The following is a 66549-nucleotide window of genomic DNA, read 5'->3' as shown; positions in this document are numbered from 1 at the left end:
TCCAAAGCATGAGACCACCTACCTCAATTGCACTCCTCTGGGGTCCTGACAATCCCCAGCACACTGCAGCTCTGCTCTAGTACTTTGCTAAGAGAAGGACTGCTATCATCCAGGGAAGTAGTGTAGGACAGTAAGAAAAGCATGGCTTGCACCCTGCCCCCCAAATGTTATTACAGAAATTAGAATGATCCTGGCTTTAAGGAAAGGTAGGTGAAACATGGCAAGGCTGAGAAGCATTTTAGCTTTAAAAATGACTATGACCATGCACCAACAGGATCAGGATAGCATTCCAGTACAGTTCTGCAAATCACTCCTTAACACACACACACACTCTTCTAGAAACTGGAACTACGACAAAATATAACCTAGATTTCAACTAAGAAGCCACCCACAAAACAGAACTCCTTTCAGCTACATTAGTGCAAGGATCAGCACTTCACATAACACTAATTGCTGCTAAAATTCCAACAAAGCTTTCTACAATGTAAGCTTCAAGTTCTAGTCACTTGAAGTCCACTGAAATATAATGGTATAAAATGAAGTGGCCTAATTGCTTCATAAAAACAAGTCAGAACTGCTTAGTTTGCTTTTAATTGAATTTATTTAAATAGGATAAGGCTACTTAAAAGACAACTCTTTACATACAAAATGTATATTACGTTAAAGTTTGCTGTACTCAAGTACAAAAAAATGCACAAGTGTTTAGTAAAAGGGAAACAGCACACAGTTTCAAAACACACACATTCTTACCATTTTACAGCATTCAAGAAGTGCCTTTTATGTCGTAACAGTGAATGGAAAACTGTCAGTAATGAATTAAGCTACAGTTTTTGGTTTTAACACTAACCAATCTAAAAAAATGTAAACAAGTTCTCAGATCACTACTGACAGCTTCTTTTAGTGAGTTAAGTGGATTCAGAAGTGGATTTTTTTTGTTTTACTCAATCTGGAAGCATTACTGTTATTTACTGTCCATATCTAAAATGGATCTAGATGGGCTTCACCCTGAGCCACAGAGATTTAATAAAAAAGTTGCATCAACTTGATTCCTGCCTTATGAGAGCACTACCAATTGATCCAGATGCAACCTCAAGTTTCACAGAAAAGCAGCATCCACCTTCAACAATCACAGGAAGGAAAAGGAATAAAAGAATTAGGGAGAAAAATGTGCACCTACATACACTAATGCTCTCAAGGTACTTCTTTGTCTTCTTGACCCGATCCCTCTCCAACTGTTAGTAAGTTGAGAAAGCACTGGCATACATTCCATAAGCTTTCCCCATATTTTATCAACATGATTGTAACCAGGAAAACAAGCAAATTTTCTACATCGGCACATTTTTACACTTTCATGTGTGTAAAATACGCCTTTGTGTATAAGATAGCATGGCACTGATCCACTCACTACTTCCTCTCAAAGATTCCTATCAGACAATTTAATACCATACTACCATCTGTGCATTCATTTCATAAGTCAGTAAGAGAAACTTCAATTTGAAGTAATGCTGTTAAATAGTTCATCTCTTATTACCAACCTAACTTGCACTGTGAATTCTACGCTCGTATTCTATGCAACTAAAAAGGAAAAAGAAAGTTGTCTCAAACTATCTTATTAGCAGAACAGTCAGTTTTCTCATCTAAATGAATTATCTTTTTTGTAATCAAGAACACTCACGGGATCCCTTGAATCTTAATAACTTTTTTAACTACTTACCCAGAACTGGAACAAAAAGTGAACCTTACTGAAAACAAAATAAAACAAGAAAGAGTATTTATGTGTGTGACCTGTAGGGATGTGCAGGAGATGAACTATAATAATCTTGAAAAACAAAAGTGGAGGGTTTAGTATATAGTAATATTACCATCTTTTAAAGAGAGAATAAATTACTTGGTTTAAAATAGTAGATGCTCTTAAGGTGACTGGTGATAATGACTTCAGATTTACAAGAGGGAGCTTTTAAATTTGTAAAACTTCACAGCAATCTGAATCCCTGCAAGGTTTAAAAAGAAGTGTACCTAAATTGCTCAAATATGACTTATCTGTTTGAAAATATGGAAGTAACATTTATGTTTTGAGCACCACTAGCTGCTTCATGGCCATGTAACATGCTGGATTTTCTTTTTTGCTTCTGTAGGCTTTAGGTCATTCTGCAAAAGAAGAAAATACACAAGTATTCTTAGATGTACTGCACTAAGTAAACATTAGTAATTAACCTGCAACATTCAAAATTAGCACTAATTATTAATGTACTCAGATACATGCTACTTCAGCAGCTTTCTACTGCCATCTTGTGGAGAAAGTTAACATCACAGTACCTCCAGAGGAGACGAAACTAAAACCAATGAATTTAACTACATGCAAATCATGTACACCTTCTGCTTTTCCTTAATCCTTAAATTAATTATGCAAAAATACCTCGTTTGGAAAATTATGCATCTTAGTACGAGTACAAATTAGAGCTTTAAAACATACATCTGAAGTTATTTCAAACTGTCATCTTAAAACACATTAGAAAATATGATTTTACAAAAGGGGAAATAAATCAGAGAGCTAGAAAATCAGTTTACTTCTGTCAAATAGTAAACATCAGGAAAAGAAGTATGTTTTCCTTTGTAACAATCTGTCTAAGAGCATGAAGTAATTGCTAAAGCCTGAGATGAATTCATCTTTCAAGAGCCCCTCCCAGGAAACATTAACTTCAAAGTAGAAAAATTGGAGATTTAATGTGAAACAAATACCCTTCACCACCTAAAACAAGAAAAAAGTCTGAGAAATTACAGTTTTAATAGTTCTAACAAGAAGAGTAAAGACAGCGATTTATTCAGAACATCCTGAAACACACTAGTTTTGGCATGATCCAGAGATCTCTCTTCTCCTTAAGAGTCACAGCTATAATGAGTCTCAAAACCTGAGAGGTTGTAGATGATTAGACTCCAAAGTCAGAAGGTATCTCCTTGCTATTCTGCATGAGAACTTCAGTTTTTCTTAGCAGAATAAATAAAAATTTAAAAAAAAAATCACTTCATTGAAAAAGCAATATCCATTGTACTAAAAATACGGCACGTTTTGCACTCTGCAACCACTGGCCAAACATTTTGATTCCTCTCGTGCATTAATTCCTACTTAATATCACATTCTACCATAAAGTAATATCAATTTGATACATTTGCCTAACTTCAAACACCTTTGACTGAGAAGGCCTGAAGGCTTGACCAAGGCATGTAATAGAACTTTACAGTATTACCTTGAACAACAAGCTGTGGCTAAGAAAGGTACATGTCAGAGAGTTGTTGATGTTGGTAGCAGGAAACAAACCTCTCCAGCATAAAGCTGATTCAGGGCCACAGTCACGATTCTTGTAAAAGGTGTTAAAGCTGTTTTTCAGAATAGAATCATAGAATCATCAAGGTTGGAAAAGACCGCCAAGATCATCCAATCCAACTGTCCACCTATCATCAATAGTCCCCACTATATCACGTCCCTTAGTGCAACATCTAAACATTTCTTGAACACCTCCAGGGATGGTGACTCCACCATCTCCACGCGCAGCTTGTTTCAGTGCCTGATCGCTCTCTTGAAGAAGTATTTCCTAACATCCAACCTAAATCTCCCCAGGCACAACTCGAGGCCATTCCCTCTTGTCCTCTTCTCCCACGTAACTAGTGAAAGGACAACTCTCATTTCACAACAACCCTTCAGGTTGTTGCAGAAGTGATAAAGTCTCCCTTCTCCAGACTAAACAATCCCAGTTCCCTCAGCTGCTACTAATAAGGCCTGTGCTCCAGATCCCTCACAGCTTTGCTGCCCTTCTCTGGATGCAATCCAGGGTCTTGATTCTCTCTCGTAGTGAGGGGTCCAAAAACTAAACACAGTACTGGAGGTGCAGCCTCACCAGGGCTGAATACAGAGGGATGATCACTTCCCTGTTCCAGGCAAAACTAATTCTGATACAAGCCAGGATGCCTTTGGCCTTCCTAACCACACTACTGGTTCACATTCAGCCAAGCACTGACCAATATCCCTAGGTCCATTTCCAATACAGTCATCCAGCCACTCTGCCCCAAGCCTGCAACGCTGTCTGGAGTTGTTGTGGCCAAAGCACAGGAGATAGCAGTGTGTTTACATGCTGATGTTTAACAGAAGACTGATGGAACCTATCAAATTATGCAGCAAATATATTTCTTGCATTCCTTCATATAAGAATTTAAACAGATGAACAGAAACCTTTGTACAAGGCAATACTGAAGAAACAGTCAATGTAACTGCACGCTGTATTTCTAAAGCTCCCCCTGCAGTTCAATTGAGATCAGATATCTATTTTCTCCCTTGAAGCTTGGACTTATTCCAAGTATTCCTTCTTTCAGTAGAAATATGAAAAATCCCTTGCATTAATTTGTTTGCATCATGAAGTGATACAATACAAATAGAAAACTCATCCCTACCTTGCGGCACATCTCAAAGGGGTGCTCTGCTCCATTACTTCACTCTGCTCCACGCTCACCAACAGGTTCTTAGACTGGTAACACACCAAAATTCAAGACTGCTGCTGCATCTTCCTCCTCAACTTACAGCCATATTCAGTGTGCCAATCCTTACATTTTCAAAAGTATGCCCTTCTGAAGTCACATATCCTGCCTTAGTTCTTTCATCTCTTCAGCTTACTAGCTTCACTCTGCTCTACCCATAGTACAGATCTCTCCTCTACTTCAAACTTCTTTGCAGCTAAATCTAACATGCAGAATCAAGCTAACTTTTACCTTTATGATGAACAGTTCAGTCTCTTATTCCACTACAGCAGCCTTTTCTTCAAGATCTCAAAGTCTCTTATAGGAAACCAGGTACCCAATTAAGATCACCAAGGCTCAAAATGAGCACTCAACTTTTGACTTCTCATTCAACTAACATGGTATGTTGTTCTCATCCCACAATCTAGGCAACTCTCCAGATTTTCTTGTCTAATTCCTGCCTCTCACTTGCCAATTCCTATGTGAGATTTAAAACAGATGGCCTTCTTCCTTTAAGGATATATTCTACAGCTTGCAGCATCTCACTTCAGTTCCTGTAACATCTCCTCCTCCACTTTGACAAATTAAAGCTTGTCCTACTCAGTCATTCAAGTGTGATTTTTACAAATGTTATCATTACACTTTTTTCTTCCCGACCACAAAAACCAGACCAGGATGATTGTGCCGTTCTGTAATACTTACAAGATGATTATTTTGTTTGCTTTGTTTGACTCTGTCATCAGCAATACCTTACATATTACGTATTCACTTTACAAAGACATGCATGCTTTCTACAGAGCTGTCTCTAATACATAATCTTCTCGTGAACAAGAACTTCATTTCTTTTCCTTCTCTCTCTCCCAAACCAGTGACTCCTTCGCCTGTTTGTAAATATTCTGCTATTACACAAAATAACCCTGGAAGCTTTTACAAGGAGCCACTTTTGGCCCCTTCAAGTTTCGATAAACTGTGAAACAAAACTCTGACCATACATACCGGCAAATCAGATTCATCTTTTGGAACAGATCTCTTTAACTTCACAACAGTAGTTCCCGCTACTGGAGATAAAGGATGTGTCTTCAGACTAACCAATACACTGCTATTAGTCTTTGAAATATTGTTCTGCTTTGCCTCATTATTCCTCACTTCCAGCTTAGCGTCCTCTGATAAACTGGAGGCTGAAATGTATGTTGAGGCATTTGAAGGAGCCGATAATCTCCTCACAGTATTAGTGATGCTTCCAGCTGGGGGAGGTTTTAGGCGATCAGTAGCTCCATTCTCTGTCTTCTTCACCTTTATGCTTGTGCTTGTTGAATTGCCATCAAAAACAATTAATGGCCGTTTCCTTAATCCTTCCACCGCTGTAACACTGAAAATGCAAATTGTAGAACTATCAGAAACACAAGTCAGATGTTTCAAAAATAGCAGACCCGAGACATGAGCAGTAAAAACAAAAGCATCATGCCTAATGTAATAATGCATCCCAAAATAATGATCTTAAACTCTTAGCTGCTCCAAATTCAAGGCCAGGTTGGATGGGGCAGCCTGGTCTAGTATTAGGAGGTTGGTGGCTCTGCCTGTAGCAAGGGGGTTAGAGATTCATGATCCTTGAGGTCCCTTCCAACCCAAGCCATTCTATGATTCTATGAAACTTTAGCAATAGGAATTGCTTCTAAAATAGAAAGGAATGGTGCAGGAGGAAAATAGAACACAAAGAAGGTCAAAGAGGGTTGTGTGATTAGCTTCCTAGGTAGACAACTACAGTAGTACACTGTAAGAGTGTATCCCTACCACTGCAGCAATTTCAGAATAACAAGAGATAACGTGTTAAGTAATATCTCAAAAGGTATTTGAGAAAGTGTGAGCCACCTTATGAGAACAGGGTCTAATATTCTGATATTTATAAATCTTCCTGATTCCTCACTTGTTCCATATCACAGTGTTAAGACAGACCAAAAAAAAAAGAACAAGATAAGGAGCAAAATCATTAATAAAAAAAAACACATCTTTTTGAAATAAACTGTTGAACAGGATCTCTAAGCTTATTTACTGCCTTTTGAATAATTTGTGTCTTTAAGCCTATATCTAGACAGAGTTGGCCAATTTAGTAAAAACTAATTTAAGAAAAAGAAATACTATCAAGCTAACATCAAAAAAGTAGTTAATATCAGAAAACATCCTGACTGGTGAAAAGAAAAACCAACAATCCACAATTCTACCACATATACTCTACGTAGATTTAGAGATTTAAAAATGCATTGCTTTAGAACAGCAAAAAAACCTGCATATCTAACAAATTAAAAAAAAACACTACTGACTTATAACATTCCTATTTATAAGCTTCAGTTTTCAGTATGCACTTAGTATTCAGTCATCTCACATTAAACAGAAGAATAAAACTTGAACTATAGCATTTTCACCAATGAAATACATTCATTAGTTTGTACCCTTGACAGTATCAACATTAGATATCCCAACAGACTTTAAAAGTATGACTTGTTTGATTTGAAACACTGGATCAGTAGGTACATATAAATCTCACATCAAAATAAGAAATTACAAATCTCTTGTACAATTTCTGTCATGACCAACAGTTTCTTAAAAGAAAGAAAGGAGTAACAGTTCAGAGTCTCAAAGCCCAAATTGTCAGATTTGCTTCTACATTACTGTGTCTTCACAATGACACACATCACACAATTCTCCCCGTTTTCTATTCATCAGGTTCCCAGAACTTGAGACAAAGAGAGACCTTAATTTCATTTGGTACATTTGTTAAGAGATCAGACAACACTTTGCTAGATGTGCTATCCATGCTAAATGTAGTTTCTAGGACAGCTTCTAAAGAACGTGATTAGTTTCCAAGGCCAGGAGCATTAGCTACCCATGGATAAGGTTTCAATGAAACAGCAGCAGTAGTTATAACTCATCTGTTAAATTAAGGAGCATGATTTCACTCAAGAAGTCTAAAAAGCTAATACATACTCCAAAAACTTTTTGCTCACTTTGGCTTTGTCCAAAAATTTGCTACAAACTATGTGAAATAAGGAATGCTATACCTTTTTCAGTCACCTTTTTTTTAACTTAAAAGCATCTTCCCCACTGAGCTGTTTTTTATCTTTTTTTTGGTTATTCAAGCTTGAAGACTAACAAGTCAGGAACTAACTGCAACTCTAGCAGGATTGTTATTGTTTCTAAACTGAATTTTACAATTGTAGAATTTGTACAGATAATGACATGCTGCAATACTGAAAACATTCCCAGAGAAATGCTTCAGACAAATTCTAAAACAAAAGTGGACACTGTACCATCAAGAACTGTCACATCTAATTTTGAGATATGTGGCTCATGGAAAAGACATGGAACTTCAGGTGTGACATTCATTTCTATACATGAAGTACAGGAAACTTAAAAGCCTTAGAGCAGGATTCATACTAGCCATACTCTTCAGAGGAAGGATACTGAAATTAGCTAACAGCTGAAAAGAATCATTCTGAGATCCTGTCCTGTTCTGCAAGACGTTCTGTGAAAACTCAATTTTAATGCACATCTACATTCTGGAGAAGTGCTCCAAACACTCAGCAAGCCAGGCTGAATGGTGAGCATGCTCTAAACCTGCTGTTTGTCACCCAGCGCATGTTAAAGAACACCAGCTTCACTACAGGTAGCAAAAACTCCTCTGCATGAGCAATCTGAGTTTCTGCTCTTTCACACAATTACTCAGATCATTCACATAATCAAGATGGCCTCTGGAGCAACTCCTGCCTGTGAGGACAATTTAATAAAAAACACTTCTATTGTTGTCTAGCCCAGTCTGGTATTTAAGGTAGTACCCTAAAATCAACGAGAAGTGTACGTTTAACTCCCAAGTTTATCCCATTTATTATCCCAAGTTAATAAAACAGGCAGGCGATCACCTCTTTCACTGATGTTTTTAGAACTGCTCCTAGGTGCCACTTTATACACTGAACTCAGTATTTTCATTTCATTAGCAGTTCTCAGAGGATGCCAAAGTGGCCTGTTACACTATTAAGGAAGAATAATGAGCCAAAAACCTGAGCACGTATGGAAACAGGCCTCCCACAGACTCAGAGTTTGTGGGTGAGATTCTTCAGATTCCACAGTGCTTCAGAAACTACATCTATATCATGAGATTCAGGCCATCTTCTTCCTTCCAGCAATCAAGATGATCATACAGGCTTCTCTGCAAGATTAACTGTCCCTGAACACTTAAAAGCATTCTGAAATGTTTTAAGTTGCAGAAAACGCGTTCGTTCTTATTCAATATGACTGCCTGCATGTTCAGCATTCAGAAATAAGACATACAAGCTGTGATCTCAGATATCTGATTATGCTATTGAGGTACAACATGATACTGCAGCTCAGCTGATAAACAAAAAAATCTTTCAGTATGTGTCATCGCCATCAGCCTAACTAAATGCAACACAGTATTAAGTTTCAGTTAAAATTATTAATGTTTTGGCCTCCCATCCACTGCAACTAGAGATATGCAAACACACACACTAAACTCTGCTGATCAAATCCCCAAGCCCCATACTAATCCTAGCACACTATGAAAAGCAGTACTTTCCACAGAGGAATGCAACAGAAAGCTCCTGTTATTTAGCCAGCTTATCTGAGTTTCAAACTGAGCTAACAGCACATTTACTTAGTATCTTTGACTTGCACTTAACTTACAGCCTCAGAATATCTAGGGAATTTGTTCTGTATTTAAAAACAAGAATGCCAAGGTCTACTCGGCACATCACATCAATTCTCCTTAAGCTATGAACACAACTATGAGAAAAAGCCTATCTTACGTCTCATAACATCCAAAAAGATTACTGGATTTCCTTGATTCTTGCTACGTATACAGCAGAACCGAAGCTTTCTCTGTGCAGCTTTTATTTACCCAAAGTGCTGAAATCCTATTGTCTGTTTCCAGTTCTCTGAAGTTAGTAATGCTAGCAGTAAAATCTGCTTAACTCCTCTAGGTAGTGCTTCGCCAATATACTTCCAAGTAAGAAAGACACAATACAAGCAAAAGTAGCAACTGTCAGAAAATCTTAATGTCTAACATCACAGCGAAAGATGAAACTTGGAAATCTAGATGATAAATACTAACGGCCATTAGTAAAGAAAAGGAGATCAATAGATTAAACACAGATAATTTCACAGATTGTTTTCCCAGAAAATACAAAATTCATTTTAGTGTACTGAAATAACAGTTCCTAAACTTACTCTAAAGACATGAGGAAGAAGCCGTTGCTCCCATCTAAAAATAATCACGGCCTCCTTCTCTCAAAAACATCCAGGCTGCTATTTTTACTGCTTTGATAAAAAATTCTTTTCCACCTATTTTAGCACACCAATGGTGTCTTGTTATTTGAAATGTCGCTTCATGCTTTTATCTGCAAATCACACACAGACCAAACTACAAACATACCTTTTATGTACATGAGGAAAAAAAAGGAAAAAAAATACCATAAGACAATTTAGTATCCTAGCCATTGCTTTAAGAAAAAATATTCACTTGCCACAATTTGTCTAGCTCTTCCTTGCTAGAAACTTCAGTAAGGATAAAGCAGGCTCATGAATTTAACAAGCTATAATACTACATAAATGTATCATGTGAATTTATGTCCACCTTTCCTTCAGCATTTGTTGAGAGAATTAAATCAAACTCCCACCCATACATATCTCATCAAATTTAAAGTCCTGGACAACCAAAAAACTGTGGGAAGAAAAAAAGATCAGTTAAATAAACTTATGAGAAGATTTTGCTTTCTGATCAGATATAAACAATGGTTTTAAATGTAAGGCAAAATGGTTCTTTCAGGAAGATGATGCTCATTTTGAATTGGACACACAAAACTACTGCAGCATACTTTCCTGATTCAGCAGACCAATTCTGTTCAGTGAGCAGTCATAGCTAAATATGTTTCTGATATATCTGTCTTAAACACCATTAACATAATTCACCTTAAAAAGTGAAGCAAATAATAAATTTTTTCTTTATTTTTCTTTTCTTTAGAAAGTATTTTGAAATGTACCCAGAAAAAGCAAGTACTGTTAACTAGACACCATAAATAACATTTAGATGACAAAAAAAAAAAGATTCTTTCCCTTTTCCCCAGTATCACAGTAGCAAAATCTAACATTTCTGACAAAGAAAATCTAACAGCATTCTTTATAAACTCTAACAACATTCAAAACCTGTAGAAGTGGTAATAATCAGATTGATAAAGAGCAAACTAAATGCATTTTTTCAAATTCTCCAACTTATCCCACTGTATGTTAAATTACCTTTTATTCTCACTTTTTGGCTCATTTTGCTGTCTTTTCTTTTCCATCATTTTCCCCCATCTACTTTTTGGTAAGTCACGCTGAGGCAGGGGAATGGCATGTTGAATATAGAGATCTGTAAGCCCATCTTTGTCCATCTTTACATCATTTTTGACCAATATATTCTTCTGTGGGGAACAGAAAAAAAAAAAAAAAAACTGTTATTATGACAAATTCAAAGCACTAACAATTCAATGGCAAAATGTCATCATTCAAAAGTCATTCTGAAGTAGAGTTTAAGACCAACACAATGGGGTCTCAGAAGTGACAGGGCTCCAGAGAGTAACAACGTGGCAGGCCATGAACTGCACTGGGCCAACAACAGCCATTTCCAGACAACTCTGAAAATGATGAAAACAACCCACTGCACTCCAAAGCTTCAGACAACCAGAAAAGAACATAGCACTTCTGCTCAAATACTTCTAACAAAAAGAAGCAGCCACTAGGGACAGAGGACACAAAAGGAGACAGAGGAAAACACACATGAAAACACATGTGAAAAGATGAGCTAACAGCTAACTCTGATAAAAAGAAACCCTTACATGCTAATCCCCATGTCCTGCACTTTCCACTGACTCATGGAAAGAACTAGGAGGGTCAAGTGTAATCCACACTTGAAAACAAGAAAAGTTGAGACTACGAAAGAAGCATTTCCTAAGCCTCTGTCTAATAGCCATTATCTCTTACTCGTTATATGTTTTCCATTGCCCTAGTGTGGATTTCTTCTATAGGACACAATTCACCTAGAACATTCCCTGCTCCCATCTTGGTTCTCCACAGGTTGGAGCCCACTCAGAGGCATACCTACTCTTTTTAAGAGTGGTTCTCCAGTCACGTCCCCAAGAACTTCAGTTTTTCATGGAGAAGCAGGATTCATTTTCCTCTGTGTGCTCATCTGTCTACTCCTCCACATTCACTGTGCCTTCTGCTTCCCTAGACACTGCCACCCAGCGTGAAGAACATTTGAGCAGTATCACAGGCTACTGATTGAAGTTTTGGTGTGCAATGTGCTGTTTTCACCACAATCAGATCCAACTGTGACCAGCACTGGGCAGTTCAGTATCTTCCACAGGAAGATCCCCACACAGGAAATCCCCACAGGCCATCGTTATGCGAACTCAATGATTTTTTCCCTAATGAATATGGTAACACAAGAGAAAGTAAGCTATAGACCTAGAGTTAACAACTGAGATTTTTACACACTCTTAAATGTGCCACCCGAATCCAACTACAGCACTGGAGCTCTCTTTAATATTTCCAAAAACCAGGTAACTGAAACATAACGCAGTTCAAACCCCCAGATGGAGAGCTCTGCTTCTCCAGGTCCCTACATGTAAGGCGATAAGAGAGATTCCTTGTAACTGCCAGTTATAAGAGAAAACCAATTTTCTCTCTACTCATACAGAAGGTTGTGAAAACAAGTGTTTGGTACCTTCTACTGAATTTATCAGAAGAAAAAAAAACACTGACTCCATCATTAACAGGTCAAATCTCTGCTACCACTGGTTTTAATAATGTTTTATGACTTCTAATACAGGCCTAAAATCTATACACTCCTGTGCACATAAAGTACATGTTCAAGAACCAGGAGTTGGACTCAGTGATCCTAGTGGATCACTTCCAACTCAGGATATTCTATGACTCAAGGAGTACACAAAAATTCAGCAAGCCCATATAGAAGCCTTAGATGACTATTGCTTCGCTTACCTCAAACCTGTAGAACTCCAAATTACATCCATTGAAACCTCACATATTCAAGACAGGCTATAGCTCAGTTTCAAATTCAAATTTTTCAATTAGGTACACTTAAAAATTAACTTCACCGATTACGTAGAATGCATGTAATTTTAAGAGAGAAAAAGCCATCTCTTCACAGATAATGTCACCATATGCAAGTGCTACTTCACAGATGTATCAATTTGGATTACTGGTCTCCAGTGTTTAAGACAGCATTCAAACAGAGCCTTCTGAAAACACATAGATAGCTCACAGGCTGCACACCTTTTTTTAAGCAAGTATTCACTCTACAAAGCACTATCACCCTTTTTTTTTCTTCACCGAATCATTCTTGTGAAGAGTGGTACAGAAACCGGAAAGTAGAGAGAAGCTGCCAGTACGAGATGGGATAAAGAAGTCACCTGCAGAATAAATCGGGGAAATAAACGGGACAGACGCGACAACTCTCAGGGCCGGAGGCGTCCCTCCCCTAAGGAAGAGTCAGGGTTACCTCCCACCCCGCCCCATCCCGCCCCGCATTCGGGCGATACTCAGGCACACCTGCTCCAGAGTAAGCAGCAGGAACTCCTCCGAGAGCAGTTCTGGGTGCAGCAGCAGCTCCGAACCCGAACGCCCCGACACACACTCCTCCTTACCACCACCCACCCGACCCTTTCCCTGAGCCGCCATCTTCTTCCCCTACCGGCCCACTTCCGGTCTCCCACAAGGCCGCCGGGCGCGGGAGGGCGGGTCTAACGGCGGAAGTGACGCGAGGCACGTGACGTAACCTCAGCCAATGAGCTCTGCAGGTAGGCTGCGAGTGGCTCTGTTGTGCTTGGATTTACTCCTCTGCATACTAAAGTGGAGAAATGTTTATGTTGCTGTAGCTTTGCTACAGAATTGAATCAAAACCGAACCTCGCCCATAGAAGCACTAACTGTAGTTAATGTTAGTGGGTCTGCAGTAGCAAAAGTTCCTCTGTAATTTGGAAGTAATACAACTGGCTGTTAACTTGAGGTAGTAAACTGCTCACCCATTTTGAAGAAGAATAGGGAATTACGTTACTAAACTAATTTTATTGCTGTTATAACACAAAATCTAATTTCAAGTATTTACTGCTACCTTGATGCGCTATACTTGTGGTTTTTCTGCCTGATATCAAGTTGTTTAAATAATAATATCACGGAATGGTTCGGGTTGGAAGGGACCTCAAAGGCCACCCAGCCTCACCCCCTGCTGTGGGCAGGGCTGCCCCCCACCAGCTCAGCTGCCCAGGGCCCCATCCAACCTGACCTTGAGCGCCTCCAGGGATGGGGCACCACAGCTTCTCTGGGCAGCTGTGCCAGCGCCTCACTGCCCTCTGAGTAAAAAATTTCCCTAAAACCTTATTCAAGTCTTCTCTCTTTTAGTTTAAAGCCATTCCACCTTGCCCAATCGCTATCAGACGTAAAAAGTCACTCTCCCTCCTGTTAATTAAGAAGCAAAACAATGAGCGACGTTAGAAAAGATCACTCAGATCACCCAGTCCAACCAGCAGCCCACCCCCACCATGCCTGCTGACCACGTCCCTCAGCGCCACATCCACATGGTTCTTGAAAACCTCCAGGAACAGTGACTGCGCCACCTCCCTGGGCAGCCTGTGCCACTGCATCACTGCTCTTTCTAAGCGGGGTGACCTTATTGCAGCCTTTCAATACCTAAAGGGAGCCTACAAACAGGAGGGGAGTCAACTCTTTGAAAGGGCAGGTAAGAACAGGACAAGGGGAAATGGTTTTAAGTTGAGGGAGGGGAGATTTAGGTTGGATGTCAGGGGGAAATTCTTTACAGAGAGAGTGGTGAGGTGCTGGAACAGGCTGCCCAGAGAGGTTGTGGATGCCCCGTCCCTGGAGGTGTTCAAGGCCATTTTGCTGTTGGAGTCCCGCAGGCAGCTCTCAGTGTAAACCCAGAACTACAACCCAGCTCCCCGTACTTCCGAGCTGACGCACGGCCACCACTCACCCACCACCCGCACGACTCAGGCCCCCCCAGCTCCGCCCGCAGCGGGTGGAGCCGGGACAGGCCCCGCCTACCACGTGACGGGAAAGGCGCCGTGCCCGCCCCGCTCTCACCCCGTTGGACGCGGTGACGTTGGCGCCGGGCGGGGCTTCGTCGGCACCGGAAGCGGAGCGCCGGCCAGGCTCGGGCGCTGACAGCGCGGCCTCAGGCCCGGCGCGGCCCCGGCCCCGGTTCCGGCTGCCGGCGCCGCGCGGTAAGGCCTCGGTGCGGCGGGCTCGGTTCTCGGTGTGGCGGCGCCCGGCGCTCGCAGGTACCGCGGGGCGGGTGGGGGACGTGAGGTTGAGGCTGTGGCCTTCGGGCGTGAGCGAGCGGGCGGTGGGCGAGGCGCCTGCGGCGTGGAAGCGGCCCCGGCAGCCCGGTGCCGTCACGCAGGACGTTGCTTCGGCCGTAGGAACGTGTTTGCCTGCAGTGGGCTGGTAGCTGCTGGTGGGCGGCTGTATCGGGAGCCTAGTGCCCGGTAGGTGCTACCTGGGGGGTGGGGAGAGTGCACGCCTCTCGCAATCAACGGGTGCTGGGTCGTCCCTGCGCCCTGGGAGGTCAGGTGTAATGAGCCGGCAGCTTGGCTTCCCTACTGGGGAGTGAACGCTGAGGGGAGGCCTTATAAGTGGATGATTCAGGCTGGATGTGGCTCTGGGCAGCCTGGTTTAGTGGTTGGTGATCCTGCACATAGCAGGGGAGTTGAAACTAGATGATCGTTGTAGTCCTTTTCAACCCAAGCCATTCTATGACATATTAAAAGGTGATTAATTGTGGTTGGCAGTTCAGCAGAGTTGTCTTCTGGTTCCTTATAGAAGTAAGACAAGTTTAGAGTACTGTAAAATTACCTGAACTGATTTGTAAGCAGTATTAATTGCTTCATAAATTGGATTGGTCCTTTGACAGTGCTTGGTTGTGAAAGGGAAGGTATGGATTGCAGAACTGGAAGTGCTACTTAGCACTTAAAGTCCATCTTCTGGATTGGTTGAGGTAATTATAAATAAAAACTCTTGTGATTTCAGTAATTTTGCTTCTTGAGCTTAGTGAGTGCTGCGTGGACCATGCATTCTAAGTAATGTGTGACTGTGTCTTTGAGCAGAGAGGAACCTCATGAAGTTCAGTAAGAGCAAGTGTAGGGTCCTGCACTTTGAGAGGAATAACTGCGTGCATCAGTACAGGTTAGGGACTGACCTGCTGGAGAGGAGCTCTATGGAGAAGGACCTGGGTGTTCTGGTGGGCAACAGGTTGGCCATGAGCCAGCAGTGTGCCAAGAAGGCAAATGCTGTCTTGGGATGCATCAAGAAGAGTACAACCAGCACATTGAGGGAGGTTATTCTCCCCATCTCCTCTTCCCTGGGGAGACTACATCCAGAGTACTGTGTCCAGTTCTGGGCTCCTCAGTTCAAGAAAGATAAGGAACTTTGAGAGTTCAGTGGAGGACCACAAAGATTACTAAGAGCCTGGAGCATCTATCTTACATGGGAAGTCTGAGAGACCTGGGTCTGTTTATGCTGAAGAAGAAAGTCTGAGAGGTGATCTCATCAATGCTTGTAAATACCTGAACTGCAGAATTCAAATAGATGATGCCAGGCTTTTTTCAGTGATGTGCAGCAACAGGACAAGGGGCAATGGACAAAAGCTGCAATACAGGAAAATCCATGCCAACAGAAAGAAGAACTTGTTTACCGTGAGAGTGACAGAGCAGTGGAACAGGCTGCCCAGAGAGATTGTGGAGTCTCCTTCTCTGGAGATATTCAAGACCTGGATGCTTTCCTGTGCAACCTGCTGTAGGGAACCTGCTTTAGCAGCAGGATTGAACTTGATTCCAAGAGGTCCCTTGCAACCTTTGTGATTCTATGGTTGCGTAATGCTGGCCAGTACATATAGCCTGATGTAAAGATTGTGTGCGTAGCACTGAATAAAACTGACACTGATATTTAAAAGCAAAATCACTTTTTGGTGAGTTGAGTGATGCTTTGCATGCTTTAGTAAAGTAGATGGAAAGTAACGTATACAGCTTTTACTATTGAAGAGTAAAGAATAGGAAATGGGGTAAATGGAATCTGTATATGATGTTTCATTATAAGTTCTATTAGGCCTGAATTTTGTTAAATGAAAAAAATGTTAAAAAAAAAAAAAAAAGTAAAGCAACTTGAGATGTTAACTTGTAGTGGTACAAGCCTTGTGGCTTCTTTAGACATCTGAGAGCCAAAGCTTGTATCTTTTCATGAGCGGGTGATCAGAGAATTGCAGTGGTTTGAAGGGACCTGAAGAGATAGAGTCTAACCTCCCTGCTAAAGCAGATACTATACAATAGGTTGCACGGGTAGGTGTCCTGGTAGGTCTTGAGTATCTCCATAGAGGGAAACTTCACAACTGCTCTGGGCAGCCTGTTCCAGTGTTCTGTCACCCTGACCATATAGAAGTTCTTCTGCATGTTTGTATGAAACTTACTATGTTCAAGTTCTTGGCTGTTGCTCCTTGTCCTATTGCTACATACCAGCAAGAAGAGCCTGGCCTCATCCATTTGTCTCCCACTACCCCTTAGGTATTTAAAAACCCCCTCTCAGTCTTCTTTTCCCCAGGCTGAAGAGGCCCAGGTTATTCAGCCTTTTCTCGTATGGGAGGTGCTCTGGTTTCTTTATAATCTTTGTGGCCCTCCTTCTAGGAGTTCCCTGTCTTTTTTGAGGTGATGCTTGTAAAATCCTTGTGGTGCCCCAGTGTCTGAAAGAGCCAGCAATGTGCTGCTTTCCATGTGGAGAAAACATCTTTTAAAATAGCTGGTGTTGTGTTGGATCTACTTCAGAACAGATGTATAGTGTAAGTGTTGAATTTGGATAATTTCTGTGGTTGTTAATGTGCTCACTCTGGCCTGGGTAATCTGGTTGGAAATAAGAGCACAGATCTGTTGGATCATGGCTGGAGGGGGGGGCCACAAAAGTGGCATGTGGGATGGAACATTTCCCCTGTGAGGACAGACTGAGAGCTGGGGTTATTTAGCCTGAAGAAGAGAAGGCTCCAGAGAGCTGAGTGTGGACTTCCAGTATCTAAAGGGGGGCTATAAGAAAGAAGGGGACAGACTCTTTAGTGAGGTCTGTTGTGATAGGACAAGGGGAAATGGTTTCAAACTAGAAGTTTGGATATAATATTCTTTTTATTTTATTTTTTTTTAACAATAAGGGTGATGAGGCACCAGCACAGATTGCCTTGAGAGGTGGTAGATTTCCTGTCCCTAAAGACATCCAAGGTCAAGCTGGATGGGGCTCTGAGCACCCTGATCCAGATGTAGGTGTCCCTCTTCATTGCAGGGCAGTTGGACTAGATGGCCTTTAAGGATCCTGTCTAACTCAAACAATTGTATGACCATTAAAGGTACAACAATACAGCTTTTGTACAGGTGAATGTTAAATTTCTTTTGCTGGCGTGCATGGATGTCAGTAACTTTTTTCCTCTTTAATCAGATCACCCAGAAGACACGATGAGTGTTAAAGCTTTCAAGCTCGTCTCTGCAGTTGAGCGGGAGATGTTAATGGGAGACAAAAATCACATCAACATTGAATGCATTGAGTGTTGTGGAAAGAACCTCTATATTGGAACCAACGACTGCTTTATCTATCACTTTATGTTGGATGAGAAAGTATCAACATCTGGAAAAATAACTTTTGCAGCCACCAAGCAACTGCATAAATACCTGGGCTTCAAGAAGCCCGTGAGTGAGTTGAAAGCAGCCTCTGCACTCACCAGGCTTCTTGTGCTTTGTGATAACACAATAACGCTAGTTAATATGATGAACTTGGAACCTGTTCCCACGGGTGCTAGAATCAAAGGAGCTGTGACATTCACATTAAATGAGAATCCTGTGAGTGGGGACCCTTTCTGTGTTGAAGTCTGCATTATCTCAGTCAAGCGACGGACCATTCAAATGTTCATGGTGTTTGAAGACAGGGTCCAGATAGTGAAGGAAGTTGTTACCCCAGAGCAGCCCTGTGCTGTGGCTGTAGATGGTTATTACTTATGTCTTGCACTTACAACGCAGTATATAATTTTGAATTACAATACTGGCATCTCCCAGGATCTATTTCCCTACTGCAGCGATGAGAAACGGCCAATTGTGAAAAGAATAGGCAGACAAGAGTTCCTGTTGGCTGGTCCTGGAGGGCTAGGTAAGACTAAGCTTACTCTTTTTTTTCAGTTTTTGAACTTGTGAGTCAAAGCTTAAGTAACAGTATTTTACAGAATAATGGCACCTTTCTTCACAGGTCTGTGCTGGAATGCTGAGATAAAAGTTAAATGGTAAATTGTTGGTACTAAACGTTTTTATTGCTCTCCTGTCTTAATGCATAAAAATCTGGTTATTTAATCGTGTCAGTAGAAAGCTCCGTGTCTATATAGGCACCTAACAGGGTAAGTAATAGAAGACTAGCATACAGATGTATTTTACTACAACGCTAGAAAGAAATATTAGGGGAATTAAACTTCATCCTAAATCCTGCAGAAGTTAACTGTCAGAATTATAGATGATGTCACAGTAGTCAGTGGTAATATTTCTAATTATTTTTAGCACTAGTTTTCAGTTTTGCAAAAATAGAGCTAGGTCATGAGGAATAGCACTCTCCTCTAATGGATAACTTCAAGGATTAATGCTGCTGCAATTTGTCTAAACCAACAAACCCCGTGAGTTCAGTAATCTTGAGCTTTTTTTGGAAAAGCTGCAATATCCTGGAGTTGACAGACCAAAGGCACAATACTTGCATGCTGTTTGCCATATGACTCTATGTTTAGGAGATGCAGTTTGTATATCATTCCTAGCATATTAGGAATAGCATAATACAAATAGATCTCAAATAGTTAGGTGCTTCTTTTTTTATTTTTTATTTTAATAAATTCTGAAGAAAATCATGAGTGTAATAAATTGTTTATACTGAATTTGCAGTTTGTGACCAGGATGCAAAAGGTATATCAATTTACCAGTTTTTCCTGATAGAAGTGGAGATTAATTAGAATATCTCCTTATGCAAATTAAGGATGTTCTGCAATGTGCTTATTTTTTTCAGATTTGAGACTTTTTCTAAGCTATATTGGTTATACATCTATATTAGAATTATTTGCTGCTTTAGATGTGGACATAAATTTATGGACGTTAACCAATTTAGTAGTGCTGTGAAAGTTAAAATTTGTGAATTGACTGCAAGTATTCCTTTTTGGCATGTTTCTAAGGAGATCTCATTCTTTTTTTTTTTTTTTTTTTTTTAAATGAATGAAACCAGATTCTGTTCAACTGCTTTGGCTTTAACTGTCTCCTTCTTTGTTTATTTTTAGAAGAATGGATATGTTTTCAAAAAATAGGAGAAATTGTTTTTAGATTTTTACTTTTATCTGTTTCCCTAGAAGGCAGCTATACAGTAAAACCCTTAGAGAAACCAATATTCGTGTATAAGTAGATTGACCCGTGCTGAAAATATCAGATATGATATCTTAAGCAAATCTACATCTCTAGAGATACTTTAAGCTTTGTTATTTCTGTATATAGTACAGGTAAATCTTAAGCTCAGTCTTACTAAGACTGCTGCTTACTATATAGCTCTTCCTTATCAAATTCAGCTTCTGATCTTTCCTAATCATCTGTTTCCTGTTCTACTCCTCCTGTAGTTCAGTACAGTACCATCTACCTGGCTGTTCTTCTTCAGTAGAATTCTCAGTGAGTTTAGTCTTTTTTGAAGTTGAGAAAGTAGTTGAGCAACTTTATAATACAAACATTGTATATCTCAGCATTTAAGGTAAGCTACTGCTGTAAAGTGAATGGACTTGGAAAGGCTTGATATGAATCTTAAGTGCCAATTTTGTTTCACTTATGTACATCTTATCAATTAAGACATGTTCATTTGGCACTTGGTAGTGCATCTGTGTTGAATTCAGACTTGTTACTGAGGTGGAAACATTTTACGCTGGTATATTTGGGTCTATAGAGTTTAAAGGGACTTGTCTACTAGGTTAACTTGATTTTGAGTTCAGACAAACTAAGAATTGGCAGTAAGCAACTGCTTGAAATCATCATTATCATAAAGTAAAATATATGAGTTTCTTTAACGTAACAGTCAAGCAAAGTGAAAATTAGAATTGTTCATGGTTGATCTATAAAATGAACTATTCAGTGCTTTGGTTCTACTAGCAGCTAGTGCATAGTTCGTTCTCTGAAAAGTAGTGGAACTTGATTGTTTTTTTTTTTTTTTTTTTCTTTTTGATACATCTTCATTCTGTCCAGTAATTAATACACACAGAATTGAAAATCAGTTATTTCTGATTATGCATGAAACTCTGCTTGATAAAATTGAGTTTTTCGGGAGCTGTTATTCTATACTTCTTTACTTAATAGTTTTCAACAAACATTTCTTACCTACTGACACAGAGTACACATTTCCACCACCAATTGATGTGACTATCCCTGGAATATTAGAGGTTTTGACACATTTTAAGGTGATGCTGGATCAGGACCTGGGCAGCTTGATCAAGCCATGTATGTTCCTGTTCATTGCAGGGGAGCTGGACTAGATTAAGGTCCCTTCCAACTCTAAGGGTTCTATGATTATATGAGTCTGATTTGAAACAAGGAGGTGATCTGTGACAGCCAGCACAGCTTCACCAAGAGCAGATCATGCCTAACTAATCTGGTGGTTTTCGATGATGGAGTGATGGCATCAGTAGACAAAGGAATAGCAACTGATATTATCTACCTAGACTTCTTTAAGGCCTTTGATATGGTTCCATAGGAGGTGGCAGCAGGGACAGATGACCTGGGAGAAATATGGAGACATAGTCCATATGTGCAATGATGAGACTGCAAGCCAAAGTCCAATTGACATTGAATTTGGTTGACACCATGTAGGACAACAAAAAGAGCTTCTACAAGTATATTAATAGGAAAGGAAGGCTAAGGAATATGTGTGCCTACCACTGAATGGGGCAGGCAACCACATGCCAGAGGACACAGAGAAGAAAAAGTCTGAGGGGTTTAATTAATTGTGATTAATCAACACGGTTTTATGAAAGGATAATTGTCTGATCTGTCTGGTAGTCTTGGTGGATGGGGAGAGAGTAGTAATGTGACTTCAGCAGGGCTTTTGATGCTACCTCCCATAACATTCTTATAAGCAAACAGATGAAGTACAAGCTAGATACTGAGATGGGTTGAAATCTTGGCTCAAAGGGTTGCAGGCAGCAGCACAAAGCTCAGCTTCAGTTCAGTCACAAGCTGTGTATCTCAGTGGGCCAATAGTGAGGACAATTCTGATGCTAATGACATGGATGGTGGTATGCATTGCACCTACAGTAAGCTTGTATGTGATCTGCAAATGAGAGCAGTAGCTGATACAAAGATGATTGCTGCATTTTATTTGAGGAGGGGCTGAGCAGCCTTAGGACTGTTCAATCTGAAGAAGAAAGAGCTTGCAAAGATGGTACCAAAATTAAAAAAAAAACAAAACAAACAAAAAAAAAAAAAAACAAAAAAAAAAACCACTTCATTATGATGGTGGCTGAAGGATGGAACCTGAAAAGGGTGTGAGTCTGTTCTCAAAGATACCTAAAACCTGATTGGATTAGGTTTTGAGCAAGTGAGTTGAAGCTGATTTAGTGAGGAGGTTCCCTCCCAGTTTCATCTAATCAACTTCAGTGTATATTATAAATTTTATGTAATTAATTATAGCTTATTCTTTTTCCAGCATTAACTCTTCTCACTGGTGCATGGTTTGAACAGTTGTATGGTGATTGAGTAGCCTACAAATGGACAGCTGCAGCCTATAACTTGCAACAAGCACGTGTGCTAAGCAGAATGATTCATAAAAGGTTATGCAATTCATTTTCTCGCAGTTGGTGATAGTGCATAAAGCATAGTAGTCAACAGCAACCAACATTCCCTGTTTTCACCCATTTGTAGTATTCCTTATGCTGTCAGCTTTTATGATAACCAAAAGTTTTCATGTTGTTTAAAAAAGGCAAGTAAATAATGATGCATTTTCTTACTGTACTTTTTTCCCAGATATTTTCACTAAAACTTTTTTTTAAAAACAAACAAAAACACTGCAGAGTCCATCAGACAAATATGGAAGTTGGTCCTTTGTTGAGTATAGAGGGTTGTATTGGATGTCCTCTGGTAGCCTTTAAACTTCTGTGGTTCTACAGATTTGTAGATCTCGTAGTGCTAACAACAGTATTGTTGTGTTTTGAGTCACTTTTATAACTTTTTGGATAGCACATGCATTTCTCATATGAAATCAATCTGTGATTCTATCTATTTCATAAAGCACGTTCCTGTACTTAACCAGGAACCATGGCCTTCCTGCTGTTGCCGTTATCCGTGGGTGAAAGTTTGATGAAGACTAGACATGACATTGTTCTACCTCAGAAGCCTCAGCTGTTGAGAGCTGAGGGCTGTAGACAGATAACGAGTTGGAAAAGTACTGTACTCTGCTCTCCTTGTCTTTTCACTTCCTTAAAGGTTTTTTTTTAAATGACCAATTAAAAGGGCTCTGTGATTTAAAAATAATCATAGTGAAAAAAAAGGTTTTTAATAATATCAAATAAATATTAACATTTTAACAATTTTTATTCCAAATATAATTATTTCTGACTTTGTTACTGATTTTTTTTTTTTTCCTTCCCACCTTTTGAAATGTAATTGTAGTACAAGATGGCAAGGAGTCACAACTGCAAGGCATCAAAAATGAGTAGTGCAGTCAGCCTTGCATAAAATTTTGCTTCTGAAGCGTAAGAATATCCAAGTCAATTTGGATAGGATGCTGTGGCAAAGCAGTATTTTCTGCAGTGTGCTGTTTGAAAAAGTGATGTTGTTAGTGTAAAAGTAAATAACACTTGCTAATAGTCAGATGTGAAGTCATGACTGTGCAGCACCATTAGTCAAAGGAAAGGGTTGTTAATTTCAAAGCTGCTTTAAAGGATCCAGAAACTTAGTTTCTATACCATAGTCCTGTAAAAAAAAAAACCTACAGTCATCTGTTTTATTCACTTTTTTGGGGCAGGGAAGGAGAGGTGTTAGGTTTTTGTCTATTTGTTTCCTTCAGGGTGGCACAGCTACCCAGCTACCCTTACCTCACCCTTGCCTCATTATTCTCTGTTTGGAAGAGCTGTTGTAAATTGAATAACATAATCTTTTAATCTCCTCTATCCTTTAGAACTCAGACTCATTCTACCAGCTGCCAAGTGGCTCATTCCTGCTGAAGAGCAATATTCATAGGCATATCTTTTTAGTGGAGTGAGTGTTCTGATATTAAGTGGTACGTGTTCATGTTTATAACAGAAATTTACATGATGCTCAGTTGTCAAAGAATTATTGAACAACATCTGCAAGTCTAGACTGGAATTTTCCATCAGTTAATAGTAGAAAAGTCTCAGTAGAATTGGTGAATACTAAGTACGAGAAATGGAAGCAAAGGCTTATGATCCAGAAGCAAGTCACACTTTTAAGGTAGGAGGAGGAAGGACAGAACAGATAGGAAGAAAGGACACTAGCAACAAAAAAATTAATATTAACTGAAAGTACTGGATTTAATATTATTGATTTGATGAGACAGCATAGGTACCATTGGAATATTAAAGATGTTTTTTATCTGTGCTTGGCTTATGTAAAGATATGCTTTATATGTTGTTTCTGAATATTTTTCTTAAGAGATATGAAAACTGACACTTTTCAGGAAGTGGCTTTTCTCTAGGAACTCTAATTTAATTCAGTGAAAATTTAGCCATGGCAAAGTGGAGAAGTGAAAAACTGCACAGGGACTGGCATTCTCTTTGGGTGTATGATGCTGCAAGGACCAAATATGCCTTTATTGCGGGATAGGTCGGGTTGTGCAGATCTGCAGCTCTTACTATGACAATATTGTTTGAATATCCAACCTCACTAAATATTTATGGTTTGGGATGAATTTGAACAACGTGTCATAATTAAAGATACTTTTATAGAAATAATTGGATTATATGTTAGTAGCTTTTTCAATATTTCTCTTTTCATTCTTTGTGGTATTTATTTCTGTGGGTGTTGGATAAAGAACAACTTCAAACTGAACAAGCCAACAGGTTTGTAAGATCCAAGGAGGTGTGATGTGCTGCCACTGTGCCATCTGATGCTGCATCTGTTCTTCTGAGACCTGTTATTCCTATACCTTATTATCAATACTGATGGGGGGAAATGCTCTTCAATTAGTGTGAGCCTCAGGCTTCTTTCTTTTTGTAGGCATGTTTGCAACTGTAGATGGCATTTCGCAGCGTGCTCCTGTGCACTGGTCGGAGAACGTGATTGGAGCAGCTTTGTGCTTTCCCTATGTGGTTGCTCTGGATGAGGATTTCATTACAGTGCACAGCATGTTGGACCAGCAGCAAAAGCAAACCCTGCCATTTAAAGAGGGTCATATTCTACAGGATTTTGAAGGTACTAGAGAACAGTTGGTTTTTCTTCTTTTTGTACCAGTAATTCTGGAACAGTCACCACTGTGAGCATAGTCACTTCATTTGTTGTTTTTTGAGGGGGTGTTTGTTTGTTTGTTTTAAACAAATATCTATCAAGTGTGTGGACTATTGTAACTTCTTGGCAAATATTTTTGTCATTTAGGTTCCTGCAGCCTGTGATAGGAAAAAATTGTCATCTAGAATTCAGTGCTTCCAACAATATGTTGAATGTACTTTAATCAAGTTAGTTGTTGGATAGGAGTGTGTGAGCCTAGAGTTTTTTCTTGTATCTTAATACTGTTTCTTTAAAAGAAACTAACGATGTTACGAATCCATAATTGTGGGCTACAGATAGATGTCCACTTGTTCTCCTGGCAAAGTTTACGTATCTTACAATTGTTCTTTTGGATGCCTTTCTAAAACAGCTGATAAAGCTTCATAGAATTATAGAATGGCCAAGGTGAAAAGGACTTCAAAGTTTCAACCCCCCTGCCATGGGCAGGGTTCCCAAGCCTTCAGAAGTAGGTATTTCGTAACAAGTTGTTAAACAAATACACATTTTTTTAATGATCTATCCTTCAATAACAGACCAGCTATGCAACATATTTCATACTTGTTTTGTTTTTGCTCTTTTCCCTAGAGAGCTACAAACCCTAGTACTATGAATTGCATGTTACGTATCACTTTTTGTGTACAGCTGTACAATTTCCTAATGCAAGCCTGAGGAAAATAGGCTGGCTGTTAAAAGTCTGTTCTCTTGAACCTAATTTTAAAGTGATGACCTGTATGACTTAGTTCAACATAAGTGAAATATAATCAGCTTCATTTACTCAGAGCGGGACAAAATCTGCTATAAATAAGTTGTATAAGGAGTGCAGTTTAGTAGTGAACTGTGCTATCTGGGGAATACAGTAATAACAAAGATAAGTTTTAAAACTTTAACCCTGTTTAGATTCTTATATCATGAATGTTAAAGCCTATTTCTGAAATATTGCTATTTTTTTCTAAAAAGAGTGTAAAATCAATGTCTTTTTGTGTTCTCCAGGAAAAGTGATTGTTGCTACTAATAAGGGTGTGTATATCTTGGTACCACTGCCTTTGGAAAAGCAGATTCAGGATCTTCTAGCTAGCCACAGAGTGGAAGAAGCCCTTGTTCTAGCAAAAGGAGCTCGAAGGAATATTCCAAAAGAGAAATTTCAGGTCTGTCCTTACTTGAATTTTGATGGTAATGTAAATTTACAGGGGGACCATGTATTGCCAGTGGTCATATGATCACTGGGCAGGATGGGAGAGGAATTTGCATTGAAGAGGAATCTACTAATACCTTGTATTATTTCAACTTGGAGAAACAAATGTGCTACTGAGTTGATATGTGTTGTTAACAGCTGTGATGCTTGCAGCACTGAGTGTTGCTGTTCTGCTGGTTTTTGCTATTCTTTTTTTTCCCTTGTTTGTAACTTAAAACCAGAAAACTAGTGATAGGGAAGGAAACATTGCAGTGCTTACTGTAGCTCTCTGTTCACTTGTTAGATATTATTGCTGTTTAAAAAAAAAAAGTATACTTTATTTCCATTCAGGGCTTTTTTTTATTGGGCATTCTCACTATACCTTAAACTCCATAGTATACAACTTTAAAAACTGTGGTAGGAAGTGTGTAACAAACACATCCTAATTCCAGACTTGGATTGGTATATAGCAGAATGGTTAAGATTTCTGTGGAGTAAAAAAACCATCTCTGTAGCTCTTTATTTAGCGTTAGAGACTTGCACTTTGTTTCCTTCTTCCTCTGGTTTATGTTATAATACACATGCTTCTGAATTTACTCCTATCTCTGATCTGGAGTCTGAAATTTGGATAAAATAACGTGAAATCTCTTGTAATATAAGGAAATAATCAGTGTATTCTGGAGCAGTATTTTAGGAAGTGAACTTGAAACTATTCACCAAGTATGTGATTGGATGTTTGATGGTTTCTTTCTATTTGATCTGTAATCCACATGAAATCTATATGTGGAGCAGAAATTAATATTTTCTTTTTTTCTTTCTAGGTACTTTAGGGTATTACGCTGCCATCAAAATGGCATCTGTTGCATTACTTTCAGTTTGCTTAGAATACATTGAAATTGTGGTACTCGACTCTGGAAATTTTAAAACTGCAGTGGACCAAAATGAATTCAATCTATCAGGAAATATTTTAATTTTTAAAACTTTGTAGTTTTGTTCATATCATAACATGTAAATGTTATTCGAGGCCCTTGGAAAGAAATCATTAAATGAAATGAAAATTCTAAGAGCTTTCACTTTGATCCATAATTCCTCTGTAGACTGAGTGGCTGGGAGATTTCACAATGCAAAAATTTTGGCAGAAGAGTGTTTCCATGTTTCCCCCCCTTTTAGGAAAGTACTTGAAAAGTACTGAAGTACTGGAAAGTATCTCAGCAAATTCAGAATTCAGCTTGCAGTTTGTTTTAATGTCTAACTTTTCCTTTGAAATCTAAAGAGGCAAACTAAATTCCTGCTATGAGGACAGAATACATGATTCTGTCTTCTGTGTATTTTGGCCTCTAATTTTCCAGGTATTTCCAGTTTACAAAATTTAGTGTGAGAGATTTCTTAATGTGTTGTTTTTTTTTTTTTTTTTCCCCCACAGATTTAGCTGCAGCTCCTTGTATAACATTCATGATTAATTCCTCTGAGGTTTTCTTTCTTTTAGAGGTTTTCTACCTTTAGAATAAGTCACCTTCTATTTACTAGTGCCTTATGTGCACTTGTATGTATGCCTTACTTCCCCAAATTACTGTTTCCAAGAATATTAAGTTCTTTCTGACTTTGTGTTTTCAAGTGTATTCAATTTCCTTTTGTCAGTGATTTGGCTGAAAAGCAAAAAATTTACATTGTAAGCAAAACCTCTTGAAATTTTAAGTTCTAAATACAGACTGATGTTAACTACAGCTTGAATTGATGAAGTCTCTCATTGACTTGTTAAAATGGTTCAACTTAAATTCTTTGTTGACATGTTAGACCAATTTTTCGGAATGCATCAGTAGCTGGAAATGTGATGTGTTGAGCTTGCTTTCCAACATGCCTCTAATAATTAATGCTGTCATTACAGTTTTGGTACAAACACATCAGTCATTCCTTTACTATAGTATCCCATAATATAAGCTTGACAGAATACATCCAAATCACATGCTTCACATGCATCTCTTGCATTGTTTCTTGGGCATTCTTTAATTGATCAGATAATCTCTCTCTCTTCTAAGTCCTATCTAATAAATATCTTCAGGTATCTATTTTCCAAGCTTTACTGATTCTTGTATAGCTGATATTCAAGGCCTTAATTCACCATTTTATACTAGCAGGAGTAGGAAGATGAAAGTATTGAATTAAGATGCTTGATCCAGCAGCTATAATTTGTGCAGTTGTTTGATACAATTAGTATACTACCTTCATTTTCAGTAAGTTGTTTTATCTTTCCCAGTTTGGAATGGCTTTTGCCATTGCATATGTGACTTGAACTCAGTCAAGGGAGCTCTTGAGGACATAAGGTTTTTTCTAAAGTTCAGTGCTGCGTTGTTGTTGCATGCATGCACAGTTGCATACTTTTTCTATTTACATCCACGTAAATATATATGTATATATGTCAATAATGCAGAATGATATTTGGGTTGAATCAGTAAAGTACTGCATTCTCAGAATTATTTGTACAGCAAATGCTTAGTTTATGGCAAGGAGATCGTGCATTAGTAGCTCTAACATTATTTAACACATGCTCATGCAGACTGCATATTTCTGTTATATTACATGAAAATGTGAGCATCAAGAATTATCATTAAGTAAAAACTGCAAAGCAAGAGAGGTGCAAGGGAGATGGCTTCACTGGATATCATTTTTGGTAGAAGAATAGAAAGGCCTTTCTACCATGCTACCATGAAATGACTGAACACTACTTATTAATTTTTCAGGACAGCTGAAGTTTGCAGAAATCATGGTTGATGGTAGTGAAGACCTTGATTAGATTGACACACCTCTTGCATAGGTATCTCTTTTTTTGCCTCTCATTTCTCTCTAGTTTCAAAAAACTTGTTAACTGCATACAAACCTGATGAAAACTGAGGTGATTTTCTAGAAAAAATCTTTTTGGCAATCTTGTTGAGAATTCTGATAATCCTAGGAAGGCTTTTCCAAGCTGCTGGTAGAATTAAGGCTTTGCTATAGCTAATGTGGCTTCAGCAGTCAGCTTTGTTTACTAGTGCCTTTTCAGATACTAATTAATAGAATTCTTTATTCATGTTTCTGTAAGTAAACTTTTGTTCTTGCTATTTTTTCTAATATGAATTCAGTCAGCAGTATAAAATTTACCTAAGGCACTTCAAGTCCTGTAGTTGTTATGTTGGGGCAATAAGTATGTCTTGAATTCTGGCAGACTGTAACTTAATGCCTTATTAAATGTGCCAATTAACATGCCAGTTACAATATTCTGGCACACGAATCTAGAAGGACTCAGGATCACTTCTGTATCATAAACAAAAATAAGCTGTAGTTGGCATGTAGATCTACCTTATTTTAAAAACCCTGCAAAATATTGTCATATTTTCCAGATCTATTGCTTCTGTAATCTTGAGGCGTTTTACTGTGTAATGCTTACCTTGATGGCTGAAAATCAACCAGAATACTCCATATCTTATCAGTGTTTATTTTAAAGCTGTAGAAGCATCTGCTTGGGGATGTCCACTGAAATTGGATAACAAAGGAATGAGTGAAGATACATTAGTGAAAGTGAATACCACTTAATCAGTTTTAAATTTAAAGCTGATTTCTTAGGCCTATACTTAAACTGTCAACAAGCTCTTGTAAAGATTGCTGTAAAGAGTAAGCCATACAATTAAGGCAGTGCCTTCAGTGTGTTGGATCAATGCGAACTTAACTCTAATATCCTAATTCCTAATGTGTAAATATTAGTGGTCCATTGACTGGAAAAATTGAAAATGGACTTCCAAAAACCCCTAACTTTAATGTTGGTTTTTCTAGTAGTTTGATCAGTGTTTGTCCTTTGGCCCTCCCTAGCAAGCCTGAGGTCAGATTTTGAAGACTTTCTGGTGCAATAGGATGTGGGTTGAAATCCTTCATCAGCACCTATCTGCATCCTCAGGCAGTTACCAGACAGCTATTCATAAACTCACAGATTTCAATTCACTGGTATAATAACACAATTGTAAATCTAAGATATGGTTTTCTTGTGTATGCATTATCATCTGAGGTAGTTTTACTTTATTGCTCTAATTAAGTTCCCTTTTAGCATATCATTTGTCTGAGAAGATGTGCCAGATAACATGTCCCTTTGTTTACCCTTCTATCCCCAACACTGTGGAGGCAAGAGAATTCCCTACTCTACAAATCAATAGTTTGTAATGGTTTATTAATGATCAAGGATAAGTATTTCCTTAGGATAATCCATTAGTAAAGTATGCACAAACTAAATGGACGTAAGCCAAGAATTTCTCTTGGTACATCCACAGTCTTTAATCAAGATGAAAAATCAATGATTGGAATATCAGTCTACCCTGCTTGAAGTATGCCTGAATTATGTGCTTGAATGTATTGGAATTTCTCTGGGTGTTCTCATTGAAAATGGAACTCTTATTCATAACAGCATTCATGTACTCTGCTTGATGTCAGAGAACTGCATATTCATGATAAAGTTGAAGGGTAAAGTTGAGAGCATGTGGAGGTGGCTTAGCTGTATTCACAAAACACTTGTTCTGTCTCAAGTGATGGATACTTTGAAAGGAACCTCAACTGTGATTTGCAGTAATTTTCTTTTTCCCATTGGAAATATTTGAGCTACATTTAATCTAATGGTAACCAATTCACCATTCATATTTAAAAAAACAAAAAGTACCATATTATATTTAAAGCAGATTTGTTCTTTTCCTAGTGATTTTTTTTCTTTGGTAAACTCTAATTCTTTTTCTGTCTGGGCATGATCATAACAACAAAACTCTGTAACACGTTACTTTCCTTGTGCTTTTACTTGCGCTTTCCTTTTAAACCATATTTTATGTACATTTCGTGATGTATTCTGTATTTGATAAATTGAACTGCTTTAAAAGTATTTGTTTATTAAAAACAACAACAACAAAAATCTGTCAGAAAATCAGAAATATTGCTATCAGCTGGGAAAGAGGCTGTGAAAATCACCAGCAAGGAGGCAGGAGAAGTGTGGTCAGAAGAGGACAAAGTTGGCTGTGTGTGTTCAGCTGGGACCCTTGAGTTTGTCTTTTTTTTTTTTTTTTTTTTTTTTTGTCTGGTGAATTACAAGAACTTTAAAGATAACCATTGGCCTCTTGTAAATTCCATGAACGAAAACTTGAGGCAGGTCAGACTGGTGTTAGATGAGTCAGTGTTTGAATTCAAGTTTTCTTATTCACTATTTGTTGACTTGTTTTCAGTAAGTTTTTGTGGATAGTATTGTTTACACACATCTGTGAATGTAACTCAGCCTGGGCAGCAGATTCAGAGTATATGTGGGTACATACAATTTAATATCGTGATATTATTTTTGCATGCTACTTAATGGTTCTAGTTGAAAGTCATGTATTCAGTGTTTTTATGATGTACTTGTTACAGCTCTGACTAGCATTATATGGACAACTCCTTAGAAATATAATAGTTTTTCTCCCCTTCTCTTTTATAGGTAATGTACAAACGAATCTTGCAGCAAGCAGGTTTTATACAGTTTGCACAGCTTCAGTTCCTTGAAGCAAAAGAACTCTTCAGGTAATTGTGTGACAAGAAATGTGGTAGCTTATCTTTAAATAAGGGGTTAGTGTAATTGGCTTTAAAAACACTTGGTCTCTTGAATATTTTTTGATGCAAATTTGAAATCACATGTGATAAAATGGCTTGCTTAGGGGAAAATCCAGAGTAAGATTGAAACAACTTTGAATTTCAAGAGTTAATGCAACTGTATTTTGATGGGTTTTTTTGTACGCTAATGTCCAGTAGTGTTAAAGTTTCTCTAATTCTATAATCTGATTCTGAATTCTCTAATTCTGTAATCTGTGTGTTCTACATAATAGGAAAAAGAGTTGCTCTTGGGTTAATGGAAATGTTTCGAGGAAAGTGAAGCTTTGGGAGAAGTTACAACTAGAGAGGGAATTCTCCATTTTTGTCTCCAGTGTACTAGGATAATGGGAAACACTGGGCTTGAATGGGCCATGTACACAGAGTGGAAACTGGAGAATGACAGGAAAGACCTGAACAGCATTTGAGCAATTTGGTTTGGCCATGACCACTGTCTGTTTTACCTTGTAATTTTTGGCACTAGTGACCAACTTACAGTTTTCCTGCCTGTGATTTTCCAAACACTGGATTAAATCTTTGCTGTCTTGTGTATCTGAAGCAGAATTAAAAGGTCTATGAAGTAAAGAATCCTTTACAAAATTTCCACTAAACTTTTCCACATGGATTTCCAATAGACTTATTTTTACTGTGGCTGGCTGTGGTAAAATAGTTTGAGGTTGAACTAGCTGTAATGTTTATTCTTTGTCTAGGTGTGTTAGGTGGCTAGGATTCTATAGCAGTGCAGCTATCTTGACTATGGTTTGACCCTTCAACCTCAACTCTTTTATTCCTTTACCCAAAATTCCTGGCAGTAATTGCCTGCAGTCTATTCTGGGGGTCCTACCTTGCTAGCAGTGGTTTAAAGGTCTTTAAAAGTAATGAAAAAGAGGAAATGCATCCTGTTGAGAGCTCTGGCACCTTGTGGGTAGAAGGGAGATGGAACAGCCAAGTTCAGTTATGCAGCATCTATCCAGCTGGCAGTCCATCTGACAAGCAAGTTTCAATGAACAGTGTTGTGCAAGCTCCTTTATAGAAAAACTGTTACATGAGAAAACTTGCTGTCTGAGCAAGAATTTTGAAGCTGGGTCAGCATCCCAGGGTGTTCCCTTCCTCTCAAAGTTGCAACTCCAAAGTAGAACTGCATTTCATGAACTGATGAAGTGTATATCTGGGTGTAATCTTGTTCATTCTAATGATAATCTAATAATAATTCTAATAATCTTATTGATATTTGTTGGAAAACTGAGAAAGATAATGACAATCTACACAAATACTCCCCTATCTGCATGTATTGCTCTGCAGGTGGTGTAAGTTAGTGTTAGTCAGAAATAATTCATTTTAAAATGCCAAAGGGCCACTTGGTATATCTCTGAGGAAAAGGTAATTTAGCAGTGAAACAGCAGCAGCAGAAACTTCAAGAAACTGGTGAGGTATGGATCCGCTGCTGGCCAAATTTGTAGCAAGATTGGCTCATTTCTCAGAAAACATCTATGAGTTACAGTTTAGACAGGAAATAATTACATTGGACTAAGTCTCATTTTCTCATATCAGTAATCCTTGGTTAATTTTGTCAAAATAGTTATCTGATTCTTAAAGTCATAGATCTTAGAGGTTGAAGCTTTTAAGAAGAATACTTTTCTACTACGTTCCTTTTGGTTGTGCTGATTTTTCCATGTACTGACTAATGCTGACAAAAAGGAAGGAAGTGGTAGCTAGATTTAAACTAATAGCTAACAGGGGGAGGGAAGATTTTCTTTTTTTAGCTGAAACTGTTAACCTTAAAATGAGCTGTCACAGTAGGACTTGTTTGGTTTGACAAACTGTTATTGCTAGCATCATATTATCCATTCTAACCTGCAAATTGTGCTTTTTTGTGTTGTTACCATTGGGGATTTACAAATACATAAAGCAAACAGCGTGTTTAGCAGGCTGTTGCTGAATTCATCATAACGGGTGAGGTCATCATAATGTGGATCTAAGAATTTCAAAACCAAATGCAACACCCAAAAAGAGGAATTAAAAGGAAACTTCAACTGCGAGAATCGGCAAAGTAGATGGGAACGCTTCTTTTATTAGAGGCTGACCTTCCTAGGTAGAGATTGAGCTTTTTAGGCAGTAGTGTGTGAATCATTTCATTCAGGGCCAGGCTGGATGTGGCTCTGGGCAGCCTAATCTAGTGGTTGGCGACACTGCACATAATAGAGAGGTTGAAACTAGATGATCTTTGAGATCCTTTTCAACCCAGCCCATTCTATGGTTCTGTGATACTATAAAGCCTCTCTTTACAGGAAGGCTCCCTGTGTTCAAATTTTGCAGTTTTCTGTTACTGATGTTGCTGTTTCCATGCTTTGCAGTCTTTAGGCTCTGAAACAAGATGCTTGCTTACTGCTCTTAAATTCCTTGCTATTGCTGCTGTCTCCCAGAATTTTACTCTTCTGGTACAAATTCAGTAGCCTCTGGACATCCTTAAATCATATTTTTCAAGTTCTAAGTATTGTTAACAATGTGGTGCTTCTTACTGGTTTATGTTTTCTGAATGGCTTGAGGATTATTTCTTTGGCAAGAGGTGAACAACTTGGGGTACACCTTCAGCACTTTAATTACTTCAGAACAATAGATGAGAGGTTAACCCATTTCGTAGACTCACTGAGCAGCAGAATGGTTGAGGTTGGAAGGGACCATTGGAGGTTCCTGCTCAAGTGAAGACCACTGAGAACAGATTGCCCAGATCTTTATGTGGAAAGATAATGATAGGACAAGGGGAAATGGTTTTAAACTGAAAGAAGGATGACTAATATTAGGTATTAGGGAGAAGATCTTTATTCATAGGGTGGTGAGGTGCTGGCACAGCTGCCCAGAGAAGCTGTGGTGCCCCATCCCTGGAGGTGCTCAAGGCCAGGTTGGATGGGGCTGGGCAGCAGAGCTGGTGGGGGGGCAGCCCTGCCCATGGCAGGGTTTGGGGCTGTGAGGTTCTTCCAACGTAAGTCATTCTGTAATTCTGTGATCATTCACAGTTATTGCCTACGGATTGAAAAGATGTTCCTGCTCCATTTAGTTCCATGGTCGTAACTAATTTCCTTTTAGAATTTTCCGATCAGTTTTGTGAATGGGAAAGTCTTTCTGAGGTTGATTGTTGGATAGATAAAAACATCTTAAGTTTTGTTTATGGGAAAAAAAAAAAAAAAAGTAAACAGGATTTCTTTTGGAGAACTTGAAGTTCATTTTTAGTTTTTTCAACAACACATTTTTCAGGAAAGCTAGTCTCTAAAGATGAATTCTGAATAATGAATTGACAGAGAAACAAAATATAAGTCTTGATTCCTTGTTGTTCTTCTAAAGCAAAGCCCTGGATGTGGTATCATTCTAAGTGTGAAAATCAGATATTTGCCACATTTGGACCAAATTCCAATTTTATTATTTCATAAGATTGTCTTTTCCATTGCTTGAGGAGTTTCTTGGATGTGGTGGAGAAAAACTGTGTAGGGTAACATACTTGTGTTACAGTGTGCTACATTTGCACAGTCTTTGTGGCTTTCATGCAACCTTCCGCTATCTGTTGTTTGGTTTTTTTGTTTGTTTGTTTTTTGGCCTCGTTCAGCTACCATTATGTATTGATGAAGTGTAGGACAGTCCCAGGAACTTATCCTAGTCGAGAGAGCTGTTCAGCTGATTTTTTTTTTTTTTTTTTTTTTTCCCCACTGTATGCCACCAAACAGCTGTAAGATGTCAAAAGCAAAAGACTGGACAGTCTCTGAATTCTCAGTAATCTAGTAGAGATTAAAAAAAAAAAAAAGAAATATAGAAATATAAAAAATAAAATTCCAAATTTGTTCTGATGATACTTGTTTTGATGCAGAAGGCAATAGCTTTCAGAAACCAATGACCTGTTGGTGTCCTGCCTCTAAGCATATGTGCACTCATTCCCAGAATGTTATTTTTTTTGTGCCTATGTATACTTTTTCTTTCTTTTTGCTTCATCTAGTTTGACACTGTAATTGCAGAAGCGGCCAGCTTGATGTCCGGGAGCTGATCTCTCTGTACCCCTTCCTGTTGCCTACTTCCTCTTCATTTATACGGTCTCATCCTCCACTGCATGAGTATGCTGACCTAAACCAGCTGACCCAAGGGGACCAGGAGAAGATGATAAAATGCAAACGCTTTCTCATGAGTTACTTGAATGAAGTCCGCAGTACTGAGGTTGCAAATGGCTACAAGGAAGATATTGACACGGCTTTACTCAAGTTATATGCAGAGGCAAATCATGAAAGCCTGCTGGACCTGCTGGTTTCAGAGAACTTTTGTCTTCTAACAGATAGCGCTGCATGGCTGGAAAAGCACAAAAAGTGAGTGGATTTTTTGAGTATGGCACCCTTGAGACCAGTAAGAAAAATGCTTGACCTAAAAAGCTGTTGACTTCTAGAGTGATGTATTTCTGAATTAATGTACAAAAGCCAATTTGACTTGACTTGTAAAAATCCCCAAACTTGGGGAGAAAGGCCTTAATTGACAAGCAGAGATAAAGAAAAGATATCTAGTGGAATACGGAGTTTTCCCCTTGAAACTGTGTCCAAAGCAAAGATTAGTATTGGTATGGATCACAATGGGGAAAAAGCAGTTTATTTGCCCTTGTGATAGTGTTAGATAGAGAGCTGAATGGATGCAGCAGCAACAGTAGTCCTAAATGTCTGGGACACAATGAAAAGTTGCCTCAAAACACACTGTATCTTCGGTAGAAGCTATTAAGTAACTAGTAGCTTTTAAATTGTAGCTGTGTATTTGAGGCAAGAAGGAAAAGCTGCTTTTGAATTTTGAACTCAGTGTGCTCCTACTGATTTACTAAAGGGATACTGTTTAGGATCACAGAATCACAGAATGGCCCAGGTTGGAAGGGACCTCAAGGATCTGAATCTCCAACCCTTCCCCCCCCCACCTGCCACAGGTAGGGCTACCAACCTCCACAAAGGATTGAAAATTACTTCAATTTGGAAATGGCAATGGATAGAGAATTAATTGGGGGAAAAAAAATCATTCATAGATAGTCTTTGTCTTTGATTTCATTTCTTCAGTCTTTAAAGTGTATGGTGCAGTGGTAGCAAGTACAGTTGTGAAGAGCAATCTTTAATTGTGATTAGATTTAATGCAGGTGTTTTATTGAATGCTCTTGGCATGTCTGTTTTGCATGGCAAGCCTTTGCAGATGTGAAATGCATAACATAGTTTTGTGAGAAAAGTCGTTATAGAACTTGAGCTTCATTTATATTACAGTACACAAAAAACAATCTGTAATGGTACTGAATGAAGCTCTTCCTTACCTAACTTGATTTCTTGATTTCATGGTGCAGCGAAGAAAAATGTTTTTGATAGCAAAACAAAATTTTAAATAAAAGCAGCATATACATTTCATTTTAATTGCACTTGATTAGATATTAGCAGAATGCTTATTAGCTGTGTTAGGTCTGTACATGAAATTCAGAGAATAGCATAAGAATCATCTGTGATTTGACAAGTGCTTTGTAACCACTTAAACTAGAGTTAGTAGCTTATAACTGTTTTTAGAGAGAGGAAGGACATGGATGCTTTTCTAGAAAAAAATTTTTTTCCTTTGAATGTAGTCTTGGCCATGTGCATGTCACCTAGAAATCCCACTGTAAGCAACTATTTACTAGGTTCTATGCTTATCAAACCAGTGAAAATGATAGGAAAAATCTATCAATTTTAATACTGTTTTCTATTTTCATACAGGTATTTTGCCCTTGGTCTCCTGTATCACTACAATGGTCAAGATGCTGCAGCACTTCAGGTTAGTATAAAGCTTTTAGTGTCAACTGTAAATCATTATAAAATCCTACCTGTCCTTCTGCTAGTTGTTCTCAGATGGTAAAAACCCACACATTATGGGGACTGAATTAGTTGAATCTGGCAGGTACAAGAAAAGCTGTGATGGAGAGGAAGTGTGGATTCAGTGACCAATGAGGTCCCTTACAATTAGTGTTTGTAGAAGCTTTTTTTAATTGCATGCATACCAATGACTAATTCTAAGTGTTGTTATAGCTTGTATACTTTTTGAGGCACGAGAATGTTTAAATACATCTTAATTTTTTTTTTTTTTTTGGTCAGTTATGGGTGCAAATAGTTGATGGAGACATTGAAGACTCTACGCGTTCAGATCTCTATGAATATGTGGTAGATTTCCTGACATTCTGCTCAGACCAGGATTTGGTGTGGAAATACTCCGAATGGGTTTTACAAAAAAATGAAGAGGTTTGTGATTGGTGTACTTGTTTTCTTCACATTTCTAAGATAATTTTCAGATCTTTATTTAAAAAAAAAAAAAAAACAACCTCATTTACAAGGTTAGCTGCTGCTGCTTTTTCTTATAAACGAATTCCAGTGAAGGGTGCTGTTTCCAGTGAAGGCTGTGGAATAAACAGCCTTCGTTCAACACAACATCTCATTGCTTAAAAACAACAACAACAAAAACTTATTCCAGCAGGAGTAAAAATGCAATTTAGTGGTATGTTAGTGTGCTGTGAAGAGGCATGCTTTATGCTGTATTAGCCTGTACTGGTGAAATTTGTTACTATCTAATCAGTATTAATTTAAAGTTCAGTTGTCGTGTGCCAGATTTCTCAACTTTGATTTTGATGTTTTTTTTTGTGAAGCTGGTCTGGTTGTAGAAATCCATCAAATGTCATGATACAGAGAGAGAAACCCATACATATTCGGATCTCCAACTTACACTTCAGTCCTCTGCAGTAAATTGTCCCTCTGTTATGCTGATCTGTTCAGTATTTCTTGTAGCTGGTGTAGGGTGTACTCAACAAAAGATTTATAGGCTTGGCAGTGCATAGACTACTGAATGAGGTAAAGGAAATAGGAGTGGGTACAGTCACATTAAGCACAAGGTAATATAAGCTTAGTGGTACAATGGGCAGTTTTGCATTGTTTGTCTTGTGAATAACGTATCAACTGACCTGATAATGCTGTTTAAATAAATATTGAAATGATAATAAAATGGTTGTCATTGAGTTCCTAAATGCAGTTATCTATTTTTAGGTGGGAGTGCAGATTTTTACTAAAAGACCTTTGGAAGAGCAAGAGAAAAACAACATTAATCCAGATGATATCATCAGTTGCCTTAACAAATATCCTAAAGCGCTTATTAAGTATCTAGAACATCTCGTATTGGAAAGAAAAATAGAGGTGAGTCCTACAGCAATACCAAAAGTAGTATGTCCATGATCTATATTCTGTCTTTTTTTCATCTTTTTCAACTCTCACAATGGCAAAACAATCGCTTACGTTTGCATCTGATTGTTGCATGCTTCTCTGTGTCACTGCTAAGGCTCATTCCACAAACAGTGATTTAGGATTTTGAGATGAAAATTTCCTTGGTATGTTTGCTACTATTCAGTATAGCATTCGTTTAGACCAAACAGTACATCTTGGAAGGGTTGTAAACACACAAAACTTTGAGATACCTGCAAAGTACACAGGAGAAGGTGAAACAAGGATATGTTCAGTCTGTCAGAGTTGACTGCATATCAATTGCTGGAAAACTTTATTTTTTTTTTCCCATTGAGTGCCAATTGTCATTTTCAAACTTACTGTCATATAGATATATATATATTTTATCTTGTCCTTTTGTTGAGATCTTCAGAAGTGATAGAATTAAAACATGCACCTCTAACTGTAGAATTCCAAGCATCTCTAAATGTTGATGCCCAAAAAAATGTGTTCATTAGTCAGAAGTGACAGTGTAGACAGTATATTCTTTTTTTTAAGCAAGAAAATGTTATGGTACTTGGATATGAGGCGTTATAGACACAGAAGAAATTGCAATTGCTTTAGCCTGAAAACGATGAAAAGAAATGAACACTGAAGAAATTCAATAGACCAGTTAATGAATTTACATTCTTAAAACATACATGCCAAACAATGGTTTCTCTCTGCTGTTGTTTCAGATAGTCAAAGTGTATGACACTGACCAGTGAATGTACTAGTTTCTTATGTCATGCATAGTTTCAAGTAAACTTCTAAAGTTAGTTTTGTAGAATATTTTTAGCAAAATTAATTTATAACTAAATCTACTCTGCCTGTTAATAAGTACTGAGTTATACATTTATTTGTTCTTCAGAACGTACTTGATTATTGTGACTGCTGTAGTGAGAATGTTTCAAACAGTAGTCAAGCTATCAGCTTGTATCGATGACTATGACATGATGAATAACACCTACCTCTGGCTTTTTCAGATTTTACTGCAGAAATGGAAAAGTTGAAAGAACATACTTAAATATAGAGAAAACTGTGTGAGGTCAAAATTAGACTTTTACTAGAGAAATAAGAGGAGAAGACTACGTAAAACATGCTTGTAGTCAAAGGGGAGAAATCTCTTTTAATGCAATGGTTGGACTTTTGAAAGGAAATAATTTTTGCACAAAAAAAAAAAAAACAACACAGTTGAGCTTGTCTATTTAAGGTAAAGATGAGCTTACAAATAAGATGTCGTGTTTTTTCAGAAATATCTGCATTGTTGAGATAGAGAACCCATAGCTGTAGGTATAGCATATCCTATCTTGTGAAGCTGGTCTGAATAAGTTCACTATATGTGTGAACAAAAGATTTCTGAATAATTGGAATTAAATGAATGAACTTAAACATCTTTATAGAATTACGTAAATATTAATTGAAATGTTATTGGTGGGGAGAAGAGATTGTCTTTGTAAACTTGAGCTAACGTTGTTTATTTCATTTGTAGAAAGAAAAGTACCATACTCATCTAGCTGCCTTGTATTTGGAGGCAATACTGAAGCTAAAATCTGGGACCACAGATAACTGTGTGGAAACAATTGAACTGCTGTTGAAACTACGCAGCCTTCTTCAGAAATCTGATCTTTATAGAATTCACTTTATTTTGGGTAAGATGCATTTCTCTATAATTTTGCTTTCTGCTAGAACTGACATACTGTATTTACTAAGTCCTCATAAAGATAGAAAGTGAAAATAGTTGAAGTATCATAGAACCAACGTGATGGTTTGAGTTGGAAGGGACCTTTAAGATCACCTGGTTCCACCGCCTCTGCTAAAGGCAGGGATGCCTACCACTGGACTGGATTACCCAAAGCCCATCCAGCCTGGCCTTGCATGCATCCACAACATGTTCCAGTGTCTCACCACCCTCACAGTACTTCTTCCTAATATCTAGGTCTATTTGCTTGATGCTTGTCCTTTTCAGACACAAAGCTGATTCAGCAAAGGCCTTTGATCTTGGGGTTTGTGAAATAGAATGGTACATATGCACCAAGCATAAATCAGGATGACTAGACAGGAAAAGTATCTTCATACAATACCTTACTTTATTTTTAGGTTTTTTTTGATGAAAAACATGTAACTCGTGAAAGTCTTTTGTAAATGGAAGAATTACAATCTTACTTGTTAAATAGTCTGTTCTTCAATTATTGTGAATCAAAGCAAATCTTTGTAGAGATTTCTAAGGACTTCTGTTGCATGTAAAAAATTCATGGTTTCATGCTAGTCAGGAAAAAAGAAGAGGATCCTCACTTTTAGTAAAAAGAACAACGTATATCTTAGTATAATTGTAAGAAAAGTGACAATTGAGCTAAAATGTTTCCTTGGCCAGTGCTGTTCTGGCCATTTTTTAATGTACCTCCCAAGAATGAAAGGGAAATCACTTGTTCTTATACTTCAAGATGTGAAATATTTTCTGAAATTTGATGAAAAAAATCGACTGGGTGTAGAAGTAAAAATTGATGAGTAACAGCTAAAATAACAATATTTACTGTCCTCTTAACTTTCCAGTCAGCAAAACATTGTATGACAAGTAATATACAAGCACAATACAGTCAGTGAAAAGCTTTTATTTTTAACCTAATTTGTAAGAGCAAGATTTACAAGGTGGATTATTCTCTTGGAGCCAACGTACTCCAAAATGCAGGATTTCTTGCTTGAAAGATTTTTTTTTTTTTTTTCATGAAGATGAGGTCACTGCAATGCTGGTATTGTTCCTCCTTGATAACCAAAATATTCTGTGGGGAAAAAAGTACTTTGTTAACTTTTACAATTAGGCTGCCAGACTGGATTAAGGGTTTATAGTGTCCTTTTCTTGAAAGAGAACATATTTGATTGTTAGTGTCTCTTGTAGACTTTAAACTGTTGTCCTGGAATTTTTTTGAGGCTTAGATTTTCTTCTTGGTTTGGGTTTGGGTTTTTGTTTTTTTTTTTTTTGAGATAAAATAAGAGAAAAAGAAAAGGACAATAGTTATGACTGTGTATGTGTGTGCCTATATATGAATGTATATAACAAGTGATGCACAAGCAATTGCTCACCATGCCTGACCAATGCCCAGCTAGCTCCACAGCAAGCAGAAGAGAGAGATGCGCTCCCACACCCTTCAGGACTCTTTCTGCATGGTGCCATATGGTGTGGAATATCACTTTGGCCAGTTAAAGTCAGCCCAAGTCCTGATTCTGTTTCCTCCCAGACCAATTGCTGAGAAACTGGGATGGCCTTGGCTCTGTACAATACTGCTGTACAGCAGCAATAAACACTGGTGTGTAATCAGCAGTGTTTTTCACCTAGAACCAAAACATATCCTACCAGACACTCTGAAGAAAACAATTCCATCTCAGTTGAAACTAAGGCAACTATCTGTTTTTCTGTGTAATATTTGATGTGAGCAGAGCTTAAAGATATGATAAACTCTGAGATGAAACTACAATATGTGGTAGTGTAGGCAGGAATGTGCAAAACTTACCTGCTAGAATTTTAAACGATCATACTCTTAGTTTTATCACTTGTTGCTTAGTAATTTCTTCTTCCTTATTTTGTGGTGTACTTGTTTCTGTACATCTGTGCATTCTTGTACTTAGAAGTATCTGTATAGAGCTGCCTGCTTTTCTGCAAAATGAGTGGAAATTGAGCTCTGTGGACTTGTTGAATTGAACTGGGAAGAGAAAGTAGCAGTCTTCTCCACTGAGCAAACATTACCTGGTTTCTCATTTAACAGACAAAATCCGTGGCACAGATCTTCACATGGAAAGTGCAATTTTATATGGAAAACTAGAAGAACACGAGAAGGCTTTGCATATCCTTGTCCATGAGTTAAAGGATTTCCGTGCTGCTGAAGAATACTGTATATGGAACTCTGAGAACAGAGATCTGCAGTACAGACGGAGGCTCTTCCATATGCTGCTGTCAGTATATCTGAACCCAGACACGTCAGACTGTGCACTGGTCATGGCTGCTGTAGATCTCTTGAATAACCATGCAGCTGAGTTTGATGCAGCTCTGGTTTTGCAGCTGGTGCCTGACAGCTGGTCAGTACAGCTCCTCTCCCCATTCCTGGCCGGAGCAGTGAGGCAAAGCATTCATACGAAAAGAATGACTCAGGTTGCACTTGGGTTAGCACAAGCTGAAAACTTGATCTACAAATATGAGAAGGTAGGGTTTTATGTTTTGTTTTTAATAGAGGCACTTTGAAGTTGTATTCTGAATCTGAGGATTTAATTATATTCAGACACTTTAAGATTTAGGACAAAGTTAACTTCAGGTCCTTGGCAATCTTAATTGCTGCATTTATTACATTTTTGTGATGGCTACTACAGTCAATTTTATACTTCTATAAAAGAAAAGGGGGGGGTGAGGCTTTGCAAAAAGAATAACTTTGAACTTGTGGGCTGAACGGACATACATGTGGGATTTCCAGATTAATGAATTTCTTCTAGAACTTTTAACAACTAAGCTTGTTTGCGTTTTTTTGCTTGCCAGTAATTGCAATAGAGTTTGCACAACATTTGGCATTAAAGCTTATTAATAGCTTTTGATTTTGTTAAATCCACTTGTGGAGTACTTTATTTCTAGCTGTAGAGCAGTTTTACTTAAAGTTTACCTGGGTATGATTAAATCTGTTTCCTTCTAATGGAAGTTTATCCAGCAGAATTTGTCTGCAATAAGAACTTGACAATACTCTGTTTGCTGGGAGTCATTCTTGTTTAGGAAGCTGTACCGAGTTTTTAGTTGCATTACATGTGAGTGTCATTCAATGTGAGGCACAGGTATAAGCTAGTATGAATACAGAGACTGAATTTCACATTAAATATAAATAGTTCAAGCTGCCTTTGCCATCAGTTTGGTACATTGGTACATATTAGAGTGGTACATTTGAAATGACACAGGTGTAACCAATGAAGTGTTACTTTTTTTCTGCTGCATCTTAATTTGACTTCATTCATTGCTAGATTCACACTTGGATTTTTTTGTTTTTCCTCCTTAGGTCAAACATAAAGGAACTCCAATTCTCCTTTCGGACAAAAAGGTCTGTCAGGTGTGCCAAAATCCTTTCTGTGAGCCTGCATTTGTAAGATACCCAAATGGAGGTGTGGTCCACACACACTGTGCTGCAAACAGACATCTGAACTCAAATGTGACTCCTCACTCTTCCAGCTCCAGCAGTGAGACTTGAAATATGCTCTAGATCCCAGAGGTTCCCATGGCTTATATCACACTGAAAACGGACTGGAAAAAATAAAATACAAGTGCAGCTACTTTAAGCATAAATGAAGATGAACATATAGTCATTGGGTTAATGGGAGGACTTCAGCAGATATAAAATATGGCCAATTGCCTTCTCAGTTTCTAATGAATGTAAATAGAGGAAAAAAATTCACTACCAGAAATGGAGAGGTGCAAATACAGACTTCTGTATATAGTAATAAGCAGTCAAAGAAAGTGAGCCTTTTTTTCCACAGCAAGGATGAACGTTACGGAGACAAGGTAAACCGTTATTTTCAGAAATATCACTTTGCACTGAATGTGGTGTTGATAAATTTGTAGAGGTGGAGATGGTATCTGTTGGAGTAGGAATTCTGGGAGCATTACACAACAAGACTGGCATCGTGCAGCTGACTATCGGGACAAATGCACACTTTGCTTATGATGTTTGCTGCAGCACGTCCTCTTTTGGGCTGGATTCTCTTCCCCAGGATCACATAATGAACATGTTCTTTGCTCTACAAGTTGTTGGCTTTTGCACTTTTTCGTACTCTTATTTCCTTTCCCTCTTTTCTGCTGTATAAAATTTAAACTTAAGCATTAGCCTGTTAATTTTCTGCTCCTATGGTTACTGTCGTATACTGAGTGGAAACTGATAGCCTTGGACACACAGCTGTGCTTGGATGAAGAGATGAAGTCAGATTATCTGGTCAGACTGTAGTCACTTTTTTATGGGGGAAGAAACTTTTAATATTGATTTATTTATTAATATGCAAATATACTGTACATACAGTTGAATAAATTTATCTTATATCATCATAGGGGTTCCTTGGAGGATAAAGGACGTAGCTGATGCGGAAGTGTGTAGGTTACGTGCTTAAATGTTTGTTATAATTTAAGCAGACTGAAACTCAACACGAATAGGTGTTAATAATACCTGTGGGTGACTTTGTGCAATCAAGTTCATGGAAAAGTGGCATAACTGGGAAGAAATCTACAAAGGTGCACTACAGAGATATTGAGATATTTGTTGCGTTCTACAAAATGTTCTGTAAACTAAAGCTTTTCAGACAGCAACAAAACTTGTACTGAATTGCCATGATAAATCATTCATCCATTTTAAAGCAGTTGATGGGCAGCTTCCCCCAAGAGAGGCTCAAAAACAATGACTCAAATAAAATAGTATTTCAAAGTGAAAGCATTTCTTTTAATTTTGTAAAGTTAATAAATACTAAGCTTAGTGAACAGCATGTAGCTGAGAGTGCCTGTAGGCTGCTTACTGCTTTAGTGTTCCAAATCAGAGTTGAGACTGTCAGCAGAGCAGGTTATTTGCATGGTATCTTCTGGATATGGTCTCAGAAGAGATCTCCTGTTACAGAAATATTGGCTTATAGAGCAGCTTTTTCAATGCTGTTGCAGTCCAGAGTTGGGCAACCAGATTACATCCTTGGGGTGGGGGGGGGGAAATATCTTCTTTGTCTTGGAAGTAAAAGTCCTTTGGATTTTTCTTTTTCCTGAGTGTGAAATCAAAAAAGCATAGCTGTTGTACTGAGTTTAAAGAAAATAATTAAGTTTTGCAGCTCCCTCTGCCCAGATGTGAAAGACAAACTTAATGAAAAGCACCTTCCAAAAGGCATTCAATCTCATTTCTGAGCTGTGGTACGAGTGATTCTCCTGTAGCCTTGGTATGAGCAGGTTCTGTGTCTCATATTCCTGATTTTTGAACAACCTGTGTACAAACAGCAATGACAAATTTCTAGTTCTGTGTCATCAGAGTAGTTGCTGGTAGAGGCAGAGGCTTTAGAAAGACTGGAGAAACCTGCTCTGTTCTTTGGCACGCCATTCATAGATACTTCCTTTTGCTGTCAGCATCCTCAGTGTGCTCTGTTTCCATCTAATAGGGAGGTAATAAAGCAGACATCACTCTTCGTGGTTAAGACATTCAGGCCATGAGGTAGTGATGAACTCTGTCAACTCGTGTTGCAATGAAATTGAGATCATATTATTCAGATCACAAGAAAATTATTAATGATTGTGTGAAAAAATACATCTGTAAAAGATGAAAAGAGATTAATATAGATTTTCTTCAGGTTTTTACTTTTGATTTAAAATATAGCAGAAACAAATTCTACATACAAAAGAAATACATGAATAGGAGCAATTATAAGGTAGCAGATTTGCAATCACAGATGACCAACAAGGCAGTTAATGTTTAATTTGGGAGATTGGATCTTTTCAGCTCTCCAGGAACATGGAATAGAAAAACACTAACATTTGTTTATATGTTTTTCACCTCTTTTTTTTCTTATGTTTTTCAGTCAAATTGTATGCTACAACTCGTGTGGATGAGTTAATGTGTAAGTCCCTCAATAGCAAAATGAAAAAAGCAAAGTAAGAGTGTGAGGCTGAGGTAGGGCCTAGGAGGGAGATGGCAGGTGAAAGATGCTGTTGCAGTGTGTGTACAGCACTTCAGCAGCTGGGATAACGCTCAACCAGAGGAGATGGTAGCCTGTGTCAGAGTGGTGCGTGTTATTCTCTATTTTGTAGTCAGGAAATAGATGAAAGGTGTCTGCACTGAAGTGCCCTTTTGCAGGGCAACCACTACACCTCTCAGGCTCTGGGAGATTAAGCTTGATGCCATCTTTAGGAGTTCTTAGACCTGCCCTTGGAGAAGAGAGATTCAATCAGAATATTTTTTTTTCTTAATGTAGGTCTCCATAAAATATTTCTAGTTTTTCATTTTAACCTTTTTTGGTGGTTGTTTTTTGGCCAACAAGTGTCCTCAATTTTTATGTTGAGATCCAAACAGCAGTGCAGATACTTGTTTTAATGCCACTGGGTGTCTGTGATTCAGGGTGCTACAGCTGAGGTTAGTTTCTCATACAGATGCTTCTACAGATAAGCACATCTACCACGTAATTTCTAATTACAGAAGTGCTGCACTTCTGACCTTTTTAGTCATCTTCTGTCACGGTGGCTGACGCATACAGAAAGGAATTGTTAACCCACTTTCTATTCTTTCATGCTTTCATATATTCATTCTTCGGCTCATAAAAATTACCTATAATTTTTATGTCATCATGTGATGTTTTTTCCCTCCCTAAGGCAGAAAGAAGGGGAAAAAAAAAGAGGAAAAAAAACCACCCGTAATCTGATGCTCTGTTCAGATGAATAGCCACATGCTTATGACTACAGAGAATTTCAGATCTTAATTTCTATGATTTAAAGAGGAAAAATTATCATGTCAATAGTAGTACAAGAATAATGGGCTGTAAGTGTTGAGAAAACAAATTTTGTTATACAGAGCACATCACACATACCTATGGGCTGACTGCTTCAGGCAGCATTCTGGCTTTTGGGCTACAGGGGGAAATTGTATTTAGTGCCCACACTCCAACCTCCAAAAGCTCTAACTTGTGTCACAGTTCTAACACTAAATTGTTGTGGGTATAAGTCTGGATGTTCCTTAGCATCACTTAAGCACATCAACAACATGAAGCCCAAATAACATCAGCTGTGGAAAGGTGGTGGTACATATGTTTTGAGACCTCTATTAGATGTTGGAAAACGCAGGCATTATCCTAACTGTCTACTTAGTCTTTATTAAAAAAAAATCTCCTATTTGCAGGACTCCTATCCCAAATGACATTAAAAATATTATTTTCTACAGTTGTAAGAGGTAAATTCATTTTATTACTCTTCTCTATTTGCTTAGATCTAACTCTACTGTAACCAGTACCTTTCTATTGAGTTGCCCTACTATTGCCTCTACTGTTCTTTTTTTCCTGCTGTACAAAACTTTAGAGCTTATGCCCTGTGAGCACTGATAATTAAATGTGCTGCTATTCTTAAAGGACAAAAGAAAGGTAATGATGTTCTTTAAAGTTTGATTATAAAACTAAGTCCCTTGCATTAAATTGGTCTGGAAATCTATACTGTTAATGCTTTCTGAATTAATGATTATGTTGGTGAACATGTACAGCAGTATGTGAGATGTACAAATGTATAAATATGTTAATTTGTAATAAAAATTCTTTTAATTACACTTGTATCCATGAATGAATAACGTAGGTAATGGGATGTGAATGGCCAAGTGAAGGACAAGGATTTCTTCAGTTACGAACTCATTCAGTGTCTGACAGACAAAAGTGGTCAAATAGAAGGGCTGAATTCAGCACCTACAAGGGTGTTCATGAAGACAAATGGGTGTTCTTTAGCACTGGTAGATACTACTGAATCTGGATGTTTTCACATATTCCAGTGAAAGTAGCTACTGCCGTTAAAGATTTGGGAAGTCTGAATGTGCTCTATGGAGCCCAAGTCATCTCTTCTGTGATTTAAGTCCATGGTTACACTAGTGGATATGTGGGCAGGGATAGGCTGGCTCTTCTCTGATTTTCAGCTACTTTGGACCTGCTGCCTAGGCAGTTTTCTGGCCTTCACTGGATACCTACACTCTTGTGTTGTCCTTTTTTTTCTTTTTTTTTCTCCTTGTTCAAGCTTTTGGGGGAGTATCCTGTCTCTTTTTTTGTGAGCTCAGCTCCATCTCCTTGGAGCATCTTGGTGCTCATGAAACAGAGGATAGAGTAGGCAGCAGCCTGGGTGAAGTTCTGTTAGGGAACGTGGTCCTAGTGATGCTGTGGGTTTCTGTGGGATGCTGAAGACAAGCTGTACACCATGTAACTGGTGGAAATACCATAAACTGACTTTACTGAAAGGGTTTGTTTGCACTCATTTGGCAAGGTTCCTGCAGGCTCATCAGGCTTGGCTTATTTGTTTGGCTGAAGCAAAGGCTTTGGGGTATGTTGGGGGGAGTCCTCAGGGTCCTCTTACAGAGGGTGTTTGAGATGCAGAGATTGGAATAGAGCGTGATGCTGGAAGGATTATAAAGTATAAAATCATTAAGACTGGAAAGGATGTCTCATCATTTAGTCCAACCGCCAACCCACCCCACCATGCCCCCGACCACGTCCCTCAGTGCCACATCCACACAGTTCTTGAACACCTCCAGGGATGGTGACTGCACCACCTCCCTGGGCAGCCTGTGCCACTGCCTCACCGCTCCTTCTGAGAAGAAATTGTAAATTGTTCCTAATATCCAACCTGAACCTTCCCTGGTGCAACTTAAGGCCATTACCTCATTGCATTACTCTGCAACAAAAATGGCAAATGCAAAAAGGCAGCTTGAAGAAAAAAAAAAAAAAAAAAAAAAAAAAAAAAAGACAAAAATAATCAATTGTGGCTTTTGCGCAGTGAAAGTTCAGACTGTTTTGCTTCTAGACAGTGGAAAAAAGTCCATGCTAATCACCCAGATGGCAGCTCCTTCCAAGGCAATCGATAGATCATCACTGTTCTGGCAGCAATGGGCCCCAGGGGCTCAGTCCAAAACCAGCAGCTATAGCTCCAGGACACCACAAGGTCAGAAGGCCAGAGCTGCCAATGGGACCCCGATGGCTGAACACCAGCAGGTTTTCAGTAGATAATGAGGCTGATGATAACAGTGCCTCAAAAGCTAACAGCAGTCAGGACCAATGCTATCACTGCCAGTAACACCCTGAAGGCACTGCCTTGTCTATGCATGGCTGACTGTCTCTGCTGTGTTAAAATCAGAAAAACTTGGGCTGTTTGGGTTCTCCAGATACGGTACAGCCCAAGCCTGACTCAAAGCAGGGTCAGCATGGGTTGGGTTGGCTGTATGGTTTCAGGCCATTGCTGACAAGATAGAACCTAGAGTGGGATCAGCTCTTTTCCTGAGGAAAGAAATGCTTAAGTATCCAAAAGAGTCTGTGGCACCTAAACAGCTAAAAGGTGCCTCTGCTTTTAAGGGATGTTTTTTATTTTTCAGGTAACACAGAAGAATTCAATAAAGGCAATTTCTGGAAAATAACAAGGCTCTTTGAGATTTGCAGGAACTATAGCTGCCAGCAGCTTTACGAGCATAAGTTTGGTGCTTCTTTGACCTGGAAGGGGCATATTCAAGTAACACATAAGTTCTTTGCCTCTATCTGAAAGTCACAGGCTGCAATCTCTTCAGCATACAATGTGGCTCAGGAGTGTCCTGCTAGAAGCTGCCAGAGTTTGTCACAGGTATGGATTTTTCTGCTTGAACCTCAAGCCACTGAAGATGGGACGAAGGCAGGATGTACTTATATTTGCTTTTAAAAAAAAATGTTCTGTACAGGAGGTTTGCATTGGCAAAGGGGAAAAAGAATTTCAGTACTTAGTGAAAAGTTTTAACTTTTCAAATCTCATTTCAGAGTATTTCTGTGGCCTATCTTGATGTACTGATTTGTCAGGGAGTTGGTTTAGTGTTCCTCCTTCCAAACCTCCTGAAAACTCTTGTTCTGGATAGCTGCCTCTAGGTCCTCCAGTGACCATGATGTGATAGGAGCAGAAATTGTTCTGATAGCAGTTTTCATTTTGCAATGTTAAATGGCCTACAAACGTGATGGTTGAATACAAAAGATACCAACTAGATGAATCTCAGTGCGGGAGGAGGGAGAAACTCATTTAGCTGCAATTAATTGTTAATGCCTTGCTGTCCTACACTTGTGCTTTTTCTGCCTGTCTGATATCAAGCTGCTTAAATCACAGAATCACAGAATGGTTTGGGTTGGAAGGGACCTCACAGCCCACCCAGCCCCACCCCTTGCTGTGGGCAGGGCTGCCCCCCACCAGCTCAGCTGCCCAGGGCCCCATCCAACCTGGCCGTGAGTGCTCCCAGTGATGGGGCACCACAGCTTCTCTGGGCAGCTGTGCCAGCACCTCACCGCCCTCTGAGTGAAGAATTTCCTCCTAGCATCTAACCTAAATCTGCCCTCTGTTAGTTTAAAACCATTCCCTCTTGCCCTATCACTACTGGATGGTTTAAAAGGTCAGTTCCCCCTCCTGCCTGTGAGTTCCCTTCAAGTACTAAACGGCTGCAATCAGGTCTCCCCAGACCCTTCTCTTCTCCAAGCTAAACAAGCCCAGTTCCCTCAACCTTTCCTCAAAGGAGAGGTGCTCCAGCCTTCTGACCACCTTAGTATCCCTCCTCTGGACACACTCCAAGAGCACAGTGGAATGCTATCAAGGGTCTTCTTTCCTTCTCCACTCCTCACCCTGGCTCATCTTTACAGCATCACCACTGTTTACCTTCTCCATTATCTGTACTTTGAAGCATGTGGTCTGTGTTCATGCAAGGTCTACATGTGCGGATCTTGCACTATAAGCTCATTAACTTGCCCTTTCCAACGATACCAAATGCGTTTCCCATGTTCCACCTCATCTAGTGTTTTAGAAAACATTGCGTTACTTCCTTCTATTAATTCAGAAACAGTGAGAAAAATCCTACTCCCACATAAAATGTCAAGGGTCTCATCCAGTGCACCTAAGTTCAAAACCGAAGTCATCCCTCAATTATTTCTCTGCTTTAATTATTTGTATTCGATATTTAAGGTTCAGCACAATTGGGATTTGCTTTTGAAGAGCCAATTCAAGAGAACAAATACAACAACATGAGATCTGGGAGGTCTGTGAACAATCACACAGGGAGTGAGAGGGAGTACTTGGAAGGAAAATAGAGGAAGGGATCAGCGTGCTGTATCTTAACAGAACAGAAGTTGCAGAAATGGCACCAGAAATCCAGAGGAAGGTGAGTGGCAGGATGAAGAAAAGAATGAAAGCAAGGCAGAAGAAGGGAAGAGGTGAAAGAAAAATAAGGTTACACTGCCAGTGCCCACCCAGATTTTAGGGCAGCGTTTCCAGCTGGAGACCTTCACAAATGGCTTTGTCATCATTGCCCAAAGAATCAGATACAATCTCCATCCTCCTCCCACTCCCCTTCTTCTCCTGTTCCCTGTGACCCACTCAGACTGCAAGACCTGTGCTGTTGTCTGAAATGCAGCATTGCTCTTTTTGCTCCTCCCTCTCAGTACTGGTGGCTGGAAGGCGCTGGGCATATCCTCAACAATCTCAAGACATTTCTTGATTCAGATTATACAAAAAAGATAATAACAAGTCTACTTAATAAATATGAAACAGACTTAATACCATCTAATCACTGCACCTGTGCCAAAAGGCAGAAGGGAAAATATAATTAAGACTCCAGAATTAGACAGGGGGCAAGAACAGCCTAATAATAACTACCTCACCAGTAGGCATAGCAGTTATAATTGGAAAATTAAGTGTGACTGCACTGGTGGAAGCCATGTGAGCAGCAAGTATTAACTGACCTTGTGACAACCTGCATAATAGCTTCACTTCATCACCCATCTTTTTCAATTTCCTTCTTGCAAAAGATTAGCAGGATTCTCCCTTAGAAGAAAAAGATGACTTGGCTTCATGTTGGAGTTAGCAGCTTAAGGCAGCTTGTGGCATTTCATATGGGTAAGTTTGGTTTTTAGATCTATGCAGACAACAGATGATTCCCATTAGTTCTTCAGCGTGACTGAGCCATGACCTGCTGTTAGTGTGCATTTTCACTCAGCAATTGTTCTATCTGAGAGATGGTGTGGGCTGCTGGGCTTTGGGAACTGCTGCTAGCCAGGCAGGGCTTGGAGCTTGTCTTTGCCTAGAGACTGCTGTGGGAACATGGGAATCTGCCAGCAGCTTATGCACAGGTAAGGACAAGATTTCTATATTTACAGCACTAACGCTTCTGAAACTTATTTACATTTCCCAGTACTGTCTTTAGACAATTTTTCCTTCCTCTCTATTCTTCGGTGGTTACTTACAAGATGAAGGGTCTCCTGGTAGACCTATTTTATCTAGCAGGACCGGTGCTGTGGAAATCTGTGCTGTTTGCACCTCCCGTTGTCTTCAGTAGAACTCACTGCTTGTTGTGGTTTAACCCAGCAGGTGGCTGAGCACCAGAAAATTGTTTGCTCATTCTCCCCTTGCCAGTGGGATGGGGGGAGAGAATCAGGAAAGCAAAGTGGAGCTTATGAGTTGAGATAACACTGTTTACTAAGATAGAGGAAAGGGAAAAGATAATGGTTACGACTCTCTATATATGTCTACATATGAATGTATATAACCAGTGATGCACAAGCAATTGCTCACCATCCCCCAACCAGAGCTCAGCTAGCACTTGAGCAGTGAAACAGAGAGAAGTGCACTCCACACCCTTCAAAACTCCTTCCTCATGATGTTGTATGGTATGGAATATCCCTTCGGCCAGTCTAAGTCAGCTATCCTGATTCTGTCCCTTCTCAGCTCTTTGGGTCCTTCACTGAGAATGGCCTTGGCTTTTCACAGCACTGCTTAGCAGCAATCACAAACTTCAGTGTGTTATCAATGTTGTTTTCCTCCTAGAACCAAAGCATAGCATCATACCAGACACCCTGGAGAAAACAGTTCCATCACAGCTGAAACTAAGGCACTGCTCTAATAATTATTCAGCCAAACAGGCCAGTACATTTTTAAAAGGCAATTGTGCCAGCAGCTTTGTCAGTTTAATTTTCTTTTAAAAGTTTTGAGTTTAGTACATAAACATTCTGAGTACGTAAATTGTAGAAATTAAAGCACATTTAGCAAGCTTTGGATAAACTGAGGAATGGTAGAAAACTGCATTTGCGTCAAGACGTAAGTACACAACTTTGAAAACAAAAGGACTCTATGAAGAGCACTGCTTTGATTCAGATCCCAGAGGAGTACTTTTATGGAACAATGTTATAATAACTAACTATAAATAGCAACTGAGCATTGCAAAGTTCTGTATTTTCAATGAATGTGAGGTCAAGGAGTGGGTAATATTGCAAGGAGAGAGTCTGCATGCATTCAGAGGAAGTGTTAGAGGCTTTTGAGGTTTTCTTCAACAGCTTTGGGTTGAAAAGGTGAAAAAAAATAACTGACTTTCTGAGGAATTTTTTCTCTGAGTGTGAGACTCAAAGCAGAAACATTTTTTCTGAAGGGTACACAGAGCTGAGCGTTGCAAGGACCTGCAGAGGCATGAAAACATCAGTTTTGGACACAAGCTTAGCAATTTCTCCTCTATCCACACATGCTGGAGTTTGCCTGTGGGCAAACATTTTATCAGATCTGCGGAGCAGCCAGATTCCAGCTCTGCTCTTGGTGTCAGTGAAGCATCCTCTGACTGCCCCCTGCACATTAGGACGTGCTCCCACACTTTGCTGCCTGCATACTGGAGCATCTGCTGCCCCTGTAGGTGCATTGCTGCATCCCTGAGCACACAACTTGCCATCCCCCATTACACAGCCTCCACGCTGTGCATTAATCCAGGAGCTTCCACACTGGTCCTCTGAAATACAGCCAGGAATGGTGCACAGACTGTCATTTACCTCATCTCTAGTATCTTTAGTTTCAATAAATAGAAAGCTGGACACAGCATCTTTTGAGTTCCTCACGCATTGTGGACACACTCTGCCTTTCAAGGTGTCTATGAAAATGAATCATTTCATTTTCCATCACTCTGCAGCATCCCTTTGGGCCACCCCTTTCATGTGTCTACAGGAAGAGTACTGAGGATGTGAAGGAGTGCTGCTCTCTGTGCATTTAAATACAACGTAGGGCCTTGTCTCAAGATGTGCACTCGGTACTGTGTTCAAAATAGATTTCTTTGTTTTGGATGCACACACTTTGCCTGGTGGCCTAACCTGTTCAGCAGTAGCAAAGGGGCCTTTTTCTTATGGGGAAAAGAATATTTTCTGTTTTTATGACCATATAACAAGAGTTTATATCATCAATATCAGTGCAGCAGAAACTCATTTCCATGTGCTTTACTGGTGCTCAGCCACTACAATTCTGTATTTAACAATACCTAAACCTCCTCTTCTACACGTGTGAATATTCAGGAAGCCTCTGCTGTTAGCTCCATTAACCTCTTCTGGCTCCATTAATTTTGCCCACTTTTTTATCACTTCCTCCGGAATCCTTTGCCTCAGATGCAAATAACTCCCAGTGGAAGATGGCCTATGCTCAAAACTGGCTTTTCATCCCTGAATAAGGGTCCATGCAAATTAGCTGCTCAGCTAAAATCTAGCTTGCTAAATACCAGTGAAATTATGTCATGGAAACAGATCCCCATAACCTGCCTTCGCTTCTAGCCAGCACTTGTCAGACATGATCACAACAATAGCAAATTAACTTCAGAAAAAAAAACCCTGACAGGGCAAAGATACTCGGGCAATATTCAAATGAACCACTTAACCTTTTGGTACTAAAAGCTTCCTGCAATAATGAAACATTAGTCATTAACTAAATGTGCTTTGTTAAATATTAGACAAGAGAGCACATTCAATTTAGATCTCACATACACTTAGCAATAAAGAGCCATCTGTGTTGAACACAATCTCCAGGACAGGAAGTGTGCCGTGGATGGCACTCCAGTCTATAAAGCTCTGATGTGTTGGGAAAGAGACACAGCAACCAGCACATCATGGAAAAAAAAGCAATGCAGAAGGGAGAATAAGCCTATTTGTGAGATTATTCCTTCCCCAGAAGGAAGCACAAGGGAAAACTGAAGTTAGCTGGTGGGCAGACAAGGAAAACTCTGCCCAATGCAGGGTGTTACCTGTGCAAAACCCAGCCACGAAGAGTTGTAAGTATCACAGAATCATTAAGGTTGGAAAAGACCTCTCGGATCATTCAGTCCAACCATCAGCCCACCCCCACCATGCCCACTGACCACGTCCCTCAGAGCCACATCCACACAGTTCTGGAACACCTCCAGGGACGGTGACTCTTCCTGGGCAGGAGGGAGAAAAGAGAAGGCGAACATCTGAGATGTACAGCATTTTTTTTTCTTCCTTCTTAACATGCACGTGAATTGACCCACAAATTCACATTAAAACAAGAAGCATTATTTGGCTGGCAACAATTTTTTTTCAATTGCCTTTTTTTTTTTACTGCTTCATGGTATTTCAGAAAGTGCTTCAGACATTTCCTGACCAACGCCCAGAACAAGTGCCATCCTGCTTAGCTTTAATGAAATTTCTCTGAGCAAGGTCAACTGCTTCATATTATTCTGTCAAGACAAGAAAATGCATAAGAACTAAGATTTGAAAGGTTTCAACCCTTTTGGGAATCCTCTCTGTAAGGACAACTATACTCAGATGTCTCAGCAGGAACAGCAAGAAAAATACTTAGCAAGAGGAACAAGATCCTACAGCATACGGATATTTTCTTAACTATATTAAGGGCTTTGGACTCAGAAAAAATGCCTTTCCATTCAATGCTTTTCAATTTCTATTGAGTCCTCATCAGCACTTGAAAATTTAGGGTGTTCTTTAGTTCTTTATTTGTGGCATAGATCCAAACTCGTAACAAAACAGTTCATATTTAGACAACAACAAAACTAAGTTTCTGAAAACAAACTATGTTTTACACAAAATATAAAGAAACAAATACAACTATTAAAAACTGTGAGCCATGATTTCTGCATATTTTTGGTTTTTCTGCTAGCTGCTTGCCCCATTCTTTCCAAGGACAGAGATTATCTCAAGATTATCTTGGAAAGTCTATGGAAATTGTGCCATTGTGAATCATAGGAGACTAGCTGGAAGATGCCAGACAGAAACACGTGTCTTAAAAACAGGTGGAAAACAGCAAGACAGGATTTGCTACAGTTTGTCCCGAGTATTTTTTTCCTTTCATCTACTTAAGTCACCCTTGCCATCCACAGTGAAGAGCTGAGAATACATTAAACACCAAAACGTAAAGCTGAACAGTCCTTGTCACGGTACATTATGATATGATGATAGTGCTTTTTCTGAATTGTTCTATTAGAAAAGCTATTCTGAGGGGAAAAAAATGGTTAGCAGTCAAAATATTAGGAAGAATTCTTTGCAAATGCCACCTTTAAAAGTCTCCCAGAATAGCTATTGAGAATGTACATATATAGAATAACAATATAGATTTAAAAAAAAAAAAAAAAAAAAAAAAAAAAGAGTAGATTTATTCTGGTATCTATCGTTAGCTGAATTTAAGTGAAAAATTCAATCTATTAATTAATAGGTCAACAGGGCTAAGGGCAAAAAGATACATTTCTAGAAGCATTCAAGTTTTGGCTGGTTATAAACAGCTGTATTAAAGGAAACTACTAAACTGAGCCCATAGCTGAGGACATACACATACACCCAGAAATACAGACAGGAAATAATCTGAAGAATGAGGAGCTGTGGGAACACCCACCCAACTTCAGCCATAGAGATACAACTGTGTAGTGTGCAGACAGGACTTCAGTCCTAAAGGGTTCACTCCAGGTGATTAATGAACAGAAATGGTTTTAGGAACTCATACAGCACAAGTTATTTGCATTATGGAAACTGCTCTTACAGATGTGCAAGCCTCTATATTCCGTGGACAACAGCACTAAGCATAGAGAGCTCAGAATCCCAGATACTGAAGATCACTCCATGAAGGCCGCTCCTACTTCAGACCATTTTCAGAAGTGCCCTTCTTTACCTACTTTTATTACATCAACAGCTTTTTACTTTTTCCCAGGTCCACTCTATTCAGCCATTTCCATGGGGACTCTTTGTCCAGCCTTTCTGAAATTCCTGTTAACAGCAGCAGGCTAACATTAGATTCTGGCAATTATTACCAACAAATGCTTCTAATGTTAATGATACAATTGCAACGCTGCTGCTGTGGAGAAACAATACACCTCAGAGAAACTAGGACAGCTGGGCTGAGGAAGTGTTGCTGAATTACCCTTCAGAGGCAAAGAGGAGCCCAGGCTGTGTATCAGCACGTATTTGCAGAGGTCAAGTGTCGTCTCCTGTGATCCTTCTCTAGGGAGATCTCAATTGCAGACAGATGAATGGCCGATGGAGCCGGAGGGCCTTTCCACAGTGCTGCGCTCAGGATAAGCGTGTTTGTCTGTGGGCATAGATACATGCATAAACATGCACGTCACATTTGTCAAGGTTTTTACACCTAACTTGGGTCAATTGTTGCCAGATTTTGAATTTAAAAAAAAGTTGAAAACCACTGCTTTGAAGAGTTGAGATTGGCTTACACTTCGCTCAGAGCAGCTGCTGCTGCCCCATCCCTGGAGGCACTCAAGGCCAGGTTGGATGGGGCCCTGGGCAGCCTGAGCTGGTGGGGGGCAGCCCTGCACATGGCTGGGTGAGCTGTAACATCCCTTCCAACCCAAACCTTTCTATGATTCTGTGATTCTGTGTATGATACACATATAGGGTACCTATTTTTTATTTGCATTTGTGCGTTTACATGCACACCTATATGTATCTGTATTATTCTAACAAAGTTCTCGATTTTGGAGTTGGAAGGGTGGGGAAAAGAGAGGAAAGCAAGAGAAGAACTGCATGTGAACATTTTTGTTTGGGGGAATTGAAGGCATTTAAGGGACCTTTACAAAAATCACATTTAAGAGACCTCTCGTTCATCTTGCGAATAGCACAACAACAGCTTGCAGGAAATGATAATTATCTCCTACTACCACTCGCTGGTATCCTCTAAAATATTCTTTTAAAATATCTAGTGCGTTGAGGTGTGTCAAGTAGCTTTTTCACCATGCAAAGTGTGATAAACAGGATATCTCTCGTAATCAGAAATCTAAAGTATAGGGAATGTAAAGATTAAAAGAGCAGTGCTTTTCTTTAAATGAATGTAATCAATGTGCTTATTAGTTTGCTGCGGCAGAAGGAGAGAGTGGGTGGGTGTTTCAGAGTTGGCACATGTCTATTTGGCACCACTGAATAGCCTGAGTGTTTATAGAGAGAGCTCTGTGGAATCCCTAGATTCTGCAGATTTCCTTACCAATTTTGTCTCGGATAATTAAGGATTTTAAATAATAAAAGAAAAAAGTTAAAGAAGTACAAGCTCCAGCTGGATCGAATTAAAAAAAAAAAAAAACAAAAGAAAAGAAGGGTTTTTACATTCTCAATATTGCCTTAAAACTAAAAATCAGCAGCCAAGCACAATTTGGCTCTTAAAAGTAACTATGGAAAATCGGCACCTGCTTCCTCAACAGATCGACTCCGTGGATGTATCTAAAGCTACATCTTCTTAAACTTGTGATTAAAATGTTTCTACAGCTGTTGAACCTGCAAGACACAACCCATAACAGAGTTGGAGTTCAGCTGGAGTCTTTCTGATCTGTACCTGATTGAACTGACCTGAGGCCCTGGCTGAGGTTAGGATAAGGCTGCGGTTAGCCATGGCAACATGTGAGCAACAGCCCCAATACCTCCAGGTTCGACTCCCTCCTTCACCACAAAGCAGTAATCACTCATTGCACCTCTCCAGTCCCACTTGCAGCAGCAGAAACAACACATCTGACTGTCTCTCCTTTCTATGGCCCAAGCCCAGGCTCTCACCCTAGAAACAACACAATTTTATCTACAATGCCAAAAAGCCACAGGCCAGTTTTGACCAACAGATGACATTCATGTACCTATATTAAGTTCCCTAAAGCCCTTGGAGGGCTGGTGGCCAGCTTGGAGCAAAGAGGAAAGCAGTGTAGCTCACTGTGAGCAGCATCTCGAGATATCCAGTGCTACCAGCACTGAAACCAGTGGTGAAAACTTGTCTCAGGGTACACCGTGGGAAAAGTAGCATGTCACAGGCTGCAGGGAAGGACAGGCAAGGTCAGGGACAGTGCCAGGCATCAACAGGCATTGACCCAAGGAGGTTGTGGATACCCCATCCTTGGAGTCATTCAAGGCCAGGCTGGATGTGGCCCTGGGCAGCCTGGTCTGGTGGTTGGCGACCCTGCATGAAGCAGGGGGGTTGAAACTAGATGATCATTGTGGTGCTTTTCAACCCAGGCCATTCTATGATTCTGTGAATCTGATACTCTTATTTGGATTTGCTATAGGAAGCTTGAACACTGTCACGAATCATAAAATCACTAAGGCTGGAAAAGTCCTCTCAGATCATCCAGTCCAACTGCCAGACCACCCCCACCATGCCCACTGACCACGTCCCTCAGTGCCACATCCACACGGTTCTTCAACACTTCCAGGGACGGTGACTGCCCTGGGCAGCCTGTGCCACTGCCTCACTGCTCTTTCCTAATATCCAATCTGAACCTCCCCTGGCAAACTCAAGGCCATACCCTCTTATCCCACCTCTGTTACCCAGGAGAACAGGCCAACCCCCCCACACCACAACCTCCTTTCAGTTCAGTGTGGAGTGCGATAAGGACTCCCCTGAGCCTCCTCTTCTCCAGACTGAACAACCCCAGTTCCCTCAGCCGTTCCTCATAAGATTTGTCCTCCAGATCCCTCACAGCTCTGATGCCCTTCTCTGGACTCACTCCACGGCCTCAATGTCTTTCTTGTGAAGGGCCCAGAACTGAACACAGTAATGCAGCCTCACCAATGCCAAGTACAGATGGACAGGCAAAAAGACCAAGCACTGAACGGGCTTACAGTCCAACTGCACTCACATGGCTTGAGTTTTACCAACTTCCAGCAGCTCATGGTCAGGCTGTGAGCAATTTCTCTACCGTCATACACAAGATCTGTAAAAGAGCAGGCCCAGCTATTTCCTACATCCTAGTCCAGTGCCATAGGAACTTCTTAACTGTAGTTCTGAATTATTTCAGTCTTTACAGCTCTATGGCTTCCCTAAAATGTTCAGATAATCAAAATTATTTACTGTGGGAAAAAATAAACTCTCAGTCATCTTTCCTAGTTCTAATGCAGATAATGTATTCATACAATACCTATATGCTTATGTATGTATATTAATTATATGTATATAATACCTCAGTCAAATACTACTTAATCATTAAATGGCAACACTTAGTTGATCAAAATCTATTTCCTACTTTTACCACGACTAAAAGAGGTTGGTACTCTTGGCAATGTATTTTTCCAGGCACATGAAATTAAAAGTTAAGCAAGGTCAGCAGCAATACAGAGTGATAACTCTGGGGAAAAAAAGCTATGTACTGTAGATGAGTTGTGTCTGTCTTTTTTTTTTTTTCCAGCCGTTGGCTTAAGGAGTTAGATGAAATAATATTCAGAAAAAAATATGTGTTCTTTTTATTTTGTTAAATGCATACCTATTAAGTGGACTTTGCCCTCTCATATTTTGCAGTGTAATGATTGGAAAGCTCAGCTGAGCCACTGAAGCTTCGAACAGTAAGGTGCATTATGAGTGCAGCTGTAATTCTGGTCCCATATCTGCATCAAACCTCCAGTAAGGAAATTCCTTTCCTTTGAAGCCAGCGTCACCTCAAACACTGGAAACTTCCTCTCACCTCCTCCATCTGCAAAAATAAGAAGGATTATTTTACACTTTATGCTTTTATACTCCCTCCAAGAGTCACTTTCACACACCCCTATCAGACCAGCAGGCATCTGAAGAGGGGACTTCCAAAAGGCATGGCTCTCAGGGAGTTAGGCATTTAGAGCTGCACTAAAAGACCTCTCAGATCAACTAGTCCAAACATCAACTCATCACCACCATGCCCACTACCCATGTCCCCCACCTGAGCTCCTGAGAGTACCGAATGGCTGGATATTATAGGTGTGCAAAACCAGAAGAAATGTCATCTGGAAAAATCAGGCTCAGAACAGATATTTTGCTCATCCTCAGATGTGAGATACAGTCAAAGCCCCATTCTGTATCCTCTTTTAGTATGCATACTGTCTGGATAGAGCACTTTAAATCATATCCTTCAAAGCACTTTCCCAACTATTCAGATTTGTCAGTGACCGTTTTCTCATGCTATGTTTATTACTCCTAGGGTTTTCAAGACCATACGTTATAAATAATGGCCATGCACAGCACTTGTGTAGGCGAAGCACATTAATGTTGATACCATTCTGCAGGCGGGGTGCGCTAAGCTGCTTCTATGGGAAGTTCCCTGCCCCCTCCTATTTTGATTTTTCTGCTCTATACTTGATGACTAGCAATAAAAATGGATAAACAGAGATCCAAGGGAAATGAAACTACATCTGCTGAACATTCAGAGCCAAAATACACAAGGTGGATAATTTGCATGCTCTATGTAAAAAGTAGTTATGCAGCTTTCTTCCTACTCTTTACATCTCCATAAAACATAATAATGGATTTCTAATTATACATCCAAATAATAGGCAAGCTGCAAGATGCTGGGAGAAAATTGGAAAGGGGGAAAGAAATGAACGAAAGGTACAGATGTAACGAGGGTAGTGACATTTCTATAAAGATGCTGTGATGGTTGCTAAGTAGTCATTTTGAAACAGAGATTTGTAAGTGTTCTAATAGGAGTTTTCATTTTCTGACAATTTGCTACACAGTTGAGTGATGTCAGACTACAATCTGTAATCTACTACAATGACCAAAGAGGAGCTGTTTTCATGACCATTAAAATACATAATTGGTTCCTAAATTGGCTGTCTACAAAAGAAGCCAATCAGATTTATGCCAATCCCAGGCAATGGGTAAAGTCTTGACTGGTTGATTTTGATGATGTTGAACATTTGAGAGTCTTGACGCCGAAGTAACACATTCTGTATGTAAATGACAAGTTCCTTGAGGTAAAAAGAAATTTATGGCAGTACATGATTATCCTTTTTACAGGTGGATGATGGCATTTAAAGTGGGCTGCACTGTTGTCTGGAAGAGGCTCAGCATCTCCTGGTGCCAAGTGCAGGGCTGGGGCCAGTGGAGCCTGGGGGCAAGCCTCATGCCTGATATTTGTGTCTGACAACAGACAGCTCTTCCACATCCTTCTCGTCAGAGGCACCCTGTGCATCTCCCAGAGGGGAGATGTAAATGCTCTGCACACTCAGCCCATCAACACCAAATCCACCAGCACACATCAGTTCGCCTCAGTGAGATAAGGCAGAGATCACCTGGTAATCTGCTACAGAAACAAAGAAGTAAATGTTTCTCTACGGAAATTTTCTAAACGTTGCTTTCCTTCCTCACTTTGCCTCAGTCAAATAAAATAATTAAGCATCCTTCACCATTTGAGCAAAAGTGAGTTCTCCAGCCTTGAAGCATGTCCTTTGCTTAACCTCTGAAATCAAATGGAGTTCAGAGGTAACATCGGGAGGAATTTGGAACAGACCTCAGATTCGCTTTTCTGCAGAGTAAGAAACCCTGTGAGGGTGCCCACAGACTGTGTTAGAGCCCACATATCTCATCAGTTCTAGCAGAATTTATGGCTACCAGAGAGCTCTACTGCCACTGCAGTAACCACTGGTGGGGGTTCCCTCAGCCACTACTAAAGCTGCTCACTGGGATGGGGATGTGCCAACTCAGGTCTCATATGGGAGGCAAATGAAGCACAGAACTGAAAGGTCCGGGCAGCTCAGCTGTCCTATGATTTTGGACATGATGAGAGAACACTGCATAACTGTATGCTCAGATTCTCCTTTTTAGAAAGAAGTTGAATAAAGCAGATTTTTCTTTCAAACTGTAATTTTAGTATGCACATCATAACTTTCTTGTGTTTTTGTACTCCTGCAACCTCAGTGAGGATTTTAGTGGCTAGAGTTAGGGAAGTTTGGTTAGGTTGCGTTTGGACTTGATGATCTTTAAGGTCTTCTCCAATCTGAGCTATTCTGATTTTGTCAGCAGATGAGCACATGGAACTAAGCCTGAAAAGTGGCTACAAGGTTCTTTAGAAAGCAATGACCTCTTTTTTTTTTTTTTTTTTTCCTGTGTATAATGTTCATACCACTTTAGTGTTGACACTGAATAACTCATACCCTCTTGCTTTGCACACTGATTTTGTCTAAAACTTGTCAGATTATATGAGCACACATACAGACAAAAAAAACCTGTTGATATTACACCACCTAAAAGGTGTTACAGCTGCCACCACTGCCTATATGTGACACAGCATCCAAGACACAAGAGATGTAAGGTCAAAGTTCAAGAGATGCCACCAACCTCAGTCCTGCAAGTCCTCTCTGGGACCTGAAATAACTGTACCAAGACAAGGTTCGAGGTTTTGGAATCATCTCTATCCTGGTGTAGGTGTAAACAGTCAGTTTCGTCTTGGCATCATCACACATCATCTTGCCTTACAAGAAAGAACAGATAGCAGGGAAAAGTGCTCGTGGGCAACAGTTTTCTTTTGGACTCAACAGTCTGCTTTTGTCTGAAATTGCTTTGGGGATGCTGTAGCCTGTTCAGGATCGCACCCAGCCTGTAAGCACATGCATCATTCCACGTACATAACTTATTAGTTTGGTATTGTCAGCATCTGAACATGACATCCCTTGAAACAACGAAGTAAGGGTCCACACACATTCTGAAATCCATAAAGATTTAGTTTTTTAAACTATAGACTTCCTCCAAGGAGGCCCCAGGAACATCCTGGTTGGTATCTAGGAAAGAGCAGATGGGATTGGAACTGTCCAGTGGGAAAGACTCCATCATTTCATGCTGAAAACCAACAGCGAAGGTGAACACAGAGGGCTTAAGAGCAGATGCTAAAAATGTGAAGCCTAAACCCATTATCACCTATTTGTTTGCATGTTTTCTCTTCTCACACTGTTCCTGTTATATGGGCAGGTACATGGCAGTGATGTGCAGCCACATGTGTTTGCAGGATGTGAATACATACAGTTGATGACTGCTGAGTGCTAGCAGAGCCTAAACACCTTTGCTTCTAATTCCAGTTCTGAGTCTACATAAAATAACACAGGGTAGTGTGGAAACTTCTATGGTTGTGAGGATTTTATTAAACAAATTGTACAGATGAAATACCAGTTGGCAATTTCATACTACTCATATACATAACAAATATTCAGACAAATTGCCAAAAATTGGTATGCAGTTTTATAATGCCTAAAGTTGTACTGCTCTTAATTGTAGTTCTACCAGCTTACACATATTCATTTCTCTAAAAGATCAAAATATCCAGGAAAAACAACAGTATAGATAAATCAAGAGTGACTGAATTAATTCATCGTAGTATCTGTAACATTCACAAAGAAAATGATCTCAGTGTTTTCTGTTTAGTCTGATTGGAATTTAATACTGAAACAGGAAAATAAAATAACAATAATAATAATAATGTTGCTGATGACTTGAACAGTATGTATATAGGTCATTGTGTATCATCATCAAATACTTCCCAAAGAAAATAAGTATTAAATGAAGTGAAATAAAAGGGCTGCTAGCTTCTCTTTTCAACGACAGTCTATTTTTCCCATGCACTATTACGGCATCCTCTGAACTTTGACCATCATTCGCTGCTCATGGCTTTCAGACAGAAATCTAGAAAGAAATAGTAAAAGTATTCCCTGCTCTTTTATCACAGAATGGTTTGGGTTGGAAAGGAGCTCACAGCCCACCCAGCCCCCCAACCCCTGCCACAGGCAGGGCTGCCCCCCACCAGCTCAGGCTGCCCAGGGCCCCATCCAACCTGGCCTTGAGCGCCTCCAGGGATGGGGCACCACAGCTCTGGGCAGCTGTGCCAGGGCCTCACCACCCTCTGAGTGAAACATTTAACCTAAATCTCCCTTCTTTTAGCTTAAAGCCATTTCCCCCTGTGCTATCCCTCACAGCCTGGGTAAAAAGTCGGTCCCTCTCCTGCTTATAAGCTCCCATCAAGTACTGGAAGGTCAGAACGAGGTCTCCTCCAATTATAGGCTCTGAAGAAGAGGCTGAACCATAACTTATACACAAGCTTTGAGGAAAAACTCGCATTAGATGCTGTTAGTTTAAGTTTAGGATAAATTTTCTCAACTTTCACGTTATGTCAGCAGTATTGTAAAATCCCTCTGTTCCACAACATATCAAGATTATGGCTATGCACTACCAGAATAACATAAAAACTCTCCAGTTTTAGTCACTGAAATTAGATTCCTAAAAAACAGCACTCTCTCACATGTATTATTTTGCTCTCAAATTTATACCCCTTATCAGCAGAAAATAAATCTTTGAAATATGAATCTACACTTTAAAAACTGAATTCCATTGTTTTTATACTAATCTGTAGCTACAGAAATCAGTATTTATAGGAAAGATCCTTCATCATTTATTTCCCAAGTGCGTAAACAGCACTTCTGAAAGCAGCTAGTTTCATTAGGTTGCAAACTGCTCCATCTTGTGGTAAAACAGCAGCACCAATACAAATCAAATACCTCTAGTACTGTGGGAACCAGTCAGAAGGTAAACTACTAGAAATCAATTGCATTGATACATTCCATTGGACTTGGAGCCAACTTTGGCAGTTTACATCAAAGCAAAATATCAGTGTGGTGGAGGGGAAAAAAAG

At 39.4% G+C, this 66549-nt stretch overlaps 2 protein-coding genes across 4 annotated transcripts; one reads left to right on the top strand and one right to left on the bottom strand.

Annotated features, from left to right (window-relative positions):
- Positions 1-1269: 1269 nt before the first annotated feature.
- TSLIG2 (tRNA splicing ligase complex subunit 2) lies at positions 1270-13302 on the bottom strand. The gene is made up of 4 exons (XM_031605175.2): positions 13126-13302; positions 10810-10976; positions 5503-5875; positions 1270-2148 (listed from the first exon to the last, which is right to left on the bottom strand). The coding sequence occupies exons 1-4, from the start codon at positions 13252-13254 to the stop codon at positions 2092-2094; spliced, it is 726 nt and encodes a 241-aa protein (XP_031461035.2). The 5' UTR covers positions 13255-13302; the 3' UTR covers positions 1270-2091.
- A 1447-nt stretch (positions 13303-14749) lies between these two features.
- TGFBRAP1 (transforming growth factor beta receptor associated protein 1) lies at positions 14750-48451 on the top strand. Of its 3 annotated transcripts, none has more exons than XM_031605177.2 (12): positions 14750-14869; positions 18057-18758; positions 24842-25036; positions 26099-26253; positions 31750-31832; positions 35900-36241; positions 37640-37697; positions 38015-38158; positions 38954-39100; positions 40656-40815; positions 42925-43358; positions 44191-48451. In XM_031605177.2, the coding sequence occupies exons 2-12, from the start codon at positions 18074-18076 to the stop codon at positions 44377-44379; spliced, it is 2592 nt and encodes an 863-aa protein (XP_031461037.2). In that variant the 5' UTR covers positions 14750-14869; positions 18057-18073; the 3' UTR covers positions 44380-48451. The 3 variants fall into 3 exon arrangements, with proteins under 3 accessions (XP_031461037.2, XP_089984084.1, XP_089984090.1); XM_090127958.1 differs by having other exon boundaries at positions 14755-14812; XM_090127964.1 differs by lacking the exon at positions 14750-14869 and adding an exon at positions 14880-15076.
- Positions 48452-66549: the final 18098 nt, after the last annotated feature.

The sequence above is a fragment of the Phasianus colchicus genome, chromosome 1 (assembly GCF_987193195.1).
Source record: "Phasianus colchicus chromosome 1, bPhaCol1.hap1.1, whole genome shotgun sequence".
NCBI classification, from domain to species: Eukaryota; Metazoa; Chordata; class Aves; order Galliformes; family Phasianidae; genus Phasianus; species Phasianus colchicus.
This window is presented reverse-complemented; position numbering and strand designations above follow the sequence as displayed.

What these genes read in the sequence shown, in the direction of transcription:
- TGFBRAP1 (XM_031605177.2), top strand. Translation starts at nt 18,074, where the DNA reads ATGAGTGTTAAAGCTTTCAAGCTCGTCTCTGCAGTTGAGCGGGAGATG. An exon ending in GGCTGGTCCTGGAGGGCTAG is followed by an intron (nt 18,759 to 24,841) that starts GTAAGACTAAGC and finishes TTCTTTTTGTAG; the next exon opens with GCATGTTTGCAACTGTAGAT. An exon ending in TATTGGAAAGAAAAATAGAG is followed by an intron (nt 39,101 to 40,655) that starts GTGAGTCCTACA and finishes TTTCATTTGTAG; the next exon opens with AAAGAAAAGTACCATACTCA.
- TSLIG2 (XM_031605175.2), bottom strand. Translation starts at nt 13,254, where the DNA reads ATGGCGGCTCAGGGAAAGGGTCGGGTGGGTGGTGGTAAGGAGGAGTGT. An exon ending in CCAAAAAGTGAGAATAAAAG is followed by an intron (nt 5,876 to 10,809) that starts GTAATTTAACAT and finishes TTGCATTTTCAG; the next exon opens with TGTTACAGCGGTGGAAGGAT. An exon ending in AAGATGAATCTGATTTGCCG is followed by an intron (nt 2,149 to 5,502) that starts GTATGTATGGTC and finishes CTTCTTTTGCAG; the next exon opens with AATGACCTAAAGCCTACAGA.